The sequence below is a fragment of the Aegilops tauschii genome, chromosome 3, assembly GCF_002575655.3.
Source record: "Aegilops tauschii subsp. strangulata cultivar AL8/78 chromosome 3, Aet v6.0, whole genome shotgun sequence".
Classification (NCBI taxonomy): Eukaryota; Viridiplantae; Streptophyta; class Magnoliopsida; order Poales; family Poaceae; genus Aegilops; species Aegilops tauschii.
This window is the reverse complement of record NC_053037.3, coordinates 45,373,867-45,445,955: the sequence shown is the minus strand read 5'-3', so window position 1 is coordinate 45,445,955 and position 72,089 is coordinate 45,373,867. Positions and strand designations below refer to the sequence as shown.

At 46.1% G+C, this 72,089-nt stretch overlaps 5 long non-coding RNA genes across 9 annotated transcripts; 4 read left to right on the top strand and 1 right to left on the bottom strand.

Moving 5' to 3' along the window:
- The first annotated feature begins 13,194 nt into the window (after positions 1–13,194).
- Positions 13,195–14,871, top strand: LOC120975328 (uncharacterized). The gene is made up of 4 exons (XR_005771112.3): positions 13,195–13,501; positions 13,627–13,783; positions 13,868–13,948; positions 14,072–14,871. It is a non-coding gene; the product is annotated as an uncharacterized lncRNA (long non-coding RNA).
- Positions 14,872–17,722: 2,851 nt separating this feature from the next.
- Positions 17,723–23,813, top strand: LOC109774176 (uncharacterized). Of its 2 annotated transcripts, none has more exons than XR_012204156.1 (7): positions 17,723–18,307; positions 18,410–18,509; positions 18,606–18,956; positions 20,187–20,906; positions 20,976–21,078; positions 22,334–22,429; positions 23,532–23,813. It is a non-coding gene; the product is annotated as an uncharacterized lncRNA (long non-coding RNA). The 2 variants fall into 2 exon arrangements; XR_012204155.1 differs by having other exon boundaries at positions 22,288–22,429.
- An 813-nt stretch (positions 23,814–24,626) lies between these two features.
- LOC141042248 (uncharacterized) lies at positions 24,627–25,487 on the top strand. The gene is made up of 2 exons (XR_012204157.1): positions 24,627–24,831; positions 25,206–25,487. It is a non-coding gene; the product is annotated as an uncharacterized lncRNA (long non-coding RNA).
- Positions 25,488–27,272: 1,785 nt separating this feature from the next.
- On the top strand, positions 27,273–31,193 carry LOC123497509 (uncharacterized). 2 transcript variants are annotated; one of them, XR_006671348.2, is made up of 3 exons: positions 27,273–27,887; positions 28,771–29,059; positions 29,769–31,193. It is a non-coding gene; the product is annotated as an uncharacterized lncRNA (long non-coding RNA). The 2 variants fall into 2 exon arrangements; XR_006671347.2 differs by having other exon boundaries at positions 28,748–29,059.
- A 1,171-nt stretch (positions 31,194–32,364) lies between these two features.
- LOC120976429 (uncharacterized) lies at positions 32,365–34,947 on the bottom strand. Of its 3 annotated transcripts, none has more exons than XR_005771850.3 (4): positions 34,510–34,947; positions 33,508–34,172; positions 33,017–33,073; positions 32,365–32,722 (listed from the first exon to the last, which is right to left on the bottom strand). It is a non-coding gene; the product is annotated as an uncharacterized lncRNA (long non-coding RNA). The 3 variants fall into 3 exon arrangements; XR_006671714.2 differs by having other exon boundaries at positions 33,508–33,612; positions 34,510–34,940; XR_012204154.1 differs by lacking the exon at positions 34,510–34,947 and having other exon boundaries at positions 33,508–34,502.
- Positions 34,948–72,089: the final 37,142 nt, after the last annotated feature.

Here is a 72,089-nt window from a genome sequence, read left to right as displayed (position 1 = left end):
TGACTTTGCGGAAGACTTGGCTCTCTTGGTCAAGAAATATTCCGGGACCATGGCAAACAAAGGGAAGAATCTGCAAGGAAGATCGTTTGGACGAAGAAAATGCTACAATTGTGATAGCCCAAGACATTTTGTGCACGATTTTCCTTATGAGAGACGTGAAGACAAGTCCGAGAAGCTTGTGCTCAAGAAGAAGAAGTTCACCAAGTTTTCCAAGAGGAAAGATGACAAGGCTCTTGTTCATGAGGAGTACATGCCCGGAGATGAAGATGACGATGATGATGATCATGTGGGCACGACCGCCATTGCCATGCATGCCACTACCTCCTCCTCCACCACCGGCCTCTTCGACTCTCCCAACGAGGACATGCCGTTCACTCATCATTGCCTCATGGCCAAAGAGGTAAAAACAGAGTCCAAATCTCTAAAACCCTTCATCCACACTCCCAATGTTTCATGTGAGATAGTGGAGGATGAGTGTTATGATGGTGTGGATAATGATGAGGAATCCTTGATGGCTTTCATGAAAACTCTTCATGGTGAAGCTCGTGCTCGTTTTAGCGATCTCCTTAAATCACTCGCCGAACGCGATGATTTTATTGAGAACGTTGAAAACCTCCTCATAGAGGAAAAAGAGAGAGTCGAACTCCTTGAGCACGAGCTACATGAAGAGAGTGTCATGAGAGCATCACTTGAGGAAGCCTTGTCTTCTCATAAAATTGACTTCGTTAAAACCGATGATGCGTTGCAACTTGCTCTTGAGAACAAAGATGCCCTTAAAGTAAGGGTTGAAAAGCTTCTAGTTGATCACACGAGACTTGTTGAGGAACATGAGCTCCTTGTGACTAGTTCCAAGGTTGTCAAAGGTGACCTCATTGCCCTCACCGAGTCTTATGCTCAACTTAAAGCTACAACCATTAAGGCTCTTACTTCCGTCCCTCATATTGATTTAAATGATGAATCTTGTACGGCTAACTTTGCTCATGATTGCATCTCTCTCCAAGAGGAGAATAAGAAGTTAAAAGCCCAAATTGAGAAAGGGCTTGTGTCGTGCATTCAGGGGGAGAAAAACCTCAATGACCTCTTGAGCAACCAAAAGGAGTGTGTTGCCAAGGAGGGAATTGGGTTTGACCCCTCTTCTAAGAAGAAGAAGACCAAGAAGAAGAGCCACAAGAAGAAGATCGGTCCTACTCCTCCTCCCCAACAAAAGATAGCATTTGTTCATGAAGGACACATGGAGAAGGAGAAGAAAAAAGGGAATGTTGGGGATGGCAAGGTCACTAGGGACAAGGCCATTCCCAAAGAGTTTGCCGGCAAGAACAACCCATCTTATGTCCTAATAAGAGGAGATGATGGTTATACCTTTGCTAAATTTGTTGGCACTAACTATGATGATTATGCTTGGACTATTTGGGTTCCTAAGACCCTTGTTGCTAACTCTCTAGGACCCATTGAAAAATGGGGACCTAAAATCAAAGCTTGATTCTTGTAGGACTATACCTCCGGTGGAACACAATGGGTGATCGATAGTGGTTGCACCAATCATATGACCGGAGAGAGGGAGATGCTTGTGGAGTTCATTGATTCGCTCAAGGCCACTTCAAACATCTCTTTTGGTGACAATAGCAAGGGCAAGGTATTGGGTTTGGGCAAGGTGGTAATCTCTAGTGATGCATCACTTAAGAATGTCATGCTTGTTCAATCCCTTCACTACAATTTACTTTCTACGATTCAATTGGCACGTGCCGGTTATGATTCTCATTTCGGTGAATTTCATGTGACCGTCTTTAAGAGAAGCAATGTCAAAGTGGTCTTTGTTGGGCATGTTGAAGACAACCTTTACGTGGTTGATTTCTCAAATGAGAAAACTTATCTTGCAACATGTCTAATGGCCAAGGCCGACGTGGGGTGGCTTTGGCACCGTCGGCTAGCACACGTTGGCATGAGAAATTTACAAGCTCTCTTAAAGGGGGAGCACATCCTTGGACTAACCAATGTGTCTTTTGCCTAAGATCGTCCTTGTAGTGCTTGCATTGCCGGAAAACTTCATGAAAAAGCTCATAAGGTGACGACTATCATTACCACTTTGAGGCCTCTCGAGCTCATTCACTTGGATCTCTTTGGGCCTCCATCTTATGATAGTTTGGGAGGGAGGAGGTATTGCCTTGTCATTGTCGATGACTATACAAGATATACATGGGTGTTCTTTCTCAAGACTAAAGATGAAACTCAAGACACCTTCATCAACTTTGCCAAAGAAGCTCAACGTCAACATAATTGTGAGATCAAGGCAATTCGAAGTGACAACGGCACCGAGTTCAAAAATTACACTATGAACGAGTTCTTGAGCGATGAGGGGATCAAGCATCAATATGCCGCGCCATACACTCCCGAACAAAATGGTGTTGCGGAAAGGAAGAACCGGACTCTCATTGAGATGGCAAGGACCATGCTTGACGAGTACAAGTCTCCATACAAGCTTTGGGCCGAAGCCATCAACACCGCGTGCCATGCTACAAACCGGCTTTATCTTCGTAAGCTCAAGAACAAGACTCCCTACGAACTCCTAATCGGGAGAAAGCCTAACATCAAATACTTTCGAGTATTTGGTTGTAAGTGTTTCATTCTAAATAAGAAATCCCGTTTAGCTAAGTTTGCGCCTAAAACTTATGAGGGCATATTTGTTGGATATGCATCAAACTCTCATGCTTACCGTGTTCTCAACAAATCCACCGGATGTATTGAGGAAACGGTAAATGTGGAGTTTGATGAAGATAACGGTTCCCGTGCGGAGCAAATTGTTCCTAGTGTTGTAGGTGATGAGGCTCCTTCACAAGCTATAAGGACTATGGGGATAGGCCACATTCGTCCACAAGAAACACCCCAAGTCCAAGTAGAAGAGCAAGGAGTAAGAGCCCCTCTTGTGGATTCTCCACAAGGGAAGTCATCACCGCCACCACAAGGTCAAGATGCTATGGGAAATCATGAACCTATCCAAGAACAAGATCAAGTCCCTCATGTTCCCGAGCAAGATCAAGGGCAAGCTCAACCAAATGGCGAAGAACCAATCCGTGAGGCCCAAGGTCAAGCTCTTGATCAAGATCAAGATCAATCCCAACCTCAAGTGTCTTCCACATCATCACATCCAAGTGATCAAGAACTAGAGGTTGTGAAGAGAAGGGTGTCTCCAAGGCTAAAGCATTCCCAAGGCCAAGCTTCTTCCACAAGTTCAAAACCAAGTGAAGAAGAGCTTACCCTCAAAGTGCAAAAAGCGGCCGCCGAGTTAAAGCATCTTCAACATCTCACCGATAACATTTATGGAAGCATCAACCAAGGGGTAACTACTCGTAGACGTTTGGCAAACTTTTGTGAACATCACTCGTTTGTCTCTTGTGTTGAGCCCCTTAAGGTTGAAGATGCACTTGACGACCCGGATTGGGTAAATGCCATGCATGACGAACTCAACAACTTCACCCGCAACAAAGTATGGACTCTTGTGAAGAGACCCAAAGAACATCATAATGTCATTGGAACAAAGTGGATCTTTAAGAACAAACAAGATGAGCATGGACAAGTCACTAGAAACAAGGCAAGGTTAGTGGCACAAGGGTTCACCCAAGTTGAAGGTTTGGACTTCGGTGAAACCTTTGCCCCCATTGCCTGTCTTGAGTCCATTCGTATCTTGCTTGCATATGCTTCACATCATGATTTTAAATTGTATCAAATGGATGTGAAGAGTGCATTTCTTAATGGTCCTCTTAAGGAGTTGGTGTATGTCAAACAACCTCCCGGTTTCGAAGATCCCGATCACCCCTCTCACGTTTATGAACTCCATAAGGCGCTCTATGGACTTAAACAAGCACCTCGTGCTTGGTATGATCACCTTACGGCGTTCTTAAGCGAGAAGGGGTTCCAGATCGGGTTAATAGATTCCACTCTCTTCACGAAGAGGGTAAAAGGAGAATTGTTTGTGTGCCAAATATATGTTGATGATATTATTTTTGGTTCCACTAACCATGCTATTAACGTTGAGTTTGAGAATCTTATGACCAAGGAATTTGCTATGAGCATGATCGGAGAGTTGAAGTTTTTCCTCGGATTTCAAGTGAAGCAATTGAGAGGAGGAACCTTCATCAACCAAGCACTTTATATTCAAGACATGCTCAAGAGGTTCAAAATGCAAGATGTCAAGCCCATGAAGACGCCCATGCCCACAAATGGCCAACTTAATCTTGATCCCAATGGTAAGGATGTGGATCAAAAGGTATATCGCTCTATGATCGGTTCTTTGCTTTACCTTTGTGCATCTAGGCCGGATATTATGTTGAGTGTGTGTATGTGTGCAAGATTTCAATCCGCTCCCAAGGAGAGCTATTTTTCGGCAGTGAAAAGAATCCTTCGATATTTGGTTCATACCCCAAACTTGGGCCTTCGGTATCCCAAAGGAGCAACTTTCAAGTTATTGGGATATTCGGATTCGGATTGGGCCGGAGACAAGGTAGACCGCAAGTCCACTTCCGGGTCATGTCAATTCCTAGGGAGGTCATTGGTAAGTTGGTCTTCAAAGAAGCAAAATTGTGTGTCCCTTTCAACCGCCGAGGCCGAGTACATTGCCGCAGGAAGTTGTTGTGCACAATTATTATGGATGAGACAAACTTTGATGGATTATGGTGTCAAATGTGACAAAGTGCCTCTATTTTGTGACAATGAAAGTGCAATCAAGATCGCCGACAATCCAGTGCAACATAGCCGAACCAAACATATTGAGATTCGTCATCACTTCATTCGAGATCATGTGGCCAAGGGAGACATTGATTTATTCCATGTCAACACCGAGAAGCAACTTGCCGACATTTTCACCAAGCCACTTGATGAAGCAAGATTCCGCGAGTTAAGGCATGAGCTGAATATCGTGGATATAAGTAACTTGGATTGAGGTTCTTGCATACACACATACTCTACTAGTATCTTGTTTTAGATGTAGGCACCTAAGTAGGGGGAGCTAGCTCAACGAATGAGCTATCTTATCCTACTAGTGCATAAATTGAACAAAATCTTTCACATTAGCCATTTGAAGATGGCATTTGTGCTTCAAAGATGAGTATTGGTCTTGGGCCCAAGGTTCATATCTTCGCGGTGCCATACCAAACAAACTCAAACATGGTGGCTTCAGCCACCGACCTTCGTTGGAGGTTGGATCTGTTTTTTGTGTGGTTCTTCTTGTCTTTGTGTTCGTGTTTCGGTGTGTGTGTGTTTCTCGATTCTCTTCCAGTGCAAGTGCTACACATACTCCTTTCTGGTAGTGTTGGATTTCTTCTGCGACATGTTCAGAAGTGAGGCGGAAATGCTCTTTGGGGTCTTGGTAAGAATTTGCATTCAGCCATAACCCAACAAGCTTCTTCCTGTCAAAAACCTATGGATACCCCGTGCCCACGGCCCTTGTACCGTGCGCACGGGGACCCCGTGCCCACGGCCCTTGTACCGTGCGCACGGGCCTCCGTGCGCACGGGGCCTTTAGCCCGTGCGCACGGGGTCTGCGGTTTCTGGCCCTGAAGAGGTGGGACGTGGGGGGGTTTGGGTTCTTTCCCACCCAGTCGCCCCCTCCACGCCCCAGATCGCCTCCAGGCCGCCGCCGTCACCTCTTTGTCGCCGGTGCTCCTCCGTGCGCCGTGGGACTTCGCTGCTCCATGGAGATCTCCCGGTATGGGGTCCTCCTCTGGTATCCCCCTCCCCTTGTCCTTCTTTTTCCTCCTTGGATCCTTATTAGTCAAGGGTTTCCTCCTCTACTAGTCTAGGCCAGTCGTTCCCGTGTGATAGACTAGAATCGGATGGGCATTACTGTGGCGGTTCTCCCTGCCGCACTCACTCCCAGATCTCGATCTGGAAGTGGTTGCCGCTGGGCAAACCCCGTGTCCATGGGCCTTGTACCGTGCGCATGGGACCCCCGTGTCCACGGTGGTCAGACCCCCGTGTGCACGGGGTACACAGTGGTGCCAGTCCTGTTTCTTCTCTGTCTTCCATTCCTCGCCAGCTTCTCGAGCACTTGTACTTATTTGTGTCTCTCGTGTTTGTTGTGTTTTTTTGTTGTTGTGTTTCAGACTCTGCTGACAAGAGGTCCGAGCTCCATCGCAAGCGCACCAAGGCAGGTTCCAGGGAATTCACTTTGGCTCTTCGCCAGCCGTCCGAAAGAATTGGTCAGGGCTCTGAGCTGGGCCGTGTTCGCCATGCCGCCTCCAAGCAGCCAGTGATTGAAGCCTCCGAGGATTCAGAAGAGGAGTATGATTCACAGGAAGATGCTCACTATGAGAACCCCGCAGATGCAGAGATAGAAGATGAGGATGATTCTGCTGATGATGTTGATGAGGAGGAAGGAGAGGAACATATGCTCCCAGGAGGTCGGAATGTCAAGAATCTACCTCTCTCTAAGTGGACCAAGCCAGAGCTTTGGGCTCGCAGGCAAGATTTCCCCTATGTGCCAAACACTGATGCAGGGGTTGACCCAAGATTCAAGAATGATTTTCAACACCGTGTGTTCTCTGAGCTGATCATGACCAAGAAAAACAAGTTTGCCCCCCACAAGCAAATCAATGTGGAGTCTCTTCGGGACAATGATCATATCTATCCCGGTGTGTATAATGCTCTTGGGAGGCTTGGCTTGATCCCGTTCGTCGCCTTCCACCATCCGTACAGTGAAGATCTTGTGATGCAGTTCTTTGCCACCGTATACTTCCACAGTGATGAGGCTCGCACTATGACTTGGATGTCTGGCACATATGAGTGTGAGGCCTCCATGGCCAAGTTCTCTGACATCATTCCGTATCGGTTCTTCGCTGAGGAGCATCCTGAGTATGGTCGTGCTCGGGAGACAGGTAGAGACAAGGATGAGATTGCTTTTGCTTACAAGCCAGACAAGGCCTTCACCACCGGTTCTATCAAACATTTGAAGCCAACCTATGATACTATGCGTCACATTCTTAGGTACACGCTTAATCCTAAGACCGGGGACTCTCACAATCTGAGGAGCTCCATGTTGGACATCTTTGTCTACCTTCATGACAAGAAGAAAGTGGATGTTCTGGACTTCATGTTCTTTGAGATCAGGCAGTGTGTTCAGGAGAACAAGTCATGCATCTATGCTCCGTTCATCCAAGCTTTGATTGAGTCTGTCTGTCCCGCCAGGTACATTGCCAAGTACCGCACCTCCTTTCCGAAGCGTGATGCCAACTGGCTTCCGGCTGCTCCTCCACCATATGTGCCTCCCAAGAAGGGGCGCAACCCCAGGCCTGAGGATCGTGCTACCTACACTGAGGGATGTTCATCCTATGTGCGGATTCCGCGTAGCAAAGGGAAGCAGGTTGCTACTGATGCCAGTTTCACCAGAGAGGAGAAGAAGTCTCTTCTGAAGACCGTGAGCAACATGTTCAAAATGTGTCAGTCCATTCAGCGCCGTCAGGTCAAGGAGATCAACAAGGGCAAGCTGGTGAGGCGTCAGAAGAAGGCTGAGCATGCTGCAGCTGGTGAGGAGGTTGCTCCAGGGTCCGAGGACAAAGATAGTGTGGCCACAGCTCGTTCTTTTCCCTTGGAGGGATGGCACTTTGATGATGATGATGATGCTTCGAGCGCACCTCCTCTTGTCTAGAGTCTCGTTAGCATCGCCTTTTCCCTTTTTGTTGTCTTGATGACAAAGGGGGAGAAGTGTTCTATTAGGGGCGTTTGCAGTTGGTTTCAGTTGGGTGAGATCTCAAGGCCTCGTTTGTTTTGGTTGTGTTTATTTGGCTTGAGATACTCTTATTTATTTTTTTGGTTGTGTTTATTTGGCTTGAGATACTCTTATTTACTTGCTTTCGCAGTGTGGTTGTGAGCTACCTAGTCTATGTGAGAGACTATCTACTTTATGGAATTTATCTATGCTTATGTTGATGTATCTTGTGGAGTATGATCAAGCTTCTATAGGTTAGTCTCACGTTTTCTGCTCACCACACTTGCATGTGATCTAGGCACCGTGTTGGGTATTATTATGTTGATCGCATGCCTTGACAATGTGGATCTAGGGGGAGCCTCATATGTGTGTGCTTGATGCATAATCAAGCATTTTTTTCCTTGCACATATATAGGGGGAGCTCCTTTGATCAACTATTGTCGCATGGCTGTTTACTTAAGTTGTATCCTGTATGCCATGTCCTAACCATATTGTCATCAATGCACCAAAAAGGGGGAGATTGAAAGTGCAAGTATCACTTAGATTATATTTTGGTGTGATGACAATGTGGTTAGTGGAACTAATGTTGGTTGCTAAAGTTTATCTCAGGACTTTGGTTTCAAGGTGTCCATTGATGGAGGTGTGCGACCCCCCAGTCCAAAAAGATCAAAGGCGTGGTTACCGGCGACTCGAAGGTTTTTCGTTTTGGTTCGATTTGAGTCGTAGGTAAAACCGCACTATCAAGAGGGGTCTTCGTGGATTTAGTGTCGTGTGGGAATGCCTCCAAGACAGATACACCAGCCCTCCTACACCTCCTCAGATATTCCACTTATTGTGTGCTTTGCCGTGGTGTGATGTTTCATCAGAAATCTTCTGGACACCCCATGTGCACGGGGTCTCTGACCCCCGTGCGCACGGGGTAGTCAGAATATTTCGGGACACCCCGTGCGCACGGGGTCTCTGACCCCCGTGCGCACGGGGTACCTCGAAACTCACTGGACACCCTGTGCGCACGGGGCTGACTTGGCCCGTGCGCACGGGGTCCAACGGGCAGAAATCCCCTCCCGGCCAAGAACACTATATAAGCCCCCTTCTTCCTCCTCCATCCCCTAACCCTAATGACTTGTTGAGCTCCTCCATTGCTACACCCCATTTTGCTCACTACTCTCAATCCCTCCACCCAATCTTGTTGAAACTTTGGGGATTGGGAGAGCAAGACCCGATCTACACTTTGACCAAACCAAATCGCGTTCCCCGCAACATTCATCCACCATTACTTGTTACTCTTGGAGCTTGGGCTCCTAGGCGGTTAGAGGTTCCTCCGGAAGCTTCCTTGCTTGTGGTGTGCTCCGGAGAAGTTTGTAAAGGTGTGGTGGTCGCCTTCAAGACCAACCCCGAGTGATTCGAGGCTCATCCGTTGGGGGTGACTCGAAGGAGATTACGGCGAGCCTTCGGTGGCGTCCCGCAAGCTTTGGCTCCGGCACCGCTCCAAATGGAGAGTAGCTCTTCCCCAAGGAAGAGTGAACTTCGGGATAAAATCTGCGTCCTCGTCTCACTTGTGGTTAATCCTTTCCCGCACTTTACTTAGCCTTGTATGCTTGTTGGCTTGCTAATTAGTTTGTTGCCTAGCATATTTAGCTTAGAGCTTGCTTGTCATATAGGTTGTGTTCACCTAGTTGCATATCTAGTGAACCCTTTTTATCCGCTAAGCCTTAAAATTGACAAGAAAGAGTAAAATTTGTAGTCTCCTATTCACCCCCCCTCTAGTCGACCGTATCGATCCTTTCAGAGTGTTTGAAAGGAGTTTTTCAAAGAAAGACCTCGGTGAAGCTACTTACAGATTGAGCATCAAGATCTATAGAGATAGATCAAAGACGCTTGATAAGATTTTTCAATGAGTATATACCTTGACAAGATTTTGAAGTAGTTCAAAATGGAACAGTCAAAGAAGTAGTTCTTGCCTGTATTACAAAGTATAAAGTTGAGTAAAGACTCAAAACCCGACCACGGCAGAAGATAGAAAGAGAATGGAAGGCATTCCCTATGCCTCAGCCATAGGTTCTATAAAGTATGCCATGATGTGTACCAGAACTATTGTATACCATGCCTTGATTTTGGCAAGTGAGTACAATTTTGATCTAGGAGTAGATCACTGGACAGTGGTCAAAATTATCCTTAGAAAACTAAGGAAATATTTCTCGGTTATGGAGGTGATAAAGAGTTCGTCGTAAAGAATTACGTCGATGCAAGCTTTGACACCAATCTGGATGACTCTAAGTCACAATCCGGACACATATTGAAAGTGGGAGAAATTAGCTAAAGTAGTTCCGTGCAGAGCATTGTAGACATAGAAATTTGCAAAATACATACGGATCTGAATGTGGCAGACCCATTGACTAAATTTCTCTCACAAGCAAAACATGATCACACCTTAGTACTCTTTGGGTGTTAATCACATAGCGATGTGAACTAGATTATTGACTCTAGTAAACCCTTTGGGTGTTGGTCACATGACGATGTGAACTATAGGTGTTAATCACATGGTGATGTGAACTATTGATGTTAAATCACATGGCGATGTGATCTAGATTATTGACTCTAGTGCAAGTGGGAGACTGAAGGAAATATGCCCTAGAGGCAATAATAAAGTTGTTATTTATATTTCCTTATATCATGATAAATGTTTATTATTCATACTAGAATTGTATTAACCGGAAAATTAGTACATGTGTGAATACATAGACAAACAGAGTGTCACTAGTATGCCTCTACTTGACTAGCTCGTTGAATCAAAGATGGTTAAGTCTCCTAGCCATAGACATGAGTTGTCATTTGATTAATGGGGTCACATCATTAGAGAATGATGTGATTGACTTGACCCATTCCGTTAGCTTAGCATTTGATCGTTTAGTATATTGCTATTGCTTTCTTCATGACTTATACATGTTCCTATGACTATCAGATTATGCAACTCCCGAATACGGAGGAACACTTTGTGTGCTACCAAACGTCACAACGTAACTGGGTGATTATAAAGGTGCTCTACAGGTGTCTCCGATGGTAGTTGTTGAGTTGGCATAGATCAAGATTAGGATTTGTCACTCCGATTGTCGGAGAGGTATCTCTGGGCCCTCTCGGTAATGCACATCACTATAAGCCTTGCAAGCAATGTGACTAATGAGTTAGTTGCGGGATGATGTATTACGGAACGAGTAAAGAGACTTGCCGGTAACGAGATTGAACTAGGTATTGAGATACCGACGATCGAATCTCGGGCAAGTAACATATCGATGACAAAGGGAACAACGTATGTTGTTATGCGGTTTGACCGATAAAGATCTTCGTAGAATATGTGGGGGCCAATATGAGCATCCAGGTTCCGCTATTGGTTATTGACCGGAGACGTGTCTCGGTCATGTCTACATAGTTCTCGAACCCGTAGGGTCCGCACGCTTAAAGTTCGATGACGGTTATATTTTGAGTTTATGTGTTTTGATGTACCGAAGGTAGTTCGGAGTCCCGGATGTGATCACGGACATGACGAGGAGTCTCGAAATGGTCGAGACGTAAAGATCGATATATTGGACGACTATGTTTCGACACCGGAAGGGTTCCGGGAGGTTTCAGACATTTATCGGAGTACCGGGGGTTACGGAACCCCCCCGAGAAGCTATTGGGCCTTATGGGCCTTAGTGGAAAAGAGAGAGGGAGGCCAGGAGGTGGCGCGCGGCCCCCCTTGCCCCAGTCCGAATTGGACAAGGGAAGGGGGCGGCGGCCCCCCTTCTCCTTCCTTCTCTCCACCTCCTCCTTCCCCCTTCTCCTACTTGGAATAGGAAAGGGGGGGACAAACCTACTTGGAGTAGGATTGCCCCCCTGGGCGCGCCTCTCCCCTAGGTCGGCCCTCTCCTCCTCCTCCCTTTATATACGGAGGAGGAGGGCACCCCATAGACACAACAATTGATCTCTTGGATCTCTTAGCCGTGTTCCCCCTCCACCATAATCCACCTCGATAATATCGTAGCGGTGCTTAGGCGAAGCCCTGCGTCGGTAGCAACATCATCATCGTCACCACGCCATCGTGCTGACGGAACTCTCCCTCAAAGCTCGGCTGGATCGGAGTTCGAGGGACGTCATCGAGTTGAACGTGTGCTGAACTCGAAGGTGTCGTGCGTTCGGTACTTGATCGGTCGGATCGTGAAGACGTACGACTACATCAACCGCGTTGTGCTAACGCTTCCGCTTTCGGTCTACGAGGGTACGTGGACACACTCTCCCCTCTCGTTGCTATGCATCACCATGATCTTGCGTGTGCGTAGGAATTTTTTTGAAATTACTACGTTCCCTAACATTATGTTGGCATAGGTTACGTCGTGTGTCTACCCTCGCTATATATGAGAGACCTAGGATACAACTGTCCTACTTGGACACGACTCCATATCCTATCTAATTAAACACAATACAACTACAAGTCCAACTGTAACCTACCTTGTACAATAATATTCGACACAACTCTAACAAATTTTGTGAAGAAGCATCTTGGTGAGAAGTTCCTGATGTCAGATCTGGGTCCTCTTCGATATTTCCTTGGTCTCGCGGTGTCTTGTACGCCAAGGGGCACTATTCCCTCCACAGAAAGGTATATTTAGGGCCAGTTCTTTTGGGGCTTGTGGCTGGCTGTGGAAATAAGCTGCCCCCTCCCCAACTTACTCTAGAAGTCCAACTTAAAATTCTTTTTAGAAGACTACTAGTTAGCCCAGCCATAAGCCCCAAAAGAACTAGCCCTTAGGATCTTCTTGCTTGTGCTCGTCTTTCTGATCAGCGCACCACACACACTCCATGGAGCTTGGAGTTCACCTTCGGCCCACTCATGGTGAGCCTCTTGAGGACCCCAGCCGATCCCGTCACCTTGCTGAGAGCCTTGTCTACCTTGACATCATAGCCTAGGATTGTGGTGACCGGCTCAAGTCATGCCATGGATGCCCAATGGGATGCCTTGTCAATGCACTACTTGTTGTCGCTGTCAAGGAATCCGTGCGCTAGCATGCTGATTTATATGTTGGGTGAATAACTCTATCCCGCACCGTTTCTCTATGTGTTTGATTAAATGGTGTTAATGTACAACCTGATGTACTATCTTTTGCTGCTTGAGCGATGAGCAATATCGACAATATTAAATTTTTACTACTATATTCTTATGGAATATATTTTCATACATTTAATTATTTTAATTTGATGAAAAAACATTTTTAATACAAATCGCAAGTATAGAACAGGAGGACGGAATTGGATGAACACATCATCGGAGGTCTAGTGGGGGGGAGACTAGAATAGGATCTGGACTCCTGGTGCGATCGTGCGATCTGACATCATGGGCCATTGGATGTACAATTAGTGGCACAGATTTGGTGAGGTGGGATTCATGCCACGCTCATGGTACGTTTCACTTTTACACCCCGCACATAATCCACTTTGCTAAAAAAGACCTTGAGCGACTGAAATCTCGTCCCAGGTTCACACCTATCCATTCTCTAATCCTCCTCCCCGTCGGCAGCGGCGGCGGCTCTGTTCTGAGCCAACTTTTCCTCGTCCTCCCACCGGCAGCGGCGGCTCTGTTCGGAGGCATCTTTTCCCCATCCTCTCGGCGGCAGAGGCGACGGCAGCGGCTCTATTCCCAGCCAGATCCTAGACCACAAAATCACCAACACCATGTACTGGTTTGTCCCCTAAGAGCGTCAAAGAGTACAAAGGGCGGTGGAGCTTTGACGGCAGCACAACGTCTTGTGTTCAATCTCCAACGGAAACACGGTTAGTATAGTCCTGCTCGATCTGAGAATCAATCATTTTAGTCTAGTACATTCTCTAATATGAGCTGCACTTCCTTGAGACTGGATCCAGTTCGTGATGTGTGGCACATTTTTCATTTTTGATAGGAAAACAGAGAGGTGAAGGCAACCAAATTGAATCTTTTGTTGCTGGTAGTGAAACTGACTACAACATTGTCCATATAAATGGAGGAAAGTAGCCCGACTTCACCGTTGCCAGTCTTGGCATGCTCGACCAATCCGTGTACTGTACCAGACATCTCAGGTGAATTTTTGATATTGAAAGTGCTGTTCTTTCTGGTTCCTCCTTACCGTATTTGTGCTTCAGCTTGTTCTTTTGATTTTGCAGAATTGGTCAACAACCTTGCATTGACAGAATTAAGTGATGCTCACTCTGTTTCGGAGATTAATTCCACTATGCTTCCTTTTGGTGAGTTCTCTACACCCAAGAAGAGACAATGTTTTTCCCTAGATGTAAGTATAATACAGATAGTATTATAGTGGCAGCCTGAATTTTTGTTTTGTTTACCTCTGATATGGGTACATAATGCAGATAGTACAACAGATAGTGAATGTAACTACAACGCCGAAGATTATTGTGTCATCAGCTGAAGTTTTCCTCTTCTTCAGTGTGAGGCTTCTTTAATCAGAATGGTGCAGCAGGTCAGTCTGATAAACAACATCAGGTGCAGTATCCATCCACATAGCTGCAGCCATAAACTCCAGAAGCTGTCAAGCTACATCACGTTAGAAAAATACAAGGCACTTCGTGGTGGTACAATCCAGATCCGGCAACTGCAAAAAATGCAAGTACGAATTCAAAAATTTGTGGCACATCTTTCATTGACCATAGTGCAATGGAACATCATATTCAAATTAGCTACAGAACCTGTTGCGCGGCGGCGCGTGAGGAACCACTTTGCTGGATGATCTTGCCGCCGGGGTTGACTGGTGGTGTGGTTCTTCCGACGGATCAAGAAGATGATTGGCTTTTTTTAGGACTATAATGAGGTGCTCTGCCTTTAATTAGAGATCAGGAATTTACAAGATGACTGGCTTGTTTCAAGACGGTGAGGAAGCAGCAGCGACGGCTGATTGGCTTGTTTTGAGGAGCGATTGGATGGTGATCCTTGGAGGAACAGGTGGGCAGGGGGTGCGCCGCTGCAGCCTCCATGCGCCTCTGCCGGCGGGAGTGGCTAGGACGAAAACCGATCTCGAGGAGGTTTCCGCCAACATCGGTATTGCTCGAGGGTGTAAATGCAAAGTGTACGACCAAAGTGTTACAAATCCCTGATCAAATCTGTGCCACTCATTGTACATCGAATGGCCCATAATTCAGATTGCACGATGGCACCAGGAGTCCAGATCCTATTCTAGTCTTCCCCGGTCTAGTGGCCTTTTCATCTATATGTAGAACAATAGAAGATATGGTTCTCCTAAATGAATTGTCCATCGTCCAGCTATTTTTCATGAATGGTTCAACATGCAGTGGGAACAAAAGCAATTGGAAAGTTTTCGATCATCAGCGAATAGAAGGCAATACCTTTAGCATGGTCAATTAGCACATCCAGCAAATAATACAAATCTGTAATTTTTTATCTAAATATTCTTCTCCACTTCTATTAAAAGAGCAAACATAAATTTCTTTAAGCCACACAACAAACTGTACACAGGATAATTAGGACCCTCTAATTAAATTAACTTAAGTAGATCCAACTAACAATATTACATTAATCATCTGCCACTCAGATCAACGTCTGAGATCGAATGTTTTTTTTAGGAGAAATGCCACACTTATATTAATAATATCAACAAATTACAGCAAAAGCAGCATCTCTCAGGAGAAATCCAAAGGAGTAGCACACCAAGAGAAAGTATAGGAAACACAAAGAACAAAAGAAATTTGCAGTAAAATTCTTCAATCCTGCAACCATCAACACATTGACCAAAAACTTCGACCACCGCCGTTGCCGGAGAGGAGAAGAAACGGTCTCCACTAAGAGCAACTCTAGCACCCCGCAAAACGCGTTTGCAGTTCGCGCAAAACCGCTTTTGCGGGCCGGCGAGGGCTAGCACAGATGCAGACCCCCCAAACGGACCCGTAAAAAATTATATTCGCGGAATATACTTTTTTACGGGTCAGCTATGCGGGTTTTGCTCGGGCAACAGCGCAACGACCCGCAAACAGAAAAACTGCAAATCTGAAATTTGTCATAGGGTTTCACAAACAAGTTCAAATTCAAATGACATAAACAGTTTGCGCGCGAATAAAAGCGAAGTTCATTACGCAAAAGAGGGCATGCAAAGGTATGCGCCCATGTCCGGCATCATCTTGGGGGTCGATGTTCACTCCGCGTCATGGAGTCCATCTTGAAGTTCATCGGCGCCACCGTAGCCACCTCCGTCGCTTGTTCCAACTCCCGCACCGAAATCATCCACATTGCCACCATATGGAGCAGAGAAAACATCGCCGGAACTGGCAGACGGACCGGCCGAGGCGACCATTCTCCTCTTCAAGATCTCTCCTTGCCATATCATGCCATGTTTTGGTGACGTCGTCCATGTCATTGCGGTTCATTGACATGATCTTGTTCTCTTCGGCGAGCAACAATGACAGCGGTTTGTATCTATGTTGAGCAATCTTGTCCTACACAATGTGAACAAAGTGATGCAATCATTTTTCATGATACATTATGATGATGCACAACTTGAACAAAGGCAAAGCAAACTCACATAGTCGGACTCCACGGTGCCACTTGGAGGTGCATTGCGTACTTGCTCCAAGCAAGCTGCCCAACGGCTGCACATAGGCTTGATGTTCTCCCAACGACCTTGAAGAGACCGAAATGTGCGTGGAGTCTTATTGGGGGTAGTTTTTCATAATGCGGAAGTATTGATCTTCAATCCTTTGCCAATATCTCTTGGAGGTTTGATTAGTACCCGTGCATGCATCAAGAGACACCGCACTCCATGCTTTGATCAAAGCTTAATTTTCCAAGATAGTGTAGTTCTTCGATCTTTGGCTTTTTCCTAGTTTTTGCTTGTGAATTCTCAAACGCTTCCGCTTTGATCTCCGCCAAGTCGTCCGCACAACCATGATCGTCCACGCCGCCCTCCGTTTCATTGTAGTCGAAAGGTTCAAAAGGGGCTTGATCAATGGCAACCGCGTTCGTGTCCAACAAGTTAACGAACTCAGTTGTTGCATTGTTCGAACCACCGCTATACCGAACGATAACAAGTCACGAGCTATCGAAAAACAATGGCGAAAATGAAAGAGAATCACCAAAGTCCGAAGAGATATACCTCCCGGCCATTTCGTCGAACACCTCGCTCGCGGGGGGAGCGGCACCGTTGAACGGCATCGCCGGAGCACCTCCTTGCGGGGGGGATGGAGTGAGAGGTTGAAGAAGATTTGTTCCTTGAAGTCGGAACCTTCCTCCTCTTTGCGCCCGCGGCCTTGCCGGCCTTCTCCGCCGCCGGCCGGGAGCGCACAGCGACATTGGCGCCCGGAGCGCGGGCCATCGCGGCGGGGGCAACCGGATTCCCGCCCTGCACAAGCACGTTGCCCTGCCGCTTGCGGGCAGGCGCGGCGTGTGCTTGGGCGACGCCGGCGGGGCCAACATGGCCGGCGACGAGATCCGCCGGAGGGGAAGGGGCGTGCGCGACCTCGACGGTGACGGGGGACAGCATGGGGTCGTCCATGGCGGCGAGGGACGGCGGGGGAGGAGCAGCCGGAGCTTTCGGGGGGGGGGGGGGGGGGGGGGCAATGGTGGCGGAGGGTGCGGGGAGCGGGATAGGGCACGCGGAAATGTCCCTCCCGCCAAATCTCGCGCCGGATGGGGGTTGAGCTCGGGTCAGCCTCCTAGCCTGTGAAGATAGAGGTTGGGGGAGAAGATTTGCCGCGCCCCGCAAAAAATTTTGCGGGCCGGGGCGTTTTGCGGGTTCTTCTCGTGCAGATTTTTTGACTCCGACCCGCAATTTGACGGTTATTTTGCGGACCGGGACGTTTTGCGGGGTCTGCTAGAGTTGCTCAAGATCCGAGAGAAAGCCATAGCAGCGAAGCTGCGTTGACGCCGCCGCGAACAGCGTCGCACTTGTCACTGTGGATTGTCAGCCGGAACAAATCTCCACTCCTATCGCGACCCTTAAGGTCTCGAGCGACGTTGCCGTCGAGAAACTCCAGAATCGTCAACCAACTTCTGCCGCCGAAGAAAGAAACTCTTGATGCACCATCGCTCGGATGAGACCGGCGCCGCAACACCACCTCCAACACAAACACTTTCGGCTCCGCGATGAAACCGCCGACGCGAGTGGAGAGAGCCGAAGAAACAAGACCCCCGGCGCAAGACCTTCACCGCGCCAGGCAGACCTCTGCCAATAGTCACGGTCCGCGTACCCGATCCCTACTGCCCGTCCCGTAACTCCCTGATTTTCGGATCCTCCCAGAAGAACGGATCCGATGCAACCTTGCGCCGCCGCTCCTCCCTTCCCCTCCTCCCGTGCGCTTCCCTCTCATCCACCCCGGCGACCGGATCTCCCTTTCTCCGTTGGACCTCCTAGCAAACGCCGCCGCCCCCTCCCTTCCGATCCACCCCGAGCCAACCTGCCGCCACCACGCACGCGAGCCACGGTGGGGGACGCGCGAGGAGGAGCAGCGGCTTCCTCCGGGCACACACGTGTTGTTGCCGTCGGCCTCTCCTGGAGCGTCGTTCGCCGTCGCCGCCTGCCGATTGGCTTCTGCCCCACGGCGGCCACGTCCGGGAACTCGCCCTCCGCCGCTGCCAAGTGGGTGAGAACCATTGCTATCGCCCTCTCCCGCCCTGCTCCGACGCGATCCTGATGCGCCTGCACGTCCATTTTCGTACGAAGTACTAATGGCCATCGGATTTAGATTTCAGGAGCTTTCAATCGTGGATGCTTGTTTCCCCTTCCTCTACGTGTTGCCTCTCTGGAGATAGGATTGACATTTTTAAACTGACGGATTGATCCATGTAATTACGTTTCTAGCTCAATCTTTCTTTGGTAGTGAAGTCAGAAGAATAGATTAGTACTTCTGTGGTTGAGGTTTCAACATATTGCTTTCACAGAGGGACGCTGGTGCAGTGGCCATATATATGGTAAGACGTATGAAGTAAAATTAACAGCTGATGCCTTTTTTGGTCTGCTGAAATTAAGAGGAGAAATTGTTAACTGAGAGGTTCTAGCGTGGACTACAAACTATTCAGCTATGTTTGAATGTAGTGCGAGGAATTATGCTTCTTGCAGCTGCAGGACCATGAGATGTCGACGCTGCACAATAGGACACACCAAGATCCCAGCCAAGTCAGTGATGCTGCCCCAACTCCCTATTTCTTCAGCTTGAGGAAGCTGCGGCAGCCTGAATCGCCTTCTGCCTATTGTTGGCCTATCCGACCTGCTACTAGGTTCATGTTTGATAGGTGAACCTTCTGATTCCCCCTTCCTGTTCTTCCCTTGTTGTTATCCAATTGCTCTTGCTAATTTAATGATTCAATCAAATTTCACTGCAAAGCATACTGTACCAGGCGTTTCTTCTTTCTAATACAGTGTGAGTTCGCATCAAGTTGTGAAATCCAAATCCATACATGTACAATTCTTGTTGTTCTAATTACACAAGTATTTTCTCATATTATATTTTTTTCATTAACTAATGTTCATACAGAACACCATCTCAGTAACCTGATATAGTAGTTAGTTTTGACATTTGACGCAACAACTTTGACATTGATAATTTGCTGATGTTTTTAATAGGACATTAAACTTTTCTAGCATTTCATTATGAGTTGCAGGCTCTGAAAACAGAAGTATCTGCTCCCTAAATTATTCTATGTGTGGTTTCTGAATCATACATGCCGACATGCTTTGGCAATCATTATTCAACGGAATTCCTTTTCAGTGAAATCAGAATCACGTAATGCCTACGATTTAATCTGGTCATCTAGACAACTAAACGGGTTAATGTTATGCTTAGTATCTTTGGGCATATGTTCTGCGGGGAAGCAAGTGTTTTCTGCTTGTTTACATTTACAGTTGTGTAGACTGAAGACTAGATTTTCTCAGACTTGTAAGCCAACTATGTGAGATTAATGACAAATCTAAGTGTATGGTTTGGCCATGATTCCATTAGAGTAGACTGCTGAGGTTGGTGGTTGATGCAGATGTTGATCTGATCATTATGCATGTGACACATTGACATGGTTTTAATTTCTTGAAGTATGCAAGTTCCAAGTAAGATTTCTTGATGCATGCTCCAAATATTAATGATGTTTGCATCAAAAACTACCATATGGACATGTGCAACCATAGGTATGATTAACTTAGAGAGGAATTGCATCAGTTTAAGTTTTGAACTGCAGGGGCATGAGACTTCAGCATGCTCTGTACATTAGAAGGGAGTTGAGGGGCAGAACTGAAGGTAGGCCTGGCTGTAGTTATCCACTGTGAAAGCAAGATCATGTTGTACAGGCATGCAGCTCTAAAAAATACAGTGGATGCCTCCATCTGAGTGCTCTAGCCCTCCTCTGCAATTACGAGGTTGGGTGCGTACTCTGCAGATGATGATGGTTCAGCAGAGGTAGACTATATGCATTAGCTAGGCTGCTCTGTATTACATTACTATGTTCTGTAAGTAAAGTGTGGTTACGATGCAGGAGGCAGAGGCTTCAGAATCATGGGTGAACCAAGCAGTAGGAGGCCGCTGTGCAATAAAAGGGCCCGTATGATGAACGCCATTGGTACAGAATCTCGATCACAACGGACCCATATTGTCAGCGCACATCAGAGCAGGCCTACTAATACCGGATGGAATCAGTTTTATTACTCCACAGACGTGGATAATCGGCCATGACTAAAGATGGGGTAACAAATATTATGGATATAAGACGGCAGCATAAACTTTGCAATTTTGTGATTTCTGATTCGGTAGATTTTTGCCATGCGGATGTCCAGTGATTCTGGCTATATGCACTGGAGTTTAATCCATGCATGTGAACACATTAAGGTACGCATCAAAGGCGCTCGCTCGCGCGTGCCACGTAGGATCGATCGTCGCGCAAGGGGCGTGCGCTCGCGATGTCCAGGTCGGCAGGCGGCACTGCTGGACAGAGAAAAAATTGTGCCTGGGCAAATCCCAACTGAAGGCAGGTCGCATTGGGTCCCACACGCACGTCTTCCTCTCCCCCGCACGCCTCCTCCTATTCGTCCTCGCAAAACCTAGCGGCGGCGGGCGGCGGCGTCGGCTTGATGCGGGAGATGGCAGTTGCGGCGGCGCCCCAGCCGATGCCGAGCACACGGGACATCCGCCTGTCACTTCTTCGCATTCTTCTCGTCCGCGGCTACACCGTGGGGAAGCAACGGCTGCGGCTTCATAGGTAAGCCGGCCTCGTCCACAACCTTGTTCTTGTCTCCTTCCTTTTCTGATCATCTCGTCCACAAGGCAGCGGCGGCCGCGGTGTGGACAATCAGCGGAAAGTAGGCAGGGAAGGTCTGATTGTGGAGCCACGCCGGATGAAGCAACAGCGGCACATGAGCTTTCTGGCGCAGGTCATCTTTCTCTCCTTTGTCCTCCCCCATTCCCCTCCTTCTAGATACTCGTTGCTTAAGATGTACGAGTGGGTGGCCAGCTGCAATGTCTAGATGGAAGACCTCTGGTTCGGATCATTTTGGGTTCTTGATTCCTTTTTCTCAATGGTTATATGTAATTAGTAGAACATTACAATTTTTTTTTACAACATGTTTGCGGCTGAATGCATTGAGTTGCTGGAACTGTGGTATTAGATGACAACCATTATTCAGTGCACTCTTGATTGTCTTACCAATGGTCCAAAAGAAATGCACAACCGGTGAAATTGACCGTGGTTTTGATTTACTTTTCTTACAATAGAGTAAATTTCATTATTTTCGAGTTTGGACATACTTCTATCGGTTTGTTTTCCTTTTATAGATGTAGTCAGACGCAACGACTACATATTGTTGTACGGGTGGAATGTTTGTATTTGACCTGATTTGTTAACTTTTTACTCAATTTTGCTTTCAGTTTCAATAAGTTTCAGAAGTCAGTTGTCTGAATTTTATGACTGCGATCTGTTCGGACAGTTTCTTAAATTCTGAACCTTGTGCTCCTGCCTTTGAAGATTATGACTCTGCGATGTGTATGTCTTGATTTAATTCTGTTGATATGCTATACTATGCTTAGTTTTCTGCAGAATTCATTTGATGAGATGATTCCCTGTCAACTGAGGTTGGTAAATGTACAGACTAGTGCGGGCATTGCACAGATGGGATGTTCTGTATTTTCGGTTTCTCTGCAAGGAATTTCTATAGCTTGATATTTTGTTGACATCTGTCTATTATATTTTGCTGGTCTTATCCGAACGGATTAATGATTTTGCCATGTGGGAGCTCATGCTTACGGAAAGTGCCCAACTTTAATTTCTCTGTACACACTTCTGCAGAGAATTAAAATCGTTTATTTCTAGTAGTGCGTGCTTCCTTACAACAACTACTGGATATGTATTACAAAAATAACTTGCTTGAATTGATTTATTATTGAAAACAAAACAGGACTATCTGGGCTAGCTGCTTATTTCTTTTACTTTTCTTTACTTATTGCATGTTTGGTGCTTGGATGCAGATAGCAATAGTAGATTTGTTTACATATTAACGATAAGTTATTGTGTATATTTTTCTTTACGCGTGCCTACCAAGCAGGTTGACTCCACTCTTGAAAATTGTTTTTGAATTATTATGTAGAGAAGTCGATGATCAGGAGTGACTTTGATTTCATTCTCTCTTTTAGTCAACTGAGTGATGTCTCAGTGAGTGGGTGGAGGTGTTGCAAAGTGCCACTTGATCTTCCCACTTCTAGGCAGGTGTCTGTCCCACATCTATGTTGGTAAGCTTGTGCACTTGTCGTGAGAGCTGCCATCTCAACCATCTTCACTTCCATTGCATTGCTTGATTTTTTTTATCTGATCATTAATGTAGCTGTTGTACCCTATGATTTCTTTCCTAATAACCACTGTCCATTTAATTGTTTATTATCATCATCGGTGTAATAATATATTTAGTGGTAAATCACTTCCTTTATTTAGGTGACTGGCCTTCAACACACACGATGAAACAAAGTATTATTTTGTGTGTCCTTATTTTGTCATTAGCTTGATTATCACATACACCATATATAGAATTCATGAACAAAAAAACACAGGAAGGGCATTGTCTATTCCATTGCAGATCAATGGCGACACCCACCAGGTTATGGTTCTTCTCAATTTCTGAACCTAATGACACAGCTATATATTTCTATCATTAGCACAAAACTATCAGACAACATGGCTAAAAATTAAGATTGCTCACTCAGCTTAAAGACAGTGGAATAGCCAGACTGAAGGAAAAGGCTTATCAGAATTATCAGGAAGATTGCTACTGTGCTAACCACCTATTGTAAATCACATGTGCTTTGCACATATAAATACCTATGTAGGTTCTGCACTTGAATTGTGTAGATATAAAATTTCCAGTTTATTGCGTTGCTACCATATAGCATTGCCATTTGTCATGTTTACTCCGGAAATATATAATATGCTATAGGCTTCTGTGCTCATTAGCCAAGTATTTAACTTGCCTCCTTGCATCCCCTCTCTTAGTTAATAACATTTCTCTGTTGCGTAACGTATCCTGTAATTTAAACGGCAAAAAAGAGAACAAAGAAAGGCTCTGATATGCAAATAACTTCTGGTTTAAGTCGGGTTAGCAAACCTTTTGCCGGCAAAACACTAATCCTATGTTATGTGTCTTATCTTAATTTCAGTGTGTTGCTTATGTTTACGCTTGTCCTGCTCTTGTGTTTTGAAAGTAGGATCCATGTGGCTGACGCTGATCAATAACATGTTTATCTTGAGGGTTTTTCAATTTCTATGAATTATTTTCTACATGCAGCTTCAAATATTGTAAAAGTATTGCTTATAACGTTAAGCCTTCATTTGCAACTCTAGGTGAGGACGACACAATCACACCGTGTAGGCAAGGAGGCGATAGCTTAGGAGGCAGGTGAGAGGAAGCAGAAGGTCCTCCTTCAATGGCGGCACCACGACCTTCCGGATCATGCTCATCATCAGGCTACGGCCCGGTCGGCCGGAGCAGGCGGAGAGGAGCCCCACCTGCCACTCCCCTCTGCTACCCTGGGGATGTCTTGTCGTGTTCTCTGACAGGAGAAGGCGAGCTACAACCACACCAGGCGGCCACTAAGAAAGATGGCTCGTCCCGGTCGCCGATGCCCACTGACACTTCCGTCGGTGAGATCCCTCTTCCCATCTCTCATTCTCTCTATTTCTTCCTCCCGGAACCACCCATGTTCTCCTGCTCTACAGGCGTCTGCATCACAGGAACTCTGTAGTGCTAGGCTGTTGTTCGAGGTTTTCGCTTCTGCTCTCATTTTTGGGAGGTCAGTAGAAGAGTAACTTGTGACTGTGTACCTTACTAGGTTCTTTTCATTGTCCTAAAATAATATAATATTTCTGGGTCAGTAATCATAATGGTGTATCTTGTGACCCCTTCTAATTACATGTACATAATCATTGCAGATTATGGAATGGTAGGATACTCTTAAGCTTCTGATTGCAGTCCATATGTTTGAATTTTTTATCCTCACATAATCACTCAGTTATTGAATTCGACTATTATTAGAAGCATAGCAAATGCTCATTCTATTACTGAATTTTGCTAGCTCATGGATGAATTTTATTTTGTTTTGATGTTTTAAATAGGGCAGCACTTCATTGTGCTGTTAAGTGATCAAACATTCAAACTAACAATTATTTTAAGCTATGTAATAGCGACAGCTTAGGACTTTTTACTTCTCAGAGTTCTTTAGGCAAGCCATGATTATCAATTCCGAAGTAGGTCAGGCCTCTTTGGCTGATAAGGTTCTGTTTTCTGCAATAACCTGTTTGGATATAACATCTCCTAAATGGGTTTCATGTAAATGTACAACCTGAAACAAGCATGTGTGTTCCTGTGATGTTAATGGCATTCTCGTTTGCTTATTATACTCTTCAACATATGCATGGTTAATACCTGCCTCCCCATCCCAGTCCATTATGCGATTTTTATTTGTTCTGTTTCCTCCGGGAATGAACTGATTCCAGTGAAATATTTGCAAGAATCCTGTTCTAAACTTGAATAGTAATGTCTGGGATTTCGGCTTGGTGGTGAGGTGCTTGAGGTCGTGTCTCCGCGTCAGGACCCTCTTCTTGAGCATGCCAGTACTTCGTGGTGGCGAGGTCTGTCTCCAAGGTAGACCCGTTGTTTGATTATTAAATACCAATAGGAGCCGGTCAGTGAACCAGTGATGTAGCAACATTCAGGCAAGCATTGTTCTATGCATTTTCATCGTGGTAGGTGGTTTTGAGCAAAGCTTGGGAGAGTTCAAACCAACAATACTCTTGCATTTTTTGAACTCTGTGAAATATGCAGTAAAACTCGGTTGCAATGTTTATCATTGGAACGTCAACTAAAATATTGCATTACTAGCTTCATGGGTATTAGTTTTCTGTTCTTTCTAAATGAAGCTTTCACGTATTTTCACTCAATGGCAAGCAGTGAACTAGTAAACTCTGTTCTATAGAGTCATACTGGTCATCTTCACTCATTTTCAAGTACTATTACAGAGATTTCACATATCCTGCTTGACCGGACAGCGGTGGTTGTGAAGTCTGTCGAGCAGATGACCATGGTGGGGAGGCGGGTGTTGAGCTGCTGATGGAGGCACTACCCAACCCCTATGCTTTATGCATGTTTCTTTGTGAAAATCGTGATTGCTGGTGATGTTCAAGTCGAATGACATCTTGATTAGGTAGATTGCTTTACTTTTGAACCGCCTGAACTATCTGTAATGGATCATCTAGATATCATCATGATTAATATCCTTTCTTCCACTGTCACTTCTCTTACACTCATGTGCATTGCTGCGGATGTTCCTGATGCCTGCATGAAGCCAACCATTATTGTCATGCAGATGCGTTAACCTAATTAGTGGCGCACCATAACGCCTCAGGAGGCGCCACCAGGTGGCGCCCCATTCACTAGTGTCCTTTGTAACCAACAACGTGATGAAACTCTCTTACACATGCTCTGGGACTGCAACTACGGTCACAACTGTTGGCAATCCCTTATGCCTGAAAGGCAAAGAGGCACTTCTGTTTATGAGGATTCCATGTAGCCGCCAGCAATTTGCCAAAGCCCTTTGCTATGGAAACTGTATCATACGCTGATCATGCGAGCCCGGGCATGAGCGTCGTGGCCATCGTATGCCGCTGTTTGTAGCTACTCTGTATTATTTCTTTTCTCCCCTCCTTAATACACTGACACACAAGCCTTTTGCGTGTTCGCAAAAAATATTTGGATTCAAAGAAATGAAAAGGTTTTCAGACACATCCAACCTTCTGTTCAAAATTGACGGTTTGCCCTAAAGAAGGATCTTCATCTTCTTCAGCATAAGATGAAGGCCAAACATTCCACATTGTCTTACAGTGGATAGCAGATAACTTTTAAACTTGTCAACATGATACCTACAACTGGCATTGGCTGAGGTGTTTGTAACCGATCATATAGACTTTCATTAGTTTTTGATCTGTTTTTAACTCCCCCTTATACCATATTTATTATTAATGAAATGTTTACCATAGAACTATTGTTCTACGGTTTGCGGTTCAAAAAAAAAGAGCCAGCAAGGAGGTGGGGTTCACGAAGCACACGTTCGACCATGACAACCCCCAAGCATGTGTCCCTGTACCGGATGACGGGGCGACAAGGTAAATACCACTCATGAGATGTGCGAGCTCTGGCGAGGAGGATAAGTATAACACATATTTTTCATTAGGGACACGAGGATTTTGTTTCTCACGTTGCAACGTACAAACACATTTATTTGATTAAAAATAAATAGATTTCAAAAGACATGTGTTATATTTTAGAGACGTGCATTGCACGTGCACGCTTACTAGTAGTTATATGATTTCTAGGCACCGCATCACGTTATTTTTGACTTTCCTTTTTTGCATTAATGTGTAATTCTTACATTCAAGACACAGATTCCTGAGGGAGTATTAATGGCATGCAATAAAATTAATTAATCCATTAAATAAATGCGTATTTTTTTTTGCCAAAACAATAACTAGCTGCCATCTTGCACTATATCATGTATCTCTATTCCTAATGTCTGAGTTGGCGAATAGTCTCCATGGTTTATTTTTGCTGGGTTTTTTTCGTCCCCTCCCCCCACCCCACTGATTTATTTTCGCGCCACTCTCTCACACAACGAAAAAAATCTGAACGGATCAGAACTTTCCATGCTGGCGTAAATTAATTAGTAATGTCTTGATGTAAAAGAATCAATAACGATCAATATATCTAAATTAATTAACCTTACCTTAAATCGCTCAATCATATTAATTAGGAAATAAATAATCGATTTTAAGAAAAATCGTTCAATCACATTAATTAGGAAACAAATAACCGATTTAAAAAAAATCTCTACTCCTAATATACGACTTGGTAGTCTCCGTTTTATCCGATTTTTTTGTCTCAACCTTGCATCTTGGTCTGGTTTTTTTCGTCGCTCCTCCCACCATCCCACCATTGTAGTACGATTTTTTTTCGTCTCTGCACCTCCTCTCTCGATCTACCCCTCCCGACCCCTCTTCACATGATGCACTCCCGGCCCTCTCCTCCCCTCCTCTGTCCCCCGCTCAGCCACCTCCACCACCCCCACCCTTCTCTCCATCGCCGGATTCGCTGCAGATCATCAAGGTTCCACGACGCGCGCGTGCTCGTCAAGGAAGCGTCTCGTGGATCTGCGCTCGTGCGGCCACGATGGAAGGGGCTCGAGGTGGCCGCCTGCCGCCGCCGAAGACCAAGCCCCCACCTTGTCCAGAATTGCATCCTACGCCATGTTCCAGTGAGGAAGGAGGGGCGACACAAATAGGGTCCTCACCCAGCCGTGCGATCGACCACTACGACGCGGCCGTGCGGTGGGCAGATGCGATGTTGCGGCAGCGAGGTGGGGGCGACGGTGTTCACTCGTGCGGATCACAGCTGGGGTGGCCCGATCTGGACTTGGCAGGCCTCTTTGACTGCAGCCGGAGCTCGATGGGGCATGGCACTGGTCTTGGCCGAGATCCGCCGCTGCCTATCGTCTTCAATGTCCGTCAGTTCTTTGCTCCCCCGATCCCACTACCCTCCATGGCGTCATCTCCTGCGAAGGTCGCCGTTCATCCTCAAAGATTGCCGGCCTCCCTTGCGCGGGATTGCCGCGATTGTCCACCAAGAAAGACATCATCGCTGCTGCCGTGGTAGGTAGCCGACCACCTCCTCTTTTATCTTCTTTTTTGTAATTGCATGGTGTACTGCATGGCATATTGATAATTTTTTCTCCTCCATCCACGCTCGCCTCAACACCGCTACCATAATATTTGGTAATTAGTCAATTTGCCTGAGGAGGCTAGCTGGGCGAATTATTGTACATATTATGTGTGGAGCAGGCTGCAGGGACTGTGTCCACCACCTCTACATGCTGGGATTCCTCTCATAATATATTTCGAGTGATTCGCATAAGGCCATCGGCCCATACCTCGCCAAGGTAATCAGTAATCACGGCCGCCTCGACGCTGGTGGTGACAGATCCTAATCCTTCCCAAGCATCAGTAAAGATTGATGTGGTCTGTTTATTAAGTTGTATGTGTTTCCTTTACCTGCATTTTTGTCTCCTTTTAGTTTACGGTATTGATGTGTGAATCAAGTTCAGGATCTTAGACGATGTTGTGAGTGGTGTAGCCCAAGCTTGGTTTATTCATTTGTCTTTCTTAATTCTGTTATTGATATTCTTTGCGTCGTGGACGACCTTCCGGATAGTTATATATACCTCACCAAACACAAATGGATGAGAATATCAACTAAGGAATACAAAAGTTGAAGGCCCATGATAGACAACAATGATGTATCTTTTAGGTTATTGAGCAGGTCATGTTTTTTTTTTCTTCTCCAAATATTTTTAGATATCTTGAGGCTTTTGCATCTTTCTACGTGCGATCTATGGCGCTCAAGGTCATGCTGACTGTTGTCATCATTATGTGATTTCAGTTTATATATAATTCAGTCAGAGGCTTTATCCATGATGAAGATAAAGTGCTGATGAGTGTTGTGTGTTTCACAGGTCTGATCCTATTGCCTTGGTAGTTGGAGCGGCATCGTGGCATTGCTTGTGGTGGTGGTGGTTGGCGAGCACCTGGAGCCGCTGTACTTGCTAGAACCATTTAACGGGAGCAGCAGCACGCAATGGGAACACAACCTCGATGTCAGGGTGGTCCTGTGCATGTGCTCTAATAAGTCGACGTGCTCTGCGAACTTGCCCACTGTCTCCAGGATAGCTACGACATGCGCCCCCGACTGAGAGCCGCCCCTCCTTATCCCTCTACTCTCACCGCCGCCGTGCCCAGCCGCACCCACTATGTTCTACAATATTGCGGTGAGTTTTTAATCACCCCTGCCCAATTTATCTTCATTTTTTCAAAGATGCAACAGATTTCATCCAAATTATTACGAATGGGGAGTAGAGATTAATTTTTTTGGAGATTCAAAATGGTGTCCTATAGTGATGACCACTATCAATGCTTTGATCACATTTTGCACATAGTATTTCTCTTCTGCTCAAAATCGAGTGAAACCATTTTGCTATTAAGTGATGTGATCAAAGTAATTTTGTACTCCCCTAAAAAAGGTTTGTACCTGAATTAATGTACTTATGAAAAATATCTACTCTTTGAAGTATTTAAAGCAATACAAAATTAAGTACTGAGCTTAAAAAAGAAATTAAGTTATGTTCATGGATTTGATGACCAAATACTAATGAAAATGAACATAGATTACAAACCTGGAACATTCCAACATTCCTTCGAGCTAGGGGATTTCATAATCGAACCAACGGAATGCAAGGTGAGGATGAAAGCTACAGGGAAGTAGGGAGTAAATCAAATCAAGTGTTCCCTTTTCTGTACTGCAATTGTGGTTATATTATTGGTGTATAAATCTGCACAGAAACTGCATTTGCTATACCCTATATCTGAGCTAACATCATTTGCTTTCCAATTGCAGCTTTAGATCATGCGTTTATGTCAAGTTTCATTTTTTCTTAATCCCAGTTTTGTGCTAATTATCTTTTGTTCTTTGATGGGCAGTTGTATTGCCGGCTGATGCATCCATGTGCTAATCTGCTGGCAGAGTTGAGGGAGGGGGCCAGCTGCCTGGCGGGTGCACCCGCGAGCACAACGTGGAAGAGCCTAACAGTCCATCCGCTACCAGCTTACTCGTCGATTCTTCGATCGTCGTGCTGCTCCGTGCAGCCGCTAGCTGGTGAAGGCAGTGTGCATAAGTAGTATTTCTCATGTTTATTGTATCGATCAACAGATTGACTGTCAGGTCCTTCCCTACAAAATCTTTAGAAAGAAAAAAACTACAAGGGAAGTACATATGAAAATACTGCAGTCTGCAGTTAACATCTCTTTTGCCAGTTTGGTATAACTTTTGTGGTTGTTTTATTATCCATCGAGACCCATGTTTGATCACCATAGCTACATAGAAGAGCAGACCATTGATATGTACAGTATCATTACTATTTTAGCAGACATGAGTTACATTGTCATCTTTTCATGAAGAAGTGATTAGTGTGAAGAAACCCCAATTTTAAAAATAGTGACAGTTCAGCATCATAAGGATGCCAAATTGACATAAGTTTATGATTGTTTGTCAGAAAGAAATTTATACATGTGGTTTTTATATCTGTGTGAATGTATCTCTCCTGATCTATTTGTAGTAAAACTGACTTTGGTGTCGTGGTTTTTCTCATATTTTAGTGCTAAGTACTACCGTGAGGACCTTGGAAGGAGGTTTATTTGTTTATTAATATGTGCAGGTGACCACGAGCAGGATGACCACTCAGCGTTTAATACTGTCAAATCCTTCTACCATAGAAAGGTATGAGGCACGCTTAGCAAGGATGAGCACTCGGCGTTTGCTATTGTCAAATCCTTCTAACACATCAAGGTCTGCCAACGTTATATATTTTCTTAACAAGGAGTTAAGAAGATATTGAGAATGGTAAAAGACATTGTTTTGGACAAATATTATGAGAATAAATTATTTGGTTTTTCCCTTGGGTTTAAATAATAGTACTTCAAATTTTTAGGTCTATAATTAAAGAAAACTTAATTTATGCACCTGTGTTCTTCACTTTCCATCTACTTGGTTGAATAGAATCATGTTTCATCTACTCAGTGAATGGCTTGCTTGTTCACGTGAATGCTTTCCATCTACTCGGAAAACTGCCAGGAGCCATCACTGAAGCTCTATCTGAAGATTACTGAAGATTTGGACACTTGTACGTCCATCCACAGCTCCATACCTCTTCGCTGCGGCCATTTACTGTGTAACCGACTATGTAACCATCCATCTCTGATCCTAGGGTCCTCATATCTTCTTGCTTTGTTGTTCTGTTTTTGGGATATATGAGCTGTGTAAGCCAAAGGGCAGGAATATGTTATCTCTTGTATTTGGGCTGAAGCCTAGACGCTCCATGTTCTGGCTGGCATAAAGAGGATGTTTGGATTGTGACCAACAGTTACCATGCCAATTTTTGGCGTTGACTGCAGTCACGGGCTAGCGTTTCGTTTGGATTGAAGCCCAAGTTTTGGAGCCTCGCCAATATTTTGGTCGTAGCTACCGATTCCTTCGGGCTGCTATACCTAAGCACTAGCAAAACATGGGCGGGCAAATCCTATGCCAAATTTTTGGTGTGCCCTTGATTTGGCGGGGCTGACCTGGGCGTAAACCAAACATCCCCGAACTTCCTTATAATCTTGTAAGTTCTAGCGAGCGGCATTCATCTAAGAGTTGTAAATCTGTGTGACAAGCTGAGCCTCCCTTGTTTCTAAGTGTTTCATGTCCGAATCTCCCTATGTTCCCTGAATTCTCTAGCCAAAGCTTGTCAATTGATATCTAGATGGATGAATTCTCTATGTTCCTTGTATTTGGGGAGCCCGGACTATCCAGATGGATGAATTTTGGGGAGCCCGTTGGGCGTTCATTTGATGTCTGAACACGCCCAAACATACGTGGGAGAAATAAGCTTCGACCTTCGAGACGACCTTAATCATTTATTTGGTTTATTTATATGTCTTGTAGCCCGTAGCAACGCATGGGCATTCTAGTAGTGTTTATAGGACGTGACTAGCAATCGCTTGGGCGCCGGTTCGTGTCATCCAGCGCTCTGCCATATATGGGAAATGCAACCGGTTCCTTCGTACATGTTTTTAATAAAGGAAGGTCCTTGGTCCCTGCCACTACTTTTCTGCTGCACATCACTACTAGAAATCCACGTTTTACCTAGGGCCATATACCCTAGGTGAAATGCAAAAAACCATAGGGAAAGACTTTACCTAGAGCTTGCCCTAGGTAAAGAACCCTAGGTGTAGTATAGTCCGGAAAGAGGTCTTTCCCTAGAGTGCATGAGTCAAGCTCTAGGGAAACCATCTTTACCTAGGGGCGCAAACCCTAGGGAAAGATTGTGGGGTCCATCTAAATTATGCCACCCCCAACTTTCCCTAGAGATCTTTCCCTACCAGATGTTTGAAAATTACCCTAGGGATACATCATATTCATACCTTTCCTATACAAAAATATGCAATTTGAATAAAACTTCAAATTCAAATTCATATCTACCATAATTAAAATAATTAAATTCAAATAATATTTCAAATTTATAAATCACATCCAAAATTCATCATACACATCAAATTCATAATGAATGAACACATACATCAGATACATGGTCAACTTAAAGCCAAATTCAAAAAAATAGCCTATAGCTGAAGTTAGTTATTGCAAGTAGAACACCTTGACCAATATGTACAAGCAATGTTGGTCACGCTGAGTATCAAAAATACTTGTTACAACATGCTATCTATACATGTACCCAAAATCATTAACTCTCAAGAGGTTGCCTTCCCAGGAGAGACAAAGCTGAGTGAGTTAGTTCCAAATGCATTATCAATAAAAATCCAACCGTCCCTGCAACACCTGCGTCAGGCTCCAGATTCAAATCTTGGGGAGAAGCATCCAAAGTGACATTATGGTCCTGAAATTATGTTGACAAGCAGTTTAGCACATAGTTATGAGGCTTGAATATTCTGGTAGAATTTTGGTAGCATAATCATAATTTGCACAATATGGACTGGAGAATGTAAACCCTCCCCACAGCCCACATAGCCCTGGCAATGAAAATATATGATCATGCTTCGCACGGAAGCAGCAGAACCATACATATCACCACACATAATGCTTTGCACATCGCAGAAGCATGCATTTGAACATCAGAATTGCAGGAACATACAAAGTTTGTATAATCCAAAGTTAATTTCAGAAAACGTACATGATCTGCATGTTCCTGAGCACACAAATTTAGTGGTTCTTGGCTCGTTTCAAGGATCTGCAAGATAAGGGCCCGGTTGTGAAAATATACATGGGCATGCTCATGTAAATCAACTTGTACATTAGCCGTGTCTCAAATAGATTAAAATACATACATGGCCAGTTAAGCGATGTGTTCCGTATACACTACTCATATCATGCTTACTCTGTTCTATAGGAAAAACAAAGCAAAGGAAAGGATAGCTCTATGGATTAGTGTTCCCTAGTTCTGTAAAGTTTCAGCTGAATTTAAGCTGCAGAAAATAGCAGAAAAGAAACTATGCAATCAAAATATACTAAATCTATTGATATGGTATTCATAGCTCCCAATTACAATAACAAAGGTAAAATAATTTGCTAATACTCCATTAGATGTTGATTTTATGCATGGAAACGAATTTAAGCAAATCATCACTCTAAAATCTATAACTGACAGAAGCAAAATGGTCTTACACCCGTGCAAGAGCATGTACATATACTGGTGAATCTGCATCCCAAGTTGATGTTGCTTCTCCAAGCTAGAAAACAACAATGTAGTCTCTAAACAATCCTTGGTACCTTTAAATCACGAAAACATTCAGTCAGGAAATATGTTTTAGGTTAACAAAAAGGTAGTGCAGGAGAGACGACTACCAAGGATATCATTCCAAGTCATAGCAAAAAGGTAGTTAAGCACAGAGAGTAAAATCACAGCCAAGAATTTCTTAGGCAATTTAGGAGCGGAAGGAAACAAAGAGCTGATCTTTAGTGATTAACTCAGTGCTCATCTTTAATTAGTATTTTGGTTCAGTTTCATTTGTTACAAAGTAGCTTATATATAATTAATGTTAGAAATGTATTTTGTAATCTAATGTGGATAAGATCAATGTAATTATCTATGTTCTCAATATTCTGCAAAATCTAACTTGTTTAAGTGGACGGCGTTCGTGAGCATCTGCGAACAGAAAAACTAACATGGTTGTTAAAGTAACAAAGATAGTGCAATTTTTGCTTCGCGGATATGCAGACGCTGTCCGCTTGCATCCCTTACAGTCGTATGATTTTGTATTTGATTTTTTGTTTTATCTTTGCCCCTCCTTAGATTTCTTTCAAGCTCTGCCACTGCTAGCATGGTCAACCTGCATCATAGATACCATATATCTGTCTTTAAATCTGAACTTGAACTAAAAAGATGTAACTACTAGATCTTTTATGTGAAAGTGCTACTTTTAAGTTCTGGATCTGGACAAAACGTGCAAGCTGAAACACCTAAATTGATAGACATCTACTACTAAACCTGCAGAAAAAGACGTGCAAAGGGCAAACTGATATTCTGCCACAACGGCAAGCTAGCCGAAAGCAGCAGTCAGGTAATCTATGCATAATTTCTTAACAAGCAAATCACAAATCTGCACACCGAACACATAAGAACATATACATCTACCTAAACCAGAGAGCGGGAGACAGGGAGAGAACCTTTGGAGAGAAGTCGAGGTGGTGGATGCGATCTTGATCTAGCGGCGAGGTGGATGCCGTTGTCCTCGCCGTAGTGCTCGAGGTGCAAGAGAGGAGGGGGCCGTCAGGGAGGAGCTCGTCGGGAACAACCGCGTCGAGGAGGAGCTCGAGGTCGAGGTGGCGTTGAGGAGGCGACGGTGGTGGCGGCAGTCAGATCCGCGCGAGGACATCGTGCCCACCGCCAGATGGTCCGCCTTGGTCACCGATGTGGTAGAGAAGGGAAAGAAGAGGCGACGCAGCGAAGCAGGGCCGGTAGGGGCACGGCGGGGTGGTGGCGCGCGGCGGGCCATGGAGATTTGGGAGAGGAAGATTGCGGACAGAAGGGTGGGGGGGATTTTCTCCGGCGGCGGCGAACGCTTTGAGGCACGGGTGAAGGAGACCTAATTTAGTCAAAATTTTGGCATTGCGCGCCCTTTCTCCCTTCGCTATCTCACTGCAGAGTGGGCCCTGGGGGATGAAAGGCGCGCGCGTCGACGCGGGATGCCATCTCTTCGTGTTTTTGGGATGGATGGTATGCACGTGGCACCAGGAGTTAGGAAATTTTATTTTCCAGTTTTTTTTTTCAACAGAAATGTCTTTCCCTAGAGGGGCACTGTTCATTACTTTTCTTTTCCTTGAGGAGATTAATAAGATCTAGGTGAAGGCCTTAACCCTAGGTAAATCATGGATGTCTAGTAGTGCATATGACCCTGTTACGTGATTCTGCGTAGATCTTGTACTCACGCATTTATTTGGAGTTTCAAGAATTCTTAAAAGCCATAACTTTTGATTCAAGCGTCGAAATTCAGTTCTGTTTTCATGGTTGGGTTTCTCATGACGAGTTCTTCGAAACTAGATCCCATATGAGTATGTTTCGTCAAAAAAATTTGAGGGCAACTTTGAGTGTGACGGAGGCAACTATCGTGCTAAAGGGAAGCAACCTCTTCTTTTTGTCCTAGTAGGATTACCTAATAGGCTGGTTTGCGTAAAAACAAAAAAATCACCCAAAACATAAGACCCCTTTAGTGCTACATACAAAGCAACTTAACTCACTATGTGTATCTATGAATTTCGCTAATATTATCCTAACTTGCGTATCATGGTGGCTCAGTTGCCTATTATTTAATGGTTAGTTGCCTATGGTTGATGTTTAGTTACCTTTAAATACTATAAATGCCTAGCATTGATGGCCAGTTGCCTACTATTGGTAATTAGTTGCCTATCATTGTTGCTCAATTGCCTAACTTTTCAAACCTACAATATTTTTAAGTGGTTTATCATTGTTTTTCTAAGTTGCCTACAAACACTCTTAAGTTGTCTAGATTCACCACCAAGTTGCTACCATAACTAGAAAAATCAGACACAAGAGTATCAGCGGTAGACAACTTCATAATATTATAGGCAATTTATAAACAACGACATATGAGCATGAACAATGGGCAACATAGAAGTATCTGTGAGGAAGCTAGGAGAATGTTAGAAAAAATTAACCAGGACAAAAAAATGTAGTGAAGTTGCTTATTTTTAGCACTAAAGTTGCCTCTAGTAGAAAGTAAGTTGCTTCTGAAGGTGATGTGATGTTATCTATCTATGTTTTGAAGCTGTTCTCTATTACTAGCTAGTTGCTTGTTGTTGGTAATCAGTTACTTTTAATGGAGTGAAGTTGCTTGTGTTTAACACAAAAATTGTCTCATCTAGCATCAAAGATACTTTTTAAAAGAAAAAAAAACCATCAAAACATATTCATGTAGGGTTTAGTTTTGAAGAGCTTGTCGCGGCGTGGATAGCCAACACCCACGTGCTTGGTAGCATTTACGAGAAGACCCGTAGAAAAGGAAAGCACACAAATCCCATAACCTCCATTCATAGTTTCGAAATTTCAAATCGTCAATTCAAAAAAAATTAAAAAGAAAATTGCAATCATGATAGAATACTTCGATCCAACAACAACTTTTCAACATTGTAGGCAACTTAGGTCCCATAATGGACAACTTCCATAGTATTATAGGCAATTGATTATCACTCATAGGCAACATCGTAGCGACGTACGCAACTTGATTTCTAGGGTAGACAACTTAGAAGCCATGTTAGACAAGTTTCCACTCTACGGTGAGCAACTTTCATAGCACGATAGGCAACTAAACAATTTACAACTTACTTTGTGATGTATGCAACTTGAAACCATGGTAACCACCTATTACACTGGTGCACATAGCTAATTAGGAGGCTATTGGACGAATTGATTTATGCACACGGTGAAATTCATCTAGCATCAAAGTTGCTCATGTTTAGTACTAAAGTTGCCTCATCTAGCATCAAAGTTGCTCATGTTTAGTACTAAAGTTGCCTCATCTAGCATCAAAGTTGCTTTTAAAAATAATCATTAAAACATATTCATATGAGATCTAGTTTTGAAGAGCTCATCATGAGAAACCCAGTGGTGAAAACGGTTCTTCATTCTAACACTCAGTTCGAAAGTTGTAGCTTTAAAAAAAAGAAATGGAATAAATAGGTACCGTCAGCACATGCATGCGCACATGCATTGGCTATCCACATGCGCACACACACACGGTCCGCATGGACTGGCATATCATCTTATGTGTTAAGTAGTCACATGTGTTGGTACATGCATGCATCAGACGGCTCTCGTGTGTGTGCTTGGGTTCTCGTTGTCGTGTAGCGCGTGCGCTCAGCACAGCCAAATCGTGCAGCTGCACGATGTAGAATTTAGGATGTTTATATATTCCCATTCTACCTTAGCCCCTCACAACAGAAAACACACAAATCCAAACTAACTTATTTCTTATAAGGTATACTGATGGCAAAATCTTCGCAGATGTTTGTCACCCTCATGTGCCTTGTGCTTCCGTGCACCAGCCTTCGAGTCCATGGTATGTTTATCATATTCAATCTTATGATAGATAAACTGATTTGTTTGCATAAATAATCAAATTGGGTGTTGTCGTATTGATCAATCAGTTTAGGTGTTTTTGACTTAATAGTACATATTGTATTTCTTTCTTTGTTTGATGAGTTCTTAGTTTGTTCCTTAGGGTTGTGTCTTGTGGTGTGTTTGGGTCAGAGTGAGTTTTTGCCCTCACCCTTGTACATATTTCTTTCTTCTTATTGAAATAATAGGCAGCTCTCCTGCGTGTTTGAGAAAAAAATGAAGTTTGCGTTCTCCTGCTATGTACGTACAAAGAGATGTCAGCGAGATATGATAATGCTTTGGAGGCGGAGTTAGCGTCGTGCAGAGAAAGGGTTGGCGTTGGCGGTGCATCGGACCACCCTACCTATTTTGGTTGAGATGGATAGTGCGGAGGCGGTGTCCATGATCACGGGACGCGAGGTGGACAGATCGTTGCATCGTGCACTCATAGAGGAGATCCACGGGTTGGCCGATCTTGAGGCTAGAAAGATTTGTTTTATACATTGTAGTCGTTCTCAGAACATTGTTAGCCATGAGCTGGCCGCTTATGGCCTAGTACGCCGCGCACCGCAGTTTGGCTCGCTGCCGGGATGGACTTCATTGTAAGCTGAAAAAATAGAACTCTTCCCCCGTTTAACACACTGTCCTGAAGCTTCCCCATAAATCCTCAAAATATCATTCAGTCGTACAACACTCTGGGTATTTGCACTAATGAAGATTAAACCATCATCTGCGAAGAGTAAATGGGTGACCCAGGGGGACCTGTAACTGACTCGTATGCCTCTGTCAATAAACCCGGCATTATAAAACTTCAGCAAAGAAGAGAAACCCTTCACACATAACAAAAATAGATATGGGACGCCGGATCACCTTGCCTCAAGCCGCGAGCGGGAGTGAAATATGGTAGTAGCTCTCCGTTGACACGAACAGAGAATCGAACTGAAGGTACACATCTCATGATCAACCGAATGAAGACCATGCTGAAGCCTAGCTTTGTCAAGATGGCCTCCAGAAAATGCCATTCAACTCGGTCATAGGCCTTCATCATATCTAGTTTAATCGTGTAAGCAAAAAATTTCCCCTTCTTCCGTCTTTTCATTGTGTGCACACTTTCATATGTTCGAATAAGCCACGGCGTCTGGTGCTGTCGGGCTCGTCGGGCGCGTCGGGTGCGCGCGGGACGTGCGGGACGCTCCGCCGTGGCGACTGTGCGTGCTGCGTGAAGCTGCGCGTGTGCTGGAGAATTAGTTGGTGCATGAAGTAGTAGGCCACGTTGAGACGTGGAGTTAGTTTTTAGATATGGCTGTGAGGGCTGGAGAAAAATGTAGTATTGTGTACACCAAGGGAATGGCCTCACGGGAAAGCTCTTGTGGTCTCCCTTGGTACATGTGTGTGTGTGTTTCTTCTTGTCTTGTGTGTTCTTATGAGACACCATGAAAGAGAGAAGAGAGAGTTGTGCGAGAGGAGGAAGAAGAACAGCAGCGCTGCGAGGATGAGGCGGCGCCATCAATTGGTATCAGAACGACCAGGTTCGAGGGGCGGCCGTGGCGTGCGGCGGCGTCCGCGGCGGACATGGAGGCATCGGCTGCGGTGCGCGGCAAGTCCGCACCGATGCAGTGTGATGCCGTGCGCGCGACGAGCAGCGGCGGTTGCGGAGGCGAGAAGGTCGCGGAGGACCTGCATGGTGGCGCAGAGGCCACGGCGGCTCAGCGCGACGACCGTGGGGGCGCAGTGGCGCATGGCATGGAGATGCGGCGTGTCGGCGGAGGCCGTAGCGGCTCGGTGCTACGTCATGAAGCGGCGTCCGAGAAGACTTGCGTTTGAGCGCGTTGGCATCGACGGTGTTTGTCGCCGAGGGACGCCAGGCATGTGTCGCCGGCAGAGAAGAAACTCGGCGTATGTCGCCGGAGACGTGGCGGAGGACGGTGCGACCGGCGTCGGTGCGCCGGGTTGGGTCCGCGGGCTGGGTCGCGGTCATGGCGACGACATCGACATGAGCTACTCCGGCGACGGCGAGGCCGTGGCTTAGGGGTGTGTTTTGGAATAAGCCATGGCGTCTGGTGTTGTCGGGCTCGTCGGGCGCGTCGGGTGCGCGCAGGACGTGCGGGATCGTCTGGTGCAGTCGGGCTCGTCGGGCGCGTCGGATGTGCGCGGGACGTGCAGGACGCTCCGTCGTGGCGACTGTGCGTGCTGCGTGAAGCTGCGCATGTGCTGGAGAATTAGTTGGTGCATGAAGTAGTAGGCCACGTTGAGACGTGGAGTTAGTTTTTAGATATGGCTGAGTCGTGCTGGTTGTTGGAGTGATTCCAGGAGTAGGATAAGGCCTGATAGTGCATGCATAGGTTAGTGGGATTAGTTGCCCGAGAGAGGTGGCTGGCCGGTGCGTGTATGGTCTTGTATATATATGCGTCAATGAGCAATGAGAAAAATGGCCGTGAGGGCTGGAGAAAAATGTAGCATTGTGTACACCAAGGGAATGGCCTCACAGCAAAGCTCTTGTGGTCTCCCTTGGTACATGTGTGTGTATGTGTGTTTCTTCTTGTCTTGTGTGTTCTTATGCACCATGAAAGAGAGAAGAGAGAGTTGTGCGAGAGGAGGAAGAAGAACAGCGGCGCTGTGAGGATGAGGCGGCGCCATCATCATATGCCATCAAAACATTATCAATTATCAGGCGTCCGGGAACAAAAGCACTCTGCTCTTCACTTATGATCTCATCCATAAAAGCTCTCATGCGGTTTGTCACACATTTAGAAGCGATCTTGTATAAAACCGAACATAGAGCGATAGGACGGTATTGCGAGATGGACTAGGGAAACCGTACCTTAGGGATCAAGGTGATGGAAGTTTCGTTCAACCCTATAGGTAGTTCCCCTCCATTCAAGAAATCCAAAACTACCGCGATCACCGCGTCATCTAGCAAACTCCAGTGTCGCTGGTAGAAACCCACAGTGAATCCTTCTACCCCCTTTGCCTTAGAGGGAGCCATCTGGAATAAAGCTGTACGTACCTCTGCTGCACAATAGGATTTTGTAAGTTCCACGTTCATGTCATTGGTGACTTTGACTGGAACATGATGAAGAATCTCGGTTGCGTCTGTGAACCACTGGGATTCGTATAAGTTCCGGTAAAAGGACTGAACCTCACTCTTATCCTCTGTTTCATTAGCGCACACGGAGCCATCCTGACGGCGTAGCCCTTGTATTTTATTTATTCGTTTGCGTTGAGCTGCTTGCGCTTGAAAATAAGCAGTATTGTGGTCGCCGTCCCTGAGCCAGGGCATATGAGACCGCTGCTTAAACCAAATCTCCTCTTGGTGGAGAGCAGAAGGCAACACCGTTAGCATGGTCAATCAGTACATCCAGCATGTAACACAAATCTGTAATTTAAGTAGTTTTTTACTTTCCTTAATTGCATTAATCTGTATTAAACTTACATGCAAGACACAGATACCTGAGGGAGTATTAATGGCAGGCAATAAAATAAATTAATCCATTCAATAAATGCATATCTTTTTCGGCGCAAACAACAACTGGCAGCCATCTTGTGCCATATCATGTATGTGTATATATTCCCATTCTCTATACCTTAGCCATTCACAACAGAAAACACACAAACCCCAAAGTGAATTCTTCTTCTTTCTTATAAGATATACTAATGGCAAAATATTCACAGATGTTTGTCACCCTCATGTGCCTTCTGCTTCTGTGCAGTAGCGATCAAGTCCATGGTATGTTTATCATATTCAATTATTCATACCAATCTTACCATTCCATATAAATCTTATGGATAAACTGATTTGTTTGCATAAATAATCCAATTGGGTCTTGTTGTATTGATCAATCAGTTTAGGTGTTTTTGACTTGATAGTACATATTTCTCAGTTTTTTCCTTAGGGTTGTGTCTTGTGGTGTGTTTGGGTCGAGTGAGTTCTTGCCCTCACCCTTGTACATATTTCTTTCTTATTGAAATGATACGCAGCTCTCCTGTGTGTTTGAGAAAAAAAAAGAATTTTGATTTCTCCTGCTATACGTACAAAGAGATGTCAGTGAGATGATGTAGTGTGTGTGCACACTTAGTTTATCAGGTTAATCTTCACCCAGAAGAAATATAATTATGTATGTATGCTATATGATGAACAGGAGGAGCGGGGCGCCAACATCAGTACACGCAACATCCCAGTACAGCCAGCAAGAAGGGTTCTACCAGCAACATATTTTCCTCAGACAACCGTATCAAGACAGTGCGACCTATGTCACTGCAGCCATGATCACGAGAAAACTTGAGTGCCGGTTGTACACCCGTGTTCATTTTCGCGTGGAATGGGTGCCTGTGGTATCCGTGGCGCTGGAATTACGATACGACATAAGATACATCTATTTTTTTTCTATACATACGATTTTTCCTTTTTTACTGACATTACCATGGGCAGCCCTTCCCCACGAAACTGAACACGGGTGTACAACAGGCACCCATGTTTAATATTCCAAAATTTCAAATTTTTTTAAATTCCTAATATTTTTTATACTATATCCATATAGGTGTGTGTGGCATCCGAGAGCCACAAATCCTCTTCTAGGTCTATTGGTCTTTTCTTTTCTTTTACTTTTTTTTAGTAAAGGCAGCACTGGTGACAAAACATGCTTGACTCTTCAATGGCCTTGGTCATAGTGTCGCGTGTGTAATCTGAATCTTCTGTCTGTTTTTTGGGTAAAATTTGGGGAAACTAAAAGGATTACCAGCTGACCAAGTCATCAGCTTCAGAAATCACAACAATGACTTTTGTTGCAATTTCTCGAAACTGTACATATCTGCAAAAAAGAAAGAAAGAAGGAAAATAAAATCTCGGGCCGATCCCTTTTCTATGGCTGAAGAGCCTCATGGCGGAAACTAGTCAGAACATATTTGAAACCAGTTCAGAGTTGATTCTTGTCCGGTTTTGCAAGTTCGAGGTTGTAAAATAGTCAGTTTTGGGATTGTATCTTAGACTTTGGTGGCAATAGGCCCTGTTCGGATTCATTTCGCTCCGCAGCTCCGTCCCTGGAGCGGGCGGAGTGGCGCCGAACGCTGCAGCTCCTCGGAGTAGGAGGAGTGGAGCGGAGCTGGATTTAGTTTAATCCGGCGGAGTGGCTAATTCCTAGCTCCGCGGGCGACTCCCTGTGACCTCCCGCCCGATCCAAATTTCTCTCTCTCCCGCAGTGACTCCCTGGCCATTGAACCCACTAGCGCTGCTCCCTGCACCTTCCGGCCGGAACCACCCACTAGCGATGTTCCCCGCTGAAATTGGAGTGGACTCAATTGCCAAACGTGTTATCAACTCCCTATTTGGCGGAAGGAGCCATCAGTCCAGGAGTGGGGAGTGGAGTCAAGGATCTGAAGGAATGGACGGGATCCGAACACACTCTCGGGGTTGTAATATGTACTTCTCTTTTACTTTTCTTTGCATATATTCTTATGTCTTGATGAGTGCTACCCAATTTGAGTCCCACAACCTCTTGGAATCTGTGACCTCACTGTAGCCTAGGATTGTGGTGAACGGCCCTAGTCATGGTATGGATGCCCAATGGGATGCATTGTCAATGCACTCGATCTACTTGTTGTCACTGTCAAGGAATCCCTGCGCTAGCAAGCTGATTTATATATTGGGTGAACACTCCATCTCATCCTGCTTTTCTATGTGCACTAGTAGAAAACATGGTACTAGTCTCGGTTTCAGACGGCCTTTAGTCCGATTCCGAAACCGAGACAAAACAAATGGGACTAAAGCTTAAAACCTTTTGTCCCGGTTTGCTTACGAAACGGGACAGAAGGGGCTCCACGTGGCCGCTGCGGGGCGCCCACGGAGGAGGACCTTTAGTTCCGGTTGATAACACCAACCGGGACAAAAGGCAGCCACGCATCAGCAGCTTGCAGATGCTGGGTTTTTATTTTATTTTTTGAAGGGGGAGGGGATTTAGGGGTTTTGGAGGGTTAATTTAGGGGTTTCATATCATGTTAGCTAGCTAATAAAGAAAAGTGACCTCTCTTTCTCCGTGCTTGGTTGACGCTAGCTACACTACTAGGGAAAAGCTTATAGGCAGACGCTTACTAGTAGCGCGGGTTTATAACTCTCGCTACTGCTACTTACTAGTAGCGCGGGTTTTTACCCCTCGCTACTACTAAGTTGATACTAATAGCGCGGGTTTTTAACACTCGCTACTACTAAGCGGTCTCTACCGTGCCCTCCCGGGGCATGCCATAGTAGTAGCGAGGGGTACAAACCCACGCTACTACTAAGTTGATAGTAGTAGCGCAGTTTTATACCCCTCGCTACTACTAAGTACGAGCTAGGTGAAATCTCCATATCCTCGGCCGAATCCCTCCTCTCTCCCTCACTTTCCCCTCTCACTTTCCTCCTCTCTCCCTCACTTTCCCCCTCTCTCCATGGTGCTCCTGCCCAAGAACATCTCCTCCTCCATGGCACCCAACGTCTTCCTCCTTGCATCACTGGCGTCCAGGAGCTCGCCCGTCTTCCCCCTCGCCTCCATGCAACCACGGCGGAGCACCTCACCACCGGTGAGCAGCCCCGATGCGCCCTCCATCTCCTTCCTTTCTCCCTTGGTTCTCTTTTTCCCTCTCCCTCTCCCTTTGGTTTTACTCACCTCTCATGCCCATGCCTGCACAGGTCGTTGACATGGACAACTAGGAGTTCTCCGCCTTGACTGCGAAGAGGATCCTCACACCGTCGTCTTGCTCTACACTGGATCCGGCCCTCTCCAAAAGTTGTCGCCAGATCTAGTCTACCACTGCCCGTCCACACCTCCGGCGACGCCTGTCGTCGCTGGACCGAACCATTGACACCATTGACAACATGCACGGGGTCGAGATTTTTTTTTTGGTTTTTGAAATTAACAGTAGTAGCGCGGGTCACAGACAGGCGCTACAGATAATTAGTAGTAGCGCGTGTGAAATCTGCGCTAGTACTAACACACGTACTAGTAGCACGGGTGGCACCCGCGCTACTACTACGAGTTAGTTGTAGCGCCGTAGTAGTAGCGCGGGCACCCGCGCTACTACTAGGCTTTTTCCTATTAGTGCTACTATACATATAGAGAGAACTCGACACGCTATCTAGTAAGCAAATGAAGGAACCATTAATTATACAAGATTGTCATGAACATATACAGAGAGAAGTGACCTCTCTTTCTCCGAGATTGGTCGAACAACAAGTTTTCGTATATCTATCCGACGCTACTACATATATACAATATAACATCTCTTACAATCCCTAACATCTAAAATCCATTTCATTTCCACATGGTATTCTCCGTCTTTATGTATGACGTGGTCAAGAAAGAATCCCGCCAATTCCTCTTGAATTGCTCGTAACCGATCATGTGGTAGGAGTTCATCCCGCATCTGCCATATATATATATATATATATATATATATATATATATATATATATATATATATATATATATATATATATATATATATATATATATATATATATATATATATATATATATATATATATATATATATATATATATATATATGACAAATGTTTCCTACAAACAGTGGTAGTTACCACCACAGGCGTTTTGTATGTTGTATGTAGTATCTGTCGAAATCAAGAGTATGTACGTGTAGTATGTAGTATATAACAATGATTAGGTAGTATATATACTAATTTTTAGGTAGTATATACCATGTTTTGAGTATGCTCTTTTTTACGTACAAATATGTACGTATTCACAAATATAACAAAAACTATGGGCTCATATGCAATTTTTTCATGTAACTTGTTTTGAAATATCTTATATATATTATACGAATATATTTAAAATAATAAAGTAGTATATATAGTACCACATGGTAGTATATGAGACATATGGGGTGGTAGGATGGATTTTTCCTATATATATATAACACAATTGATGGTAATAAAATAAAATTGTGAATATTGTTTACGTGCTTCATATTGTTTGTCCGAGTAGACCCATTGAGAGGTCGAGTTGTAGATGAACTCGCAAACGTAGTATCCACATAAATTATTCCCGCCTTCCTACCACAAGCATTTTACGAGAAATAGACTTCAATAAAACTGATAATCAAGCATGATAAATGGTATTGATGCAACTAGAATCAATGAGAGATGTGCGGAACTAGCTAGTACTACTTACTTTCGGGTGTGTAAATCGCAGCTCCCTCTGCAGACCCGGAACCATTCCGGTGAACTGTTTCCAAACCCTGCCAGACAAAGAAAATAATTACTTGATATCAGGAAATGAACGAAAGTGGCGCTATGGTGCGATAATGATCGATTGAACTTACTTCTAGAGCATTGCAATCATGTCCGCATACTCCTGGGGATCTTTATGTCTCGAGTCTAAGACAGTTACTACTCCCTGGTCAAGCTTAATCTCTAGCAGAATAAAGTGGAATCTGCATACGCATAACTCATCAATTACATTACTATAACCTCGAGTAAGCGAAACCGAATATGCAGAAGACAGTAACACTCACTTGAAGTTGTAAGGAAAGTGTATTTTCCCTTTGTTTTGATTTTTAAGTAACGATTGTAGCAAGTTGTCCTCAGTATCTTTGACTCTGTTTTTAACCGACCATTCATTTACGGTATTTGGGTTAATGAACCGAATGTCATAGATTTGTCCTTTTTTGCATTCGACGATCTTCAATCTGCATAATATAGTGAGGATAATTATATATACATGCAATAAAAGAGCTGAGCTATAGAGACTTAATTACAGAAGTAATACTTACAGAAAGTAGCAAGTCATGAGTTGTTTGTGGAGGACATCTTGATTGAATAACTGAAATAACTCCACAAATTCAACATGCATCAGGTCGACTCCAATGAAGTCATGCTCATCTTTAATTCTCACCATCAAACTATGCTTCCCAGACTTCCTGCAGGTATCCATGTACCATTCATACAATCTTCGCATCATCGTTGTTAGAGGAGGATGATCAGGTTTGATGAGAGGCTTCCCGTACTCGTATCTGAAGATCTCTACTACCTCTAACATTTCAAACTGTACATCATCGCCCATGTAATCACCAAGATTGGTACCGGGCACTAGCCCCGGATGATTAGCGACGATATCGCTAGACACCTTGAGCGGGGGGCACGATTGTTTCGCCTGTTCGCCGAGTTGGGGAATTGTTTTCCCACTTCTTCATTTTGCTAATCTTGCATCACTGGAAGTACTTCCCGACCCCCGCGCTTCATCATATGTCTTTTTAATACAGTGGACATAGTTGGAATTCGGCGAAGGCGGTAGTGGTCGCTTCAGGACATCCAGAGTGCGCTTCGCTTTCATCGGATGTACTGTTTCCTTCGGAGGTGGAGGTTTCCGTGCAAAATGGGCCTGCACTTCGGCTTCCACGATTTCATCGGTTTCCTCATTAGTCCTCTCATATGGTAACTTTGGAAGAGGCTTCAGGCTTGGACCAGCTTTTAAATTTCTTCTCGCCTCTTGTACTGCTAGCCGCCGGAGCGGCGGCGTCTCTCTTCCGCCATTGCTGACGCGGCGGATTCCGCTGACACGTGGAGGAGGCGGAGTGTCCTCACGCGCCGGAGGAGGCGGCGGAGGAGGCGGAGTGCCCTGATCACTCGCCGGAGAAGGAGGAGGAGGAGGAAGTGGAGTGCCCTGACGCGGCGGCGGCGGCGGAGGAGGAGGCGTCCAGTTTGGAAGCTTGATGTACTCCTTTCTCCATAGACAAGTACTACTTAAAGCATTTTCCAGATGAATCTCCCCTTCACCTGTAGGGTAGTCAAGCTCAAGCTCCTCAAATCCCTCCATTAGTTCATCCACCGTCACAACAACATAGCCACGTGGAATCGGACAGCAATGAAAAGTTCCCTCAGCTTGAGGACGTACAACAGAGCCGACCGCCGCCTTCCAGGCCAGGTTCTGGCATTTCATCATTAGATCACAATGTTCAGCCTCCGTGATACTATCCACGGGGTAGCGAGGAGCCGTGAAATCAGGCTGAACGAGCTCCGTGAAAACCACGCTGCTTCTCCGCTAAGATGGTGGGGTAGCTTCTGGGGCAGCGTCGAAGCAAGGATCATCGTGCCGCTGAGATGGTTGGCCGGTAGCTCACTGGCTCTCAAGTTCCTCTAGCTTTGCTAATCTTGCACTGAGCCTCTGCATTTCAGTTGCTTCCGCTTTCCTCTTTCTCTCTCGGCTTCTATAACCACCACTGTCGGGAAACCCATGCACCCACGGAACAGAGCCTGGTGTTCCTCGTGTTCGTCCAGGGTGCTTAGGATTCCCGAGGGCCTCTGTCAGCTCACCCTTCTCTCTGTCGGGAATGAACGTCCCTTCCCGCGCTGCCTTGATTGCTACCTGAAGCTCCTTGATGGGTATTGCAAGTTGCTCGTCCGTCCAATGACACTCCCCTGTTTCTGGGTCCAAAGTTCCCCCAACCCCGAAGAACCAAATCCTTAAACGATCTGGTGATGTCTACTATGCAACTTTATCCTTGTAGACGTAGTTGGTGCCTCCAAGTGCAGAATTTTGTAGGACAGCAGCAAATTTCCCTCAAGTGGATGACCTAAGGTTTATCAATCTGTGGGAGGCGTAGGTTGAAGATGGTCTCTCTCAAGCAACCCTGCAACCAAATAACAAAGAGTCTCTTGTGTCCCCAACACACCCAATACAATGGTAAATTGTATAGGTGCTGTCGTGGATTTGTCACGGCAGATGTCCTAGTGTGAGGACTTAGTCATGAGGCCAACGCATCTATGTGGTAGCTTGAGAGGGGTTGAGCGGAATCGAAAGACGCAACACAAGACAAGGGTTTAGACAGCTTCGGGCCCCGGGAAACATCATCCGGTAACAACCCTACATGTTGTTTGTGGCTAAGTCTCATTATCCTCACGAGGGAGTCGCCGTAAACCGGCTCTCCCAGTTATGTCTAGCCCTAAGATTATTTCTATCTCCCCCCTCTTGGGCTGCCCTGCCCCTCCTTATATATGTTGAAGGGGCGGGTTACATGTAGAGTCCAACTCGGAGTAAGACTTAAACTATTCTGACTTCTCTTCATGGGCTTCTTAACGTCTCGGGCTTCATAACTCTAGGCGACTTATCTGCCGAGTTATGACTGTCAACCAGTTATCACTGTCTGCCGGGTTATGACTGTCTGCCGGTTTATGATGGTCTGCCGGTTTATGATTGTCTGCTGAGTTATCATCTGACTTAACTCCTGCCGGGTTATCATCTGACTTAACTCCTGCCGGGTTATCATCTGACTTCACTCCTGCTGGGTTATCATCTGACTTAACTCCTGCCGGGTTATCATCTGACTTAACTCCTGCCGGGTTATCATCTGACCTAACTCCTGCCGGTTTACCAAGTCTCAGCCGGTTTATAACCCCGGCCGAGTCATACCGCGGGGTATATCCCCGACAGGTGCACTAGTTCGGCGAAGAGAATGTGATACAAGTGCAATATGGATAGTAGATATAGGTTTTTGTAATCTGAAAATATAAAAACAGCAAACTAGCAAGTGGTAAAAGTGAGCGAAAACGGTATTGCAATGCTTAGAAACAAGGCATAGGGTTCATACTTTCACTAGCGCAAGTTCTCTCCACAATGATAACATAATTAGATCATATAACAATCCCTCAACATGCAACAAAGAGTCACTCCAAAGTCACTAATAGCGGAGAATAAACGAAGAGATTATTGTAGGGTACGAAACCACCTCAAAGTTATTCTTTCTGATCGATCTATTGGGTTATTCCTATAAGTGTCACAAACAGCCCTAGAGTTCGTACTAAAATAACACCTTAAGACACACATCAACCAAAACCCTAATGTCACCTAGATACTCCAATGTCACCACAAGTATCCGTGGGTTTGGTTATACAATATGCATCACACAATCTTAGATTCATCTATTCAAACCAACACAAAGAACTTCAAAGAGTGCCCTAAAGTTTCTACCGGGGAGTCAAGACGAAAACGTGTGCCAACCCCTATGCATAAGTTCACAAGGTCACAGAACCCACAAGTTGATCACCAAAACATACATCAAGTAGATCACGTGAATATCCCATTGTACCCACAAATAAGCACATGCAAGACATACATCAAGTGTTCTCAAATCCTTAAAGACTCAATCCGATAATATAACTTCAAAGGGAAAACTCAATCCATTACAAGAAGGTAGAGGGGGAGAAACATCATAAGATCCAACTATAATAGCAAAGCTCGCGGTACATCAAGATTGTGCCAAATCAAGAACACGAGAGAGAGAGAGATCAAAAACATAGCTACTGGTACATACCCTCAGCCCCGAGGGTGAACTACTCCCTCCTCGTCATGGGGAGTGCTGGGATGATGAAGATGGCCACCGGTGATGATTTCCCCCTCTGGCAGGGTGCCAGAATAGGATCCCGATTGGTTTTTGGTGGCTACAGAGGCTTGCGGCGGCAGAACTCCCGATTTCAGTTCTGTTTTGGAGGTTTGGGGATATATAAGAGGTGTTGGCGTCGAGAACAAGTCAGGGGACTCCACGAGGGGCCCACAAGGTCGGAGGGCGGGCCCTAGGGGGGTGGGGGCGCCCTCCACCCTTGTAGTTTGTGGGGGCGTCTCTGGTACATCTTTGGTACTCCGTGGGCATGTTTTGGTCCCCGAGGCACCTCTCGGGACTCCTCTGGTGCATCTCCGGTACTCCGTGGGCATGTTTTGGTCCAAAAACAATCGTCGTAAAGTTCCAGGTCATTTGGACTCCGTTTGATATTTATTTTCTGTAAAGCTCAAAAACAAGGAAAAACAGAAACTTGCACTGGGCTCTATGTTAATAGGTTAGTCCCAAAAATCATATAAAATAGCATATAAATGCATATAAAACATCCAAGATTGATAATATAATAGCATGGAACAATCAAAAATTATAGATACGTTTGAGACGTATCAAGCATCCCCAAGCTTAATTCCTGCTCGTCCTCGAGTAGGTAAATGATAAAAATAGAATTTTTGATGCGGAATGCTACCTAACATATTTATCCATGTAATTTTCTTTATTGTGGCACGAATATTCAGATCCATAAGATTCAAAACAAAAGTTTAATATTGACATAAAAAAATAATACTTCAAGCATACTAACAAAATAATTATGTCTTCTCAAAATAACATGGCCAAAGAAAGCTTATCCCTACAAAATCATGTAGTCTGGCTATGCTCCATCTTCATCACACAAAATATTCATGCACAACCCCGATGACAAGCCAAGCAATTGTTTCATACTTTTGATGTTCTCAAACTTTTTCAACTTTCACGCAATACATGAGCGTGAGCCATGGACATAGCACTATAGGTGGAGTAGACGGTGGTTGTGGAGAAGACAAAAAGAAGGAGATAGTCTCACATCAACTAGGCGTATCAACGGGCTATGGATATGCCCGTCAATAGATATCAATGTGAGTGAGTAGGGATTGCCATGCAATGGATGCACTAGAGCTATAAGTGTATGAAAGCTCAAAAAGAAACAAAGTGGGTGTGCATCCAACTCGCTTGCTCACGAAGACCTAGGGCCAATTGAGGAAGCCCATCATTGGAATATACAAGCCAAGTTCTATAATGAAAATTTCCCACTAGTATATGAAAGTGACAACATAGGAGACTCTCTATCATGAAGATCATGGTGCTACTTTGAAGCACAAGTGTGGTAAAAGGATAGTAGCATTGCCCCTTTTCTCTTTTTCTCTCATTTTTTGTTTTTTGTTTTTTCTTGTTTGGGCCTTCTCTTTTCTTGTTTGGCCTCTTATTTATTTATTTATCGTCCGGAGTCTCATCCCGACTTATGTGGGAATCATAGTCTCCATCATCCTTTCCTCACTAGGACAATGCTCTAATAATGATGATCATCGCACTTTTATTTACTTACAACTCAAGAATTACAACTCGATACTTAGACCAAAATATGACTCTATATGAATGCCTCCGGCGATGTACCGGGATGTGCAATGAATCAAGAGAGACATGGATGAAATAATTATGAACGGTGGCTTTGCCACAAATACGATGTCAACTACATGATCATGCAAATCAATATGACAATGATGAAGCGTGTCATATTAAACGGAACGGCGGAAAGTTGCATGGCAATATATCTCGGAATGGCTATGGAAATGCCATAATAGGTATGTATGGTGGCTGTTTCGAGGAAGGTATATGGTGGGTGTATGGTACCGGTGAAAGTTGTGTGGTACTAGAGAGGCTAGCAATGGTAGAAGGGTGAGAGTGCGTATAATCCATGGACTCAACATTAGTCATAAACAACTCACATACTTATTGCAAAAATCTATTAGTTATCGAAACGAAGTACTACGCACATGCTCCTAGGGGGATAGATTGGTAGGAAAAGATCATCGCCCGTCCCCGACCGCCACTCACAAGGAAGACAATCAATAAATAAATCATGTTCCGACTTCATCACAAAACGGTTCACCATACGTGCATGCTACGGGAATCACATACTTAAACACAAGTATTTCTCAAATTCACAACTACTCACTAGCATGACTCTAATATCACCATCTTTATATCTCAAAACAATCATAAGGAATCAAACTTCTCATAGTATTCAATGCACTTTATATGAAAGTTTTTATTATATCCCTCTGGGATGCCTATCATATTAGGACTAAATTTATAGCCAAAGCAAATTACCATGCTGTTTAGAGACTCTCAAAATAATATAAGTGAAGCATGAGAGTTCAACAATTTATATAAAATAAAACCACCGCCGTGCTCTAAAAAGATACAAGTGAAGCACTAGAGCAAATGACAAACTGCTCCAAAAGATATAAGTGAAGATCAATGAGTAGTTGAATAATTATGTAACTATGTGAAGACTCTCTCTCATAAAAGAATTTCAGATCTTAAGTACTTTATTCAAACAGCAAGCAAAACAAAATAAAATTACATTGCAAGGATAGCACATATCATGTGAAGAAGCAAAAGCTTAGGCTCAACCGATACTAACCTATCATTGTTGAAGAAGAAAGGTGGGATGCCTACCGGGCATCCCCAAGATTAGATGCTTGAGACCTCTTGAAATATTATATTGGGGTGTGAGGGAGTCCTGGTTTAGGGGGTCCTCAGACAGCCGGACTATATCCTTTGGCCGGACTGTTGGACTATGAAGATACAAGATTGAGGACTTCGTCCCGTGTCCGGATGGGACTCTCCTTGGCGTGGAAGACAAGCTTGGCAATACGGATATGTAGATCTCCTCCCTTGTAACCGACTCTGTGTAACCCTAGCCCCCTCCGGTGTCTATATAAACCGGAGGGTTTAGTCCGTAGGACAACAACAATCATACCATAGGCTAGCTTCTAGGGTTTAGCCTCTACGATCTCGTGGTAGATCAACTCTTGTAATACTCATATCATCAAGATCAATCAAGCAGGAAGTAGGGTATTACCTCCATCGAGAGGGCCTGAACCTGGGTAAACATCATGTCCCCTACCTCCTGTTACCATCCGCCTTAGACGCACAGTTTAGGACCCCCTACCCGAGATCCGCCGGTTTTGACACCGACATTGGTGCTTTCATTGAGAGTTCCACTGTGCCGTCGCTGTAAGGCTAGATGGCTCCTTCGATCATCGGCAACGATGTGATCCAGGGTGAGATTTTCCTCCCCGGACAGATCTTCGTATTCGGCGGCTTCGCACTGCGGGCCAACTCGCTTGGCCATCTGGAGCAGATCGAAAGCTACGCCCCTGGCCATCAGGTCAGGTTTGGAAACTTGAACTATACTGCCGACATCCGTGGAGACTTGATCTTCGACGGGTTCGAGCCCATGTCAGGTGCGCCGCACAATCACGGCGAGCATGATTTAGCTCTGTCGTCGGATAGTGTTTGGGAGATCACACCCGCAACTACTCCGGTCCTCGATCCAGAGCAAATTGCACCATCTGAGGACGGGTGGATGGACCCCGCCACGGAGGCCGCACACTCAGTGGCGATAGAGCCGAATACTGACTTCACCTCCTATGAGACCCGTGTTGCCGAACTGTTGGATTCGTCCCCGGCCACGGGCTCCGAGCCGCCTACGTCCGTGCCCGTCGAATCCGATTGGGCACCGATCATGGACTTTACCTCCGCGGATATCTTTCAGCACTCACCTCTGGGCAACGTGCTAAACTCATTTAGGTCTCTTTCCTTGTCAGGAGACTCCTGGCCGAACTATGTCCTACTAGAATGGGATGCGGACGACGAAGAAATTTGCTGCCCACCCACCACCCACTTAGTAGCCACTGTCGACGATTTAACCGACATGCTCGATTTCGGCTCCGAAGACATCAACGGTATGGACGACGATGCAGGAGACGAACAGGAACCACCGCCCACAGGGCACTGGAATGCCTCCTCATCATATGATATATACATGGTGGACACCCCCAAAGAAGGCAATGGCGATAAGACAATGGAGGATAATCCCTCCAAGAAGCAACCCAAGCACCGACGTCAGCGGTGCCGCTCTAAGTCCCGCCATAGCAAAAGCAATGATACCGGCACAAGAGACAATAATGCTCCGGATAGTGCCAAAGACGACGACAACCCCTCCAGCCAGACCTCGAGCGGGAGGATGAACAAGCTAGCCCTCCGGAACAGGCAGCAGACGAAGAATCAAAGGATGACAATTACATGACTCTCTCCGAAGACGAGGTAAGCCTCGGCGACGAAGAATTTATCGTGCCTGAGGATCCCGTCGAGCAGGAGCGCTTCAAGCGCCGGCTTATAGCCACCGCAAACAGCCTGAACAACTTCGAGCTGATCAAGACCTTCTAGCTGATAGATGGACTGAAGTCCTGGCGGCCGAGGAATACAAACTCGAGCGCCCAACCAAGAGTTACCCAAAGCGCAGGTTGCTACCCCAACTCGAGGAGGAAGCATTGAAACCCACATCACCAGCGTATGACGCGGCTGATCGGCCACCTCGCGGCCGAGACAGAGAGGCACATCAGCCCGAAGTCCAGCCCGCACCCCGCAGCCGTTCAAACAAAAATACCAAGGCCCGGGGCAACACGCGGGACCTGCGAGACGTCTTGGAAAACAAAGCAAAACATGCAAGATCGATCTACGGATCACGGGGGCGCGCCCCAACACGGGACGATGACCGTCACGCCGGATACACTAAAAGCAAATCCGGCCGGGCCGAATACAGCAGACAAGACTCGTACGAACTGCGTCGGGATATAGCCCGGCACAGAGGCGCCGCACACCCCCTATGCTTCACTGATGAAGTAATGGATCATGAATTCCCAAAGGGTTTTAAACCTGGAAACATTGAATCATATGATGGTACAACAGATCCCGCGGTATGGATCGTGGATTTCCTCCTCCACATCCACATGGCTCGCGGTGATGATCTACATGCCATCAAATACCTCCCACTAAAACTCAAAGGACCAGCTCGGCATTGGCTGAATAGCTTGCCAGCAGACTCCATCGGCAGTTGGGAGGATTTGGAAGATGCATTCCTTGACAACTTCCAGGGCACTTATGTGCGACCACCGGATGCTGATGACTTGAGCCATATAACTCAGCAGCCAGGGGAATCAGCCAGGAAATTCTGGACCCGGTTCCTAACTAAGAAAAACCAAATTGTTGACTGTCCGGATGCAGAGGCCTTAGCGGCATTTAAGCATAACATCCGTGACGAGTGGCTCGCCCGGCACCTCGGTCAGGAGAAGCCGAAGTCTATGGCAGCCCTCACGACACTCATGACCCACTTTTGCGCGGGCGAGGATAGCTGGCTGGCTCGCAGCAACAACACTTCAAGAAATCATGGCAATTCAGATGCCAAAGATAGTAACGGCAGGCCACGTCGTAACAGACACAAGCGCCGCAACAACGGTGACAACGCCGAAGACACGGCAGTCAATGCCGGATTCAGTGGCTCTAAATCCGGTCAGCGGAAGAAGCCGTTCAAAAGAAGCAATCCGGGCCCGTCCAGTCTGGACTGCATACTCGATCACTCGTGTCAAATTCACGGCACTCCCGATAAGCTAGCCAATCACACCAACAGAGAATGTTGGGTGTTCAAGCAGGCCGGCAAAGTGAATGCCGAAAACAAGGAAAAGGGGCTGCACAGCGACGATGAGGAGGAATCCCTGCCGCCGAACACAGGAGGACAGAAGAAATTTCCTCCCCAAGCGAAAACAGTGAACATGATATACGCAACCCATATTCCCAAGAGGGAATGGAAAGGTGCTCTAAGGGACGTCTACGCGATGGAGCCAGTCGCCCCAAAGATCAACCCATGGTCTTCTTGTCCGATCACTTTCGATCGTAGGGACCACCCTACTAGTATCCGTCATGGCGGTTCCGCCGCATTGGTCCTTGATCCCATCATTGACGGATTTCACCTCACCCGAGTCCTTATGGATGGCGGCAGCAGCCTGAACCTGCTTTATCAGGATACAGTGCGCAAAATGGGAATAGACCCCTCGAGGATCAAACCCACTAAAACCACCTTTAAAGGTGTCATCCCAGGTGTAGAGGCCCGTAGCACAGGCTCAATCACACTGGAAGTGGTCTTCGGATCTCCGGATGACTTCCGAAGCGAGGAGTTAATCTTCGATATCGTCCCGTTCCGCAGTGGCTATCACGCACTGCTTGGACGAACCGCATTTGCCAGATTCAATGCGGTACCGCATTATGCATACCTCAAGCTCAAAATGCCAGGACCTCGCGGGGTTATAACAGTCAATGGAAACACAGAACGCTCGCTCCGCACGGAGGAGCACACTGCGGCCCTCGCAGCAGAAGAGCAAAGCATCCTTTCAAGGCAAACCGCCAATTCGGCGATAAAGACCCCAGACACCTTCAAGCGAGTCCGGAGTAACCTGCAGCAGGATCGCCTGGCACGTTCAGAGCTCGACTAGCAATTCGGCCTCCGTCCTAGTCCCGGTCAAGCGACGAAATCTGTGCCGCGCGTACATAATTACGCACTAAAAATACCATGGACATAGGCGGAGACACGGCCAGGACACGTCCCAAAATACAGTTCAACCGCCCCAGGGGTTGTATGCCTTTATCATTTTCTCTCTTTCAGGACCTTACTCTCTGGAAGCCCTTTTCGGCAGTCTGATTGCTGGACGCATTACGGGAAGGAAATACCAAGGAGGCAAGAAGCTAGGACGTACAAGGGAATCCCCAGGTGGTCTCTGATAACGATCGAAATACCTGTTTTAAATACCCATACGCAGCTTGCCCTTGGATAGGATATGTCAAATAGTCCTATTTTCTGCTTATTGCACTACTTGTATTAGTACGCTTCGACGTACTATTTAATAACAATGCATAGCGTTAGCCTATTATTGCATCACCCTTTCTTTTTTTCTTTTCTCTTGTCTGCTTATTTACGACAAATTGCACCCGTACATTTTGGTACGACCAGTACGCCAGGGGTTTCAGTATACCCCATAAATACGGTGTGAGAAGTCCGAACACTTTCGACAGTGCGGCACCCCGAACTTATAGCATTATATGCATCAGCTCCGAATCATGTCTTGGGTCAATAGTTGGGTTTGCCCGGCTCCCATGTTTTGGTACCTTACGTTCCGCTATATCGGCTAAGGTAGCGCTGGGAGAACTACTGCGATCGTGTCCCGGTTCTTCCGGATGAGCACCTCAATAGAGAAAGCCGAAAATTGACTGTCATGATGCGGCGAGAGCTAGTCGCTGTTCGAGAGGTCTCAAGTCCTTAAAGACTTTTTCCGCTTCGGGCGAGGAGTCGGCCTTGCCCGACTTAGGCGTATATAGCGCCCCAAATTCGGCCTTCTGAATACTAGGGGCTTCGCCAAGATTTAAAATTGTAGACTTCTATGGCTAAGTGAGAGTGATAAAGCCTTATAGTCCGATTGCCTAGTTCGTTGCGCTGAACACCTCCCTCGAAGGACCCAAAATTGGGATAAAGAGTGCTCATATTTATCCCGAACACCTCAGTACTAGTTACATGGGGGCAGAAGCCGACGACTGACCAACTCTCAGATTTTGTAAACGGCCGCACAGAAGGTAATATTTTAATTCACAAGCATTGCATAGCGCGAATGAACTCGTTTCATATTACAGGATCACATGAGTACATTTATTCAAATATTACATCCTTAGCACATTCCTCCGCCACAAGGCGAGCACCCTTCAGGACACTTTCATAATACTTCTCGGGGTGGCGATGCTCCTTGCCCTCCGGCGGCCCCTCCTTCACCAGCTTTTCGGCGTCCAGCTTCGCCCAGTGCACCTTCGCCCGGGCAAAAGCCCTGCGCGCACCCTCGATGCAGACGGACCGCTTTATGACTTCAAGCCGTGGGCGGGCATCCAAAAGCCGCCTCACCAGGCCGAAGTAGCTGCCAGGCAGGGGCTTGCCAGGCCACATCCAGACTAAAAGGCCCCTCATGGCCTGTTCGGCCGCCTTGTGGAGCTCGACCAGTTGCTTCAGCTGGTCGCTCAAGGGCATTGGGTGTTCGGTCCCAGTATACTGAGACCAGAACAACTTCTCCGTCGAGCTCCCCTCCTCGGCCCGGTAGAACTCCGCGGCATCTGACACACTGCGGGGTAGATCTGCGAACGCTCCTGGAGAGCTCCGAACTCGGGTAAGTAAAAAGAAATTTTCTTTCACATGCTTGCTTTGCATAATGAATGCCTTACCTGCCGCTATCTTCTTAACCGCCTCAATTTCCTGGAGGGCCTTTTGGGCTTCGGCCTTGGCGTGTTGTGCGCTTTCGAGGGCCTTCGCAAGCTCGGACCCTTGCGTCATAGAGTCACGCTCCAAGGACTCGTGTTTTTTAGCGAGATCCTGGAGCTCTTGCTGCACCTCGCCTACTCGGGCTTCTTGCTTCTCCCGCTCGATGCGCTCCTTGGCCGCTTTGTCTTCGGCCTCGGACAGCGCCTTCTTCAGGGTTGCCACTTCGGTCGTGGCCCCTAGCAAAATTCATGACGATCCTATGATCTAGGCAACCATCCTTATTTTTTCTTATCCATATACAGACGGGGTATCACTTACCTTTGTTCTCTTCGAGCTGCCTCTTGGCAAGGCCGAGCTCTTCCTTGGACCGCTCAAGGTCCCGCTTCAGTGCGGTGACCTCCGCAGTACGTGCGGCAGCGGCTAGCAGTGAAGCCTGCATATGGACACATACATATTACGATTAGACTCCTGCGATTATTATTTGATTCTCTATTCGGCCTTCCTTCGTGAGCGCCAAACAGAGCAGCAGGGGCTACTGTCTATGCCGTACTTTTCTTATAATTTGATTACTTACCTCAAAGCCTGTTAGGAGTCTGGCACAGGCTTTAGTCAATCCGCTTTTGGCAGACTGAACCTTCTTGACCACCGCACTCATGATAGTGCGGTGCTCTTCATCAATGGAAGCGCTGCGAAGCGCTTCCAGCAAGTTGTCCGATGCCTCTGGATGGACAGAGGTCATCGGCACAGACGGCTCGCCCCCCTTAGCGAGGGGTCGCCTGACAGAGTCCGGAACCACTGGAGGTTCCAGCACAGTATTCGGTTGGGGGCCAAGCTTGTTGCCCCCGCCATTGGAGCCCTTGGGAGTCTTGCTCCCCATGCACCCAGTGTCCGGGATGTCGCCTTGGGGCGCCTCCAAGACTATCTCCCCTTGGACTACTACCCTTCGAGACAACACCTCGGCGTCGTCCGTAGGGCGGGGGGAGGTGGCGGTCGGGAGCGAATCGCTGTTCATCGCCAACGGGTCCAAAGACCCATCCAAAGAGGATACGTCAATATGGGCCTTGGAGGGACTGCATGATCATGTTCGGCATGATAAGGAGCAATAAAATTAAGCATAGCAAAACTATTATGATATCCAGATACTTACGAATTCGCCAGGGGCTTGTCCCTGGGCAACCACTCCTCTTCGCTAAAGGCAGTGGTGGTGGAGTTGTCCGGAAGGAGGGTCCTGCCCTTCTTGCACCCGTCTGGGGCGGCCTTCCTCTTTTTGTCTCCCCCGGTTGGGGGGGAGAACTTTCCTCTTCCTCCTCCTCGTGTTCATGGGAGGAGTGCGCCTCGGTGCCCACGGACGATGAGTCCGATATCACCTTGCGCCGGAGACCCTTCCTGGTCCCCGTGGCCTTCTTCTTGGCCTTCTTCTCTGGCACCTCATAAGGTGCCGGAACCAGCATCTTCGTTAGAAGAGCATTTGCTGGATCTTCGGGCAGGGGAGCCGGACAATCAATCTGCTCCGCTGTCTCTACCCAGTCCTGTTAGAGGGCGTGGGGCTTAGATCCCGCGCATGGTTATACTGGGAAAAGTGTTGGGGAACGTAGTAATTTCAAAAAAATTCCTACGCACACGCAAGATCATGGTGATGCATAGCAACGAGAGGAGAGAGTGTTGTCTACGTACCCTCGTAGACCGAAAGCGGAAGCGTTAGCACAACGCGGTTGATGTAGTCGTACGTCTTCACGATCCAACCGATCAAGTACCGAACGCACGGCACCTCCGAGTTCAGCACACGTTCAGCCCGATAACGTCCCTCGAACTCCGATCCAGCCGATTGTTGAGGGAGAGTTTCGTCAGCACGACGGCGTGGTGACGATGATGATGTTCTACCGACGCAGGGCTTCGCCTAAGCACCACTACTGTATTATCGAGGTGGACTATGGTGGAGGGGGGCACCGCACACGGCTAAAAGATCAACAGATCAATTGTTGTGTCTCCAAGGGGTGCCCCCTCCCCGTATATAAAGGAGTGGAGGAGGGGGAGGGCCGGCCCTCTCTATGGCGCGCCCTAGGAGGAGTCCTACTCCCGCCGGGAGTAGGATTCCCCCCTTCCAAGTAGTAGGAGTCAAGGAAAGGGGAGAGAGAAGAGAAGGAAGGAGGGGGCGCAGCCCCTACCCCTAGTCCAATTCGGACTAGGCCTTGGGGGGCGCGCAGCCTCTCCTCTCTCTTTCCCCTAAAGCCCAATAAGGCCCATATACTCCCCGGCGAATTCCCGTAACTCTCTGGTACTCCGAAAAATACCCGAATCACTCGGAACCTTTCCGATGTCCGAATATAGTCGTCCAATATATCGATCTTTACGTCTCGACCATTTCGAGACTCCTCGTCATGTCCCCGATCTCATCCGGGACTCCGAACTACCTTCGGTACATCAAAACACATAAACTCATAATATAACCATCATCGAACTTTAAGCGTGCGGACCCTACGGGTTCGAGAACTATGTAGACATGACCGAGACACGTCTCTGGTCAATAACCAATAGCGGAACCTGGATGCTCATATTGGCTCCCACATATTCTACGAATATCTTTATCGGTCAAACCGCATAACAACATACGTTGTTCCCTTTGTCATCCGTATGTTACTTGCCCGAGATTCGATCGTCGGTATCTCAATACCTAGTTCAATCTCGTTACCGGCAAGTCTCTTTACTCGTTCCGTAATACATCATCCTGTAACTAACTCATTAGTTGCAATGCTTGCAAGGCTTAAGTGATGTACATTACCGAGTGGGCCTAGAGATACCTCTCCGACAATCGGAGTGACAAATCCTAATCTCGAAATACGCCAACCCAACAAGTACCTTCGGAGACACCTGTAGAGCACCTTTATAATCACCCAGTTATGTTGTGAAGTTTGGTAGCACACAAAGTGTTCCTCTGGTAAACGGGAGTTGCATAATCTCATAGTCATAGGAACATGTATAAGTCATGAAGAAAGCAATAGCAACATACTAAACGATCAAGTGCTAAGCTAACGGAATGGGTCAAGTCAATCACATCATTCTCCTAATGATGTGATCCCGTTAATCAAATGACAACTCATGTCCATGGCTAGGAAACTCAACCATCTTCAATTAACGAGCTAGTCAAGTAGAGGCATACTAGTGACACTCTGTTTGTCTATGTATTCACACATGTATTATGTTTCCGGTTAATACAATTCTAGCATGAATAATAAACATTTATCATGAAATAAGGAAATAAATAATAACTTTATTATTGCCTCTGGGGCATATTTACTTCAAAATGAACATCTTATGAGATGTAAAAAACTTACCGGATTAGCAGGGCGCTTTGCGCTGAGTCCGCGGTCCTCGGTAAGGGGAGGAGGTACCTCGGCGCCCTTGAACAACACCTTCCAGACGTCCTTGTGCGTCGTGTCGAAGAGCTCTCGCAGCGTCTAGTGCTCGGCCGGGTCGAACTCCCACAAATTGAATGCCCGTCTTTGACACGGGAGAATCTGGCGGAAGAGCATGGCTTGGACCACGTTGACGAGCTTGATTTTCTTGCTCATCATGTTTCTGATGCAGGTCTGGAGTCTGGTCAGCTCTACCGAGGAACCCCAGGACAGGCCCTTCTCTTTCCAGGAGGTGAGCCGCATGGGGATTCCGGATCAAAATTCGGGGGCCGCCACCCAGTTGGTGTCGCGCGGCTCGGTGATGTAGAACCACCCCGATTGCCACCCCTTTATGGTCTCCACATAGGAGCCTTCGAGCCAGGTGACGTTGGGAATTTTTCCCACCATGGCGCCTCTGCACTCCGCTTGCTGGCCAACCACCACCTTTGGTTTAACATTGAAGGTTTTCAGCCACAGGCCGAGGTGGGGCCTGATGCGGAGGAAGGCCTCGCACACGACGATAAACACCGAGATGTTGAGGATGAAATTGGGGGCCAGATCGTGAAAGTCCAGCCCGTAGTAGAACATGAGCCCGCGGACGAACGGGTGGAGGGGAAATCCTAGTCCGCGGACGAAGTGGGTAAGAAAAACCACCCTCTCATGGGGTTCTGGAGTAGGAATGATCTGCCCCTCGTCTGGCAGTCGGTGTGCGATATCCGCGGCCAGATATCCGGATCTCCGTAGCTTGGTGATGTCCTCCTCCGTAACGGAGGAGACCATCCATTTGCCACCCGCTCCGGACATGCTTGGAGTGGTTTGAGGAGAAGAACGCGAACTTGGATGCTGGAGCTCAAGTGCGCGAGAATGGATGAGCTAGGAGGAAGAAGGCGTGGGTGAAAAGGGTGAATCTTTGTCCCTTTATAAGGGCGGAAGAACTATGCGCCTCCCCCACCTACCTGGTAAACTCGCTTATTCCCCAACCGCCGTAATTGATGGCGCGGTTGGGTTGCCCACGTCCGTATTGATGAGAATCCCGTGATAAGGGGACACGATCTCTGCTTCGACAAGACGTGCCAAGAAAACCGCCTCGCGATATGTGCCGTAGCTGGTTGTGAAAAATGGTTCGAATAATGACCGGGCCGTGATGTGATGTCACGCTGTAGAATGTGTCAGCAGATTAGATTTGTGAAAATATTATTCTCTCTACGGTGGTACGTGGAATTTGTTTTGCAGAGCCAGACACTATCCTCGGGTTCAAAATCTTCTATGGAGTATTCGGAGAAGGAACCCGCCTTGCAATGCCGAAGACAATCTGCGCGCCGGACCCATCGTCATTGAAGCCTGGTTCAGGGGCTACTGAGGGAGTCCTGGTTTAGGGGGTCCTCGGACAGCCGGACTATATCCTTTGGCCGGACTGTTGGACTATGAAGATACAAGATTGAGGACTGTTGGGGAACGTAGCAGAAATTCAAAATTTTCTACGCATCACCAAGATCAATCTATGGAGTAATCTAGCAACGAGGGGAAGGGGAATGAATCTACATACCATTGTAGATCGTGATGCGGAAGCGTTGCAAGAACGTGGATGAGGGAGTCGTACTCGTAGCGATTCAGATCGCGGTTGATTCCGATCTAAGCACCGAAGAACGGTGCCTCCGCGTTCAACACACGTGCAGCCCGGTGACGTCTCCCACGCCTTGATCCAGCAAGGAGAGAGGGAGAGGTTGGGGAAGACTCCATCCAGCAGCAGCACGACGGCGTGGTGGTGGTGGAGGAGCGTGGCAATCCCGCAGGGCTTCGCCAAGCACCGCGGGAGAAGAGGAGGAGGGAGAGGGGTAGGGCTGCGCCGAAAGAGAGACGTTCTCCTGTGTCTTGGGCAGCCCAAACCTCAACTATATATAGGGGGGGAGGGGGCTGCGCCCCCTCTAGGGTTCCCACCCCAAGAGGAGGCGGCCATCCCTAGATCCCATCCAAGGGGGCGGCCAAGGGGAGGAGAGGGGGGGGGGGGCGCCACTAGGGTGGGCCTCAAGGCCCATCTAGACCTAGGGTTTGCCCCCTCCCACTCTCCCATGCGCTTGGGCCTTGGTGGGGGGGCGCACCAGCCCACCTGGGGCTGGTCCCCTCCCACACTTGGCCCACGCAGCCTTCTGGGGCTGGTGGCCCCACTTGGTGGACCCCCGGGACCCTCCCGGTGGTCCCGGTACATTACCGATATCACCCGAAACTTTTCCGGTGACCAAAACAGGACTTCCCATATATAAATCTTTACCTCTGGACCATTCCGGAACTCCTCGTGACGTCCGGGATCTCATCCGGGACTCCGAACAACATTCGGTAACCACGTACATGCTTTCCCTATAACCCTAGCATCATCGAACCTTAAGCGTGTAGACCCTACGGGTTCGGGAACCATGCAGACATGACCGAGACGTTCTCCGGTCAATAACCAACAGCGGGATCTGGATACCCATGTTGGCTCCCACATGTTCCACGATGATCTCATCGGATGAACCACGATGTCGGGGATTCAATCAATCCCGTATACAATTCCCTTTGTCTATCGGTATGTTACTTGCCCGAGATTCGATCGTCGGTATCCCGATACCTTGTTCAATATCGTTACCGGCAAGTCTCTTTACTCGTTCCGTAACTCACATCATCCCGTGATCAACTCCTTGGTCACATTGTGCACATTATGATGATGTCCTACCGAGTGGGCCCAGAGATACCTCTCCGTTTACACGGAGTGACAAATCCTAGTCTCGATTCGTGCCAACCCAACAGACACCTTCGGAGATACCTGTAGTGCACCTTTATAGTCACCCAGTTACGCTGTGACGTTTGGTACACCCAAAGCATTCCTACGGTATCCGGGAGTTGCACAATCTCATGGTCTAAGGAGATGATACTTGACATTAGAAAAGCTCTGAGCAAACGAACTACAGGATCTTGTGCTAGGCTTAGGATTGGGTCTTGTCCATCACATCATTCTCCTAATGATCTGATCCCGTTATCAACGACATCCAATGTCCATGGTCAGGAAACCGTAACCATCTATTGATCAACGAGCTAGTCTCCTAGAGGCTTACTAGGGACATGGTGTTGTCTATGTATCCACACATGCATCTGAGTTTCCTATCAATACAATTCTAGCATGGATAATAAACGATTATCATGAACAAGGAAATATAATAATAACCTATTTATTATTGCCTCTAGGGCATATTTCCAACAGTCTCCCACTTGCACTAGAGTCAATAATCTAGTTCACATCACCATGTGATTAACACTGACAGGTCACATCACCATGTGACCAACATCCAAAGAGTTTACTAGAGTCAACAATCTAGTTCACATCATTATGTGATTAACACTCAATGAGTTCTGTTTTGATCATGTTATGCTTGTGAGAGAGGTTATTAGTCGACGGGTCTGAACCTTTCAGATCCGTGTGTGCTTTACGAATATCTATGTCATCTTGTGGATGCTACCACGCGCTATTTGGAGCCATTTCAAATAATTGCTCTACTATACGAATCCGGTTTACTACTCAGAGTCATCCGGATTAGTGTCAAAGTTCGCATCGACGTAACCCTTTACGACGAACTCCTTTTCACCTCCATAATCGAGAAAAATTCCTTAGTCTACTAGATACTAAGGATAAGTTCGACCGCTGTCATGTGATCCATTCCCGGATCACTATTGTACCCCTTGACCAACTCATGGCAAGACACACTTCATGTGCGGTACACGGCATAGCATACTGTAGAGCCTACGTCTGAAGCATAGGGGACGACCTTCATCCTTTCTCTTTCTTCTGCTGTGGTCAGGTCTTGAGTCTTACTCAATACTCACACCTTGTAACACAGCCAAGAACTCCTTCTTTGCTGATCTATTTTGAACTCTTTCAAAATCATGTCAAGGTGTGCGTTCTTTGAAAGTATCATCGGGCGTCTTGATCTATCTCTATAGATCTTGATGCCCAATATGTAAGCAGCTTTTAGCCAGGTCTTCCTTTGAAAAACTCCTTTCAAACAACCCTTTATGCTTTCTAGAAATTTTACATCATTTCGGATCAACAATATGTCATTCACATATACTTATCAGAAATGTTGTAGCGCTCCCACTCACTTTATTGGAAATACAAGTTTCTCATAAACTTTGTATAAACCCAAAATCTTTGATCATCTCATGAAAGCGTACATTCCAACTCCGAGATGCTTACTCCAGTCCTTAGAAGGATCGCTGGAGCTAGCATACCTTTTAGCATCCTTAGGATGGACAAAACCTTTCTGATTGTATCACATACAACCTTTCCTTACGAAAACTGGTAAGGAAACTTGTTTTGACATCCATCTGCCAGATTTCATAAATGCAGCTAATGCTAACATGATTCCGACGGACTTAAGCATCGCTACGGATGAGAAAATCTCATCGTAGTCAACTCCTTGAACTTGTGAAAATACCTTTTTTTCACAAGTCGAGCTTCATAGACGGTAACATTACCGTCCACGTCCGTCTTCTTCTCAAAGATCCATTTATCTCGGATTTCATGGCTTCAAACCATTTGTCGGAATATGGGCCCACCATCGCTTCTCCATAGCTCGTAGGTTCATCGTTGTCCAACAACTTGACTTCCAAGACAGGATCACGTACTACTCTGAAGTATTACGCATCCTCGTCGTCCTACGAGGTTTGGTAGTGACTTGATCCGAAGTTTCATGATCACTATCATAAGCTCCCACTTCAATTGGTGTAGGTGCCATAGGAACAACTTCCTGTGCCCTGCTACACACTAGTTGAAGTGACGGTTCAATAACCTTATCAAGTCTCCACCATCCTCCCACTCAATTCTTTCGAGAGAAACTTTTCCTCGAGAAAGGACTTGTTTCTAGAAGCAATTACTTTTGCTTCCAGATCTGAAATAGGAGGTATACCCAACTGTTTTGGGTATTCTTATGAAGATGTATTTATCCGCTTTGGGTTCGAGCTTATCAGCCTGAAACTTTTTCACATAAGCTTCGCAGCCCCAAACTTTTAAGAAACGACAACTTAGGTTTCTCTAAACGGTGTCGTCTCAACGGAATTGCGTGGTGCCCCTTTTAAAGTGAATACGGTTATCTCTAATGCCTAACCCATAAACGATAGTGGTAATTCGATAAGAGACATCATGGTATGCACCATATCCAATAGGGTGCAGTTATGATGTTCGGACACACCATCACACTATGGTGTTCCAGGCGGTATTAATTGTGAAACACTTTCCACAATGTCTTAATTGTGTGCCAAACTCATAACTCAGATACTCATCTCTATGATCATATCACAGACATTTTATCCTCTTGTCACGACGATCTTCAACTTCACTCTGAAATTACTTGAACCTTTCAATAATTCAGACTTGTGTTTCATCAAGTAAATACACTCAGCATCTAATCAAATCATCTGTGAAGTAAGAACATAACGATATCCACTGCATGCCTCAGCACTCATTGGACTGCATACATCAAAATGTATTACTTCCAATAAGTTGCTCTCTTGTTCCATCTTACTGAAAACGAGGCCTTTCAGTCATCTTGCCCATGTGGTATGATTTGCATGTCTCAAGTGATTCAAAATCAAGTGAGTCCAAACGATCCATCTGCATGGAGTTTCTTCACGCATGTATACCAATAGACATGGTTCGCATGTCTCAATCCTTTCAAAAACGAGTGAGTCCAAAGATCCATCTACATGGAGCTTCTTCATGCGTTCTATACCAATATGACTCAAGTGGCAGTGCCACAAGTATGTGGTACTATCATTACTATCTTATATCTTTTGGCATGAACATGTGTATCACTACGATCGAGATTCATTTTAGGTGCAAGACCATTGAAGGTATTATTCAAATAAACAGAGTAACCATTATTCTCCTTAAATGAATAACCGTATTGCGATAAACATAATCCAATCATGCTCAACGCAAACACCAAATCTCGATGGTAGAGGGAGCATGCGATGCTTGATCACATCAACCTTGGAAACACTTCCAACACATATCGTCATCTCACCTTTAGCTAGTCTCCGTTTATTCCGCAGCTTTTATTTCGAGTTACTAACACTTAGCAACCGAACCGGTATCTAATACCCTGGTGCTGCTAGGAGTACTAGTAAAGTACACATGTATATCCAATATACTTCTGTCGACCTTGCCTGCCTTCTCATCTACCGAGTATCTAGGGTAGTACTGCTTCAGTGACCGTTCCCCTCATTACAGAAGCACTTAGTCTTGGGTTTGGGTTCAACCTTGGGATTCTTCACTAGAGCAGTAAACGATTTGTTGTTTCATGAAGTGTCCCTTTTGCCCTTGCCCTTCTAGAAACTAGTGGTTTTACTAACCATCAACAATTGATGCTCCTTCTTGATTTCTACTTTCGCGGTGTCAAACATCGCGAGTTGCTCAAGAATTATCATCTATCCTTGATATGTTATAGTTCATCACGAAGCTCTAATAGCTTGGTGGCAGTGACTATGGAGAACCATCACTATCTCATCTGGAAGATCAACTCCCACTCGATTCAAGTGATTGTAGTACTCAGACAATCTGAGCACATGCTCAACGATTGAGTTTTTCTCCCTTAGTTTGCAGGCTTAAGAAATTTGTCAGAGGTCTCATACCTCTTGACGTGGGCACTAGTCTGAAATCCCAATTTCAGTCTTCGGAACATCTCATATGTTCTGCGACGTTTCAAAACCGTCTTTGGTGCCACAATTCTAAACCGTTAGCATTACGCACTGAACTATCACGTAGTTATCAAAACGTGTATGTCAGATGTTCCGCAACATCTACAGACGACGCTGAGGTTCAGCACACCGAGCGGTGCATTAAGGACATAGGCCTTCTGTGCAGCAATGAGGACAATCCTCAGTTTACGGACCCAGTCCGCATAATTGCTACTACCAACTTTCAACTAAATTTTCTCTAGGAACGTATCTTAAACAGTAGAACTAAAGCGTATGACATAATTTGCAAAGATCTTTTGACTATGTTCATGATAATTAAGTTCATTTGATTAATGAACTCCCACTCAGATAGACATCCCTCTAGTCTTCTAAGTGATACATGATCCGAGTCAAACTAGGCCGTGTCCGATCATCACGTGAGACGGACTAGTCATCATCGGTGAACATCTCCATGTTGATCGTATATGCTATACGACTCATGTTCGACCTTTCGGTCTCTTGTGTACCGAGGCCATGTCTGTACATGCTAGGCTCGTCAAGTCAACCTAAGTGTTTTGCATGTGTTCCGAGGCCATGTCTGTACATGCTAGGCTCGTCAACACCCGTTGTATTCGAATGTTATAATCTATCACACCCGATCATCACGTGGTGCTTCGAAACAACGAACCTTCACAACGGTGCACAGTTAGGGGGAACACTTTCTTGAAATTTTAGTGAGGGATCATCTTACTTACTATCGTCGTTCTAAGCAAATAAGATGCATAACATGATAAACATCACATGCAATCAAATAGTGACATGATATGGCCAATATCATTTTGCTCCTTTGATCTCCATCTTCGGGGCACCATGATCATCTTCGTCACCGGCATGACACCATGATCTCCATCATTGTGTCTTTATGAAGTTGTCGCGCCAACGATTACTTCTACTTCTATGGCTAACGCGCTTAGCAATAAAGTAAAGTAGTTTACATGGCGTTATTCAATGACACGCTGGTCATACAAAAAATAAAGACAACTCCTATGGCTCCTGCCGGTTGTCATACTCATCGACATGCAAGTCGTGATCCCTATTACAAGAATATGATCAATCTCATACATCACATATATTATTCATCACATCTTCTGGCCATATCACATCACATAGCACATGCTGCAAAAACAAGTTAGACGTCCTCTAATTGTTGTTGCAAGTTTTTTACGTGGCTTGTATAGGTTTCTAGCAAGAACGTTTCTTACCTACGTAAAACCACAACGTGATATGCCAATTTCTATTTACCCTTCATAAGGACCCTTTTCATCGAATCCGTTCCGACTAAAGTGGGAGAGACAGACACCCGCTAGCCACCTTATGCATCTAGTGCATGTCAGTCGGTGGAACCTGTCTCACGTAAGCGTACATGTAAGGTCGGTCCGGGCCGCTTCATCCCACAATGCCGCCGAAACAAGATAAGACTAGTAGCGGCAAGAAGAATTGGCAACATCTACGCCCACAACTTCTTTGTGTTCTACTCGTGCATAGAAACTACGCATAGACCTAGCTCATGATGCCACTGTTGGGGAACGTAGCAGAAATTCAAAATTTTCTACGCATCACCAAGATCAATCTATGGAGTAATCTAGCAACGAGGGGAAGGGGAGTGAATCTACATACCATTGTAGATCGCGATGCGGAAGCGTTGCAAGAACGCGGATGAGGGAGTCGTACTCGTAGCGATTCAGATCGCGGTTGATTCCGATCTAAGCACCGAAGAACGGTGCCTCCGCGTTCAACACACGTGCAGCCCGGTGACGTCTCCCACGCCTTGATCCAGCAAGGAGAGAGGGAGAGGTTGGGGAAGACTCCATCCAGCAGAAGCACGATGGCGTGGTGGTGGTGGAGGAGCGTGGCAATCCCGCAGGGCTTCGCCAAGCACCGCGGGAGAAGAGGAGGAGGGAGAGGGGTAGGGCTGCGCCGAAAGAGAGACGTTCTCCTATGTCTTGGGCAGCCCAAACCTCAACTATATATAGGGGGGGAGGGGGCTGCGCCCCCCTCTAGGGTTCCCACCCCAAGAGGAGGCGGCCAGCCCTAGATCCCATCCAAGGGGGCGGCCAAGGGGAGGAGAGGGGGGGGGGCGCCACTAGGGTGGGCCTCAAGGCCCATCTGGACCTAGGGTTTGCCCCCTCCCACTCTCCCATGCGCTTGGGCCTTGGTGGGGGGGCGCACCAGCCCACCTGGGGCTGGTCGCCTCCCACACTTGGCCCACACAGCCTTCTGGGGCTGGTGGCCCCACTTGGTGGACCCCCGGGACCCTCCCGGTGGTCCCGGTACATTACCGATATCACCCGAAACTTTTCCGGTGACCAAAACAGGACTTCCCATATATAAATCTTTACCTCCGGACCATTCCGGAACTCCTCGTGACGTCCGGGATCTCATCCGGGACTCCGAATAACATTCGGTAACCACGTACATGCTTTCCCTATAACCCTAGCGTCATCGAACCTTAAGCGTGTAGACCCTACGGGTTCGGGAACCATGCAGACATGACCGAGACGTTCTCCGGTCAATAACCAACAGCGGGATCTGGATACCCATGTTGGCTCCCACATGTTCCACGATGATCTCATCGGATGAACCACGATGTCAGGGATTCAATCAATCCCGTATACAATTCCCTTTGTCTATCGGTATGTTACTTGCCCGAGATTCGATCGTCGGTATCCCGATACCTTGTTCAATCTCGTTACCGGCAAGTCTCTTTACTCGTTCCGTAACTCACATCATCCCGTGATCAACTCCTTGGTCACATTGTGCACATTATGATGATGTCCTACCGAGTGGGCTCAGAGATACCTCTCCGTTTACACGGAGTGACAAATCCCAGTCTCGATTCGTGCCAACCCAACAGACACCTTCGGAGATACCTGTAGTGCACCTTTATAGTCACCCAGTTACGTTGTGACGTTTGGTACACCCAAAGCATTCCTACGGTATCCGGGAGTTGCACAATCTCATGGTCTAAGGAGATGATACTTGACATTAGAAAAGCTCTGAGCAAACGAACTACACGATCTTGTGCTAGGCTTAGGATTGGGTCTTGTCCATCACATCATTCTCCTAATGATGTGATCCCGTTATCAACGACATCCAATGTCCATGGTCAGGAAACCGTAACCATCTATTGATCAACGAGCTAGTCCCCTAGAGTCTTACTAGGGACATGGTGTTGTCTATGTATCCACACATGCATCTGAGTTTCCTATCAATACAATTCTAGCATGGATAATAAACGATTATCATGAACAAGGAAATATAATAATAACCTATTTATTATTGCCTCTAGGGCATATTTCCAACAAGGACTTCATCCCGTGTCCGGATGGGACTCTCCTTGGCGTGGAAGATAAGCTTGGCAATACGTATATGTAGATCTCCTCCCTTGTAACCGACTCTGTGTAACCCTAGCCCCCTTCGGTGTCTATATAAACCGGAGGGTTTAGTCCGTAGGACAACAACAATCATACCATAGGCTAGCTTCTAGGGTTTAGCCTCTACGATCTCGTGGTAGATCAACTCTTGTAATACTCATATCATCAAGATCAATCAAGCAGGAAGTAGGGTATTACCTCCATCGAGAGGGCCCGAACCTGGGTAAACATCGTGTCCCCTGCCTCCTGTTACCATCCGCCTTAGACGCACAGTTCGGGACCCCCTACCCGAGATCCGCCGATTTTGACACCGACGGGGTGCCTTGGACATCCCCAAGCTTGAGCTTTTGTGTCTCCTTAATTCCTTTTATATGATGGTTTCC